This window comes from Garra rufa, chromosome 24 (assembly GCF_049309525.1).
Source record: "Garra rufa chromosome 24, GarRuf1.0, whole genome shotgun sequence".
In the NCBI taxonomy this organism is placed as follows: Eukaryota; Metazoa; Chordata; class Actinopteri; order Cypriniformes; family Cyprinidae; genus Garra; species Garra rufa.
The window spans coordinates 7964312-8036400 of record NC_133384.1 but is presented as its reverse complement, the minus strand read 5'-3'; the positions used below and the strand labels follow the sequence as shown (position 1 = coordinate 8036400).

The following is a 72089-nucleotide window of genomic DNA, read 5'->3' as shown; positions in this document are numbered from 1 at the left end:
CAGACCATCACACTACCAGCACCATGTTTTACTGTTGGTATGATGTTCTTTTTCTGAAATGCTGTGTTATTTTTACGCCAGATGTAATGGGACACACACCTTCCAAAAAGTTCAACTTTTGTCTCGTCAGTCCACAGAGTATTTTCCCAAAATTCTTGGGGATCATCAAGATGTGTTCTGGCAAAACTTAAATGAGCCTTTATGTTCTTTTTGCTCAGCAGCGGTTTTCATCTTGGAACTCTGCCATGCAGGCCATTTTTGCCCAGTCTCTTTCTTATGGTGGAGTCATGAACACTGACCTTAACTGAGGCAAGAGAGGCCTGCAGTTCTTTAGATGTTGTTGTGGGGTCTTTTGTGACCTCTTGGATGAGTCGTCGCTGCGCTCTTGGGGTAATTTTGGTCGACCGGTCACTCCTGGGAAGGTTCACCACTGTTCCATGTTTTTGCAATTTGTGGATCTCACTGTGGTTCGCTGGAGTCCCAAAGCTTTAGAAATGGCTTTATAACCTTTTCCAGACTGATAGATCTCTCAATTACTTTCTTTCTCATTTGTTCCTGAATTTCTTTGGATCTCAACATGATGTATAGCTTTTGAGGATCTTTTGGTCTACTTCACTTTGTCAGGCAGGCCCTATATAAGTGATTTCTTGATTGCGAACAGGTGTGGCAGTAATCAGGCCGGGGTGTGGCTAGAGAAACTCAACTCAGTTGTGATAAACCACAGTTATGTTTTAACAGGGGAGGGGCAAACACTTTTTCACACAGGGCCACGTGGATTTGGATTTTTTGGCCAAACATGCAAAAAAAAAGAAGAAATCATTAAGGAGGCCAACACTTTTTAACACCACTGTATATCCACATAATGAATTGTATAATATTGTCTTCCTAGGCACTGAAACACTGAATCCTCTTCAAGAGGAAGAGTTTGCAGTTCACCAGCAAGCGTGCGATGAAAACAAGCCGCACCATTGCAATCACTGTGGAAAGAGATTTCATAAGCAAGCAAAGCTTCGAATCCATCTGCGTGTTCACACCGGAGAAAAGCCGTACCAGTGTTCCCAATGTGGGAAATACTTCAGCCAAGCGGTGAACCTTAGAAAACACCACCGTACTCATCATACTGAGGAGAGACCGTATCACTGTACACTCTGCGACCGGAGGTTTTCTCTCTCCTTCTCGCTGATAAAACATCAACGTGTTGCTCATCCAGGTGAGATGTTTTTAAATAAAACTGAGGAGAAATGGCAGAGCTACCAAAATATTAATACTATATTAAACTATTATTCTATTATTATTATTATTATTATTATTATTATTTGACTACTATTCAAAAATCACAGATGTTAAATCAGTAATCAGAAATATTTATTATTAAAAAAATAAATAAATTATTAATTATTTTGTATTTATTATAATTTTTTTATTGGCAAAATGAGAAAATGTGTATTAAAATGTATAGTAAAAATGGCCGTGTTGTTTTAAGATTTTATTAATTTCCAATACTTTTACAGGTCTAATAATCATACTCAGAAAAACGATGTAATTCCTAATTCTTCTAAGTTTGAGCTTTATTTTGAATGCTTATTCTGTCTTATTTAAAAATTTTTTTTTCCTTTTTATTTGCCAGAACTGTAAAATAAATTATGATCAAAATTGTTATTATTATTAATCGTAGTTTTATATGATTATGATTTTTAACTATATAATCAATATTTAATCAATAATAATTAAATTATATAAATAAATTATTTATTATTTTATATTTATTATAATATATGTATATATATATATATATATATATATATATATAATTTTTTTTTTTTGGCATAACTAGAAAATGTGAATTCTTTAAAAAATGGCCATGTTGTTTTAAATTTTATTAATTTCCAATACTTTTCCAGGTGTAATAATCATACTTAGAAGAACTATGTAATTCCTGGTTCTTCTAAGTTGTTTGAGCTCTCTTTTAAATGCTTATTCTGTCTTATTTAAGATCATCAAGTCTACTTGAAGTTTGCTGAGGACACTTTATAAACCTACTGCACAGTTTGAAAACCCTTGGGTTAAAGGGATAGTTCACCCAAAAATAAAAAATCTGTCTTTAATTACTCACCCTCATGTTGTTCCAAACCTGTAAGACCTTCATTTATTTTCGGAACACAAATTAAGATATAAGAGTATAATATTGCTATGACAGAAATGACAGAATTTTCATTTTTGGGTGAGCCAACCCTTTGAACCACCAGTAGCATTGCACAGTACAGTGTTGTTTGGTTTGATGTTATCAGTTTTGTATATCTGTGATCATTGAAAATCCAGTTCATTAATTTCTTTTAACAGAACATTTGAGTGTTGCTGAAAGGAATCGCTTTACCTGTCCGTACTGTGGAAAAATATTCGGACGACATCAAGATATGGAGCAACACAAACGCATCCACACCGGAGAGAGACCGTTCCGCTGCACTGTGTGCAACAAAAGTTTCAGGCAGCGTTCGGTGTTGATCGTGCATCGGAAAATTCACACTGGAGAAAAGCCTTTCGAGTGTTTCATATGCTTCAGGCGGTTTTATGGTTCAGGAGATCTGAAGACACACATGGGAACACACACCGGCGTGAGACCTCACAGCTGTCCTTTGTGCTCCAAAAGCTTCCCGCGGCCCAGCAGCCTTCAAGCACACATGCAGTCCCATCTGAACAAGCTGCAGGAGAGTGATGCTGTGACCGCCGGAGCTGATATGCTTATTTCTGAGGAGGAGGACCAGGGTGAACTAGATGACATGGAAGGAGTCTGTGGTGTTTCTGCTTCATCACAGCTATCAGTGGTGCTTTCTGGAAACCTTGGAGCTTCTGAAGACAGTATGATCTCTAGCTGTTTATTTATGATTTGTTTTTTTAGGTTTATGTCACGTAATATTGTCTTCTGTTTTTTTTAAGAAATGATCATAGATGAGCATCTATCAGAGGCTCAGATGGGATTCGGTCCGTCAATAAATCAAGACCATGATGCTGATCAGAGTTCCAGTTCAGAGCTGACAGATCACCAGAAGCCATATCATTGTGCCATATGCAATAAAACCTTCTCTCTCGCAATTTCCTTGAAAAGACATCAACTTATATTTCATCCAGGTAGGATGGAACTGCATGTGCTAATTGCAATATTGCCATTTTTTTTTTTTTAATGGAGATGTACAGTGGTATTGTTCTACCCTAACAACCTCATGTTGTTCCAGAAGAAGATATTTTGAAGAATGCAGGTAACCAAACAGTTGCTAGTCCCCACTGACTTCCATATTTTTTTTATTTTTTTTTGTTTTCCATATTATGCAAGTCAATGGGGACCAGCAACAGTTTGATTACCAAAATTTTATGTTGGGACGGTATGCTGATATTTCTACAAATACAGAATCATAGTAATTTCATTACTATAATAATGGGCTGACATTTTAATAATTTGATGATAAATAAGTAAACAAACTTGTCCTTGACACTAAAAGTGTTTATTAGAACTGGAATTTAATGTTGGTAACTGTAAGAATATGCCCTTTTCAAAAACATGTTTACTATAAAAAATACTGGTAACAGGAGTGATTTTTTAAATAGTTGACGAATAATAGGCAAAAATACTTATTTGCAGAGAGTTCAACTACCTGAAAACATAAAGTAGTTTTTACAGAATTGTTGTGTAAAATACTACAGTATTGTAACAGGGGTGAGGTGCTGATAGTAATTTGTTTACAATACAAAATCCTGGTAACAGGGTTGACTTTTTTTATTATTGATGATAATAGACAAATATACTTGTCTTTGGAGAGTTCAGTTCCTTAAAAGATCAAGTCATTTACAGTATTGTAACAGGGGTGAGGTGCTAATGGTAAGAGGCCTGACAGCCATTTCTTAATCTTTCCAACCAATATCCACTTTTTGTAAAAGTAATTTGTTTACAATACAAAATCCTGGTTACAGGGTTGAGTTTTCAATAATTGACGAATGATAGGCAAAGAGACTTGTCTTTAAAGAGTTCCTTTCTTGAAAAGCTAAAATATTTTAACAGAATTGTTGTAAAATACTGTAGTATTGTAACAGGGGTGAGGTGCTGATAGCAATAGGACTGACAACCATTTCTTAGTCTTTCCTACCAATATCCACTTTTCAATAAAGTAATTTGTTTACAATACAAAATCCTGGTAACAGGGTTGAGTTTTTATTAATTGGTGAATAATAGGCAAAGATATTTGTCTTTGAAGAGTTCAGTTCCAGAAAAGATCAAATATTTTTACAGAATTGTTGTAAAATACTGCAGGATTGTAACAGGGGTGAGGTGCTGATAGCAATAGGACTGACGGCCATTTCTGAGTATTTCCGACCAATATCCACTTTTCAATAAAGTAATTTGTTTTCATTACAAAACCTGGTAACAGGGTTGACTTTTAATAAATGACAAATATTAGGAAAAGATACTTGTATTTGTAAAGTTCAGTTCAGTTACTGAAAGAATAAAATATTTTTACAGAATTGTTGTAAAATACTGCAGGATTGTAACAGGGGTGAGGTGCTGATAGCAATAGGACTGACGGCCATTTCTGAGTATTTCCGACCAATATCCACTTTTCAATAAAGTAATTTGTTTTCATTACAAAACCTGGTAACAGGGTTGACTTTTAATAAATGACAAATATTAGGAAAAGATACTTGTATTTGTAAAGTTCAGTTCAGTTACTGAAAGAATAAAATATTTTTACAGAATTGTTGTTGAAAAATACTACAGTTTTGTTATGGGGTGAGATGCTGATGTTAATAGGACTGACAGCCATTTTTTAATACTTTTCTATCAATATCCACTTTTCAATCAAGTCATTTGTTTACCATACAAAATCTGGGTAACAGGGTTGACTGTTTAATAATTGATGGAGAGTATTTGTCTTTGGAGAGTACACATTCTGAAAGGATTGTTTTACAGAATTGTTTGGTATGTATGTAACAGCCATTTCTTTCTTTGTCTCGACACTAAAAGTGTTTATTAGAGAGAGGATTTAATGATGATATTTCTTTGAATAAGCATTTCAATAATGATCTGTTTACTGTAAAAAAATCCTCCTAATAGGGTTGACTTTTTAATAATGGAAGGACATTTTCTTTCTTTAATTCACTTCCTGAAAGGGTAACGTACTTTTACAGGATTTTTTTTTTCAACATTACAGTATTGTAACTGGGGTAAGTGATGATAGTAATAGGATTGATACTTCTAGAAATAACCACTATATTTATTTATTTACTGTACAAAACCCTGGTAACAGGGTTGATTTTTTTTGTAATTATTGATGAAGAAAATTTGTCTTTAGATCCTGAAAGGATAAAATAGAATTCTTTTCTGTAATGCTACAGTGTTGTAACAGGGTTGATGCATAACTTTCAATTATGTTGTTAATTTAATCGTTTTTTGATAGTGGTTTTGTTAACATGATTTCTTCTTTGTAATTTCAACAGATCAGCATGTTGACAAAGAGGGGAAGTGCTTCCCCTGCTCTTATTGCGGAAGGAAGTTTGGTCGACGTCAAGGCTTGTTACAGCACGAGAGAATTCACACGGGTGAAAGGCCCTTCAACTGTCCCACCTGTAACAAAAGCTTTCGTCAGAGATCGGCTCTGGTTGTACATATTAAAACGCACACAGGAGAGAGGTCGTTCCTGTGCTTTGTGTGCAGTAAGAGCTTTTATACCCCTGGAGACTTGAAGAAACATCTGGAAATTCACACAGGAGTGAGGCCACACAACTGCCCTGTATGCTTCAAGGGGTTTGGGCGTCCCAGTTTCCTCCGAGCTCACATGCGCATCCATGAAAGTAAGTTGACCACCCAAACTGTATTTATCTTTCTTTATATATTTCTCATTTTTTTAATGATTAGTTTAGCTTTACAGATTATTTTCTCTTTGTTTTCCAGAAGCTCCAACAAAGAAGCAAAGTGTAACAGAGAAACCGACAGGTGGTCCAAAAGTCGACTTGCAGGAGAAGCCATTTGAATGCACTCATTGTGGGAAGAGATTCAGTCAGCATTGTATGTTAAAAATTCACCAGCGGATTCACACAGGAGAGAGACCTTACAAGTGCTCTCAATGTGGCCTGAGTTTTCGCTGGAGGAGAAACCTGATAGCCCACCAGAGCGGCCACCCGGGTGAGAATCCTCTCCAGTGCTCAATGTGTGATGAAACATTTGTCTCTGAAGCAAGTCTGAAAAAACATCAAGATGCATTTCATTCAGGTAAGAAATTGAGATGGTTAGGTGTATGAAGCATGCATGAGATGAAAAAGTGCTATTATTAGTAGTAGTAATAATATATTATATCTAATCATTTCAGGGGTCTCTCATACATGCAGTTTGTGTTTGAAGACATTTACTCAAGCAGCTGGTCTCAGGAAACACGTGCGGTATGTTCACGAAGGAGAGCGACCACACAAATGCTCTGAGTGCGGGCGAGGGTTCGTCAAACTTTCCGACCTTGCGCGTCATCAGCGCCGCCATCATTACGACAGGGGTGATGAACTCTTTCAGTGCTCGCAGTGTGAGCGAAGCTTCAGTCATCCCAGCAGTCTGGTTCTGCACCGACGGACACACACCGAAGAAAAGCATGAGTGTCCTCAGTGCGATAAGGTTTTCAGTCAGGCGGGTCACCTTAAGGTCCACTTGCGCACTCACACCAAAGAGAACAAACCCAAATTCGAGTGCCCTGAATGTGGAAAGAGTTTTGGCCAAGCGAAAGATTTGGTGGTTCATCAGAGGGTTCACACCGGAGAAAAGCCGTACCAGTGTCCTCAGTGCAAAAAGAGCTATCGACAGTTTGCGCATTTGTCAGTACATCTGCGAAGTCACACGGGGGAGAAGCCGTACCAGTGCCCCATATGTCTCAAATTCTTTGCTCATTCATCATCTATGAAAAAACATCTGCGTGTAATGCATGCAGGTACAGGATAGTTCATCCAGAATTTAAAATTCTGTCTGCATGACTTTCTGTTTTCCGTCTAATTTCAAATGAATGTTTTACAGAGGGGAAAGATTTACCCGTACCAAAGGAAGTTGTGAAGGTCACTGTTGGCGTAGGCCCATCTAACACAACTGTAGAAGTTAAGCAAGAACCAGTGTCTGGAGATGAATATGGTAAGTATGACTGAGGTTATTTATAAACAGAACAAATGTTCAAAAAGACGTGTATTTTGAAGCCTTTTCTTACATTTTGAATAGGTAAGGGAGAATGTAGCTACAAGCTTCTCAGTCAAAACCAAAGAAATGTGTCATCGTAAACTTCTGTGTATTGCAAGAAACGTCACCCTTTTCAGCCTCTATATTTTCGTATAAACATGTTATTTATGTCTAAAAACCACACTGACACTACTCTGCATGATCAAACAATTTGTTTCAATAAAGTTGTCCTTTGTGCTTTGGAAATAAATGCTACATCATGTACCTACGATTATCCACTTCTCAAAAATCATTTGTGTACTATATAAAACCCTGGAAACAGGGTTGACTTTTAACCATGATGAGGAATATTTGTCTTTGAAGAGTTCACTTTCTGAAAGGAGAGTTCTTAAATACTACAATGTGGTTACAGGGGTGAGTATTGATGGTAACACGGTTGACTTTTTAAAGTTTTTGTAATTGTTTTTCTTGTATACATGACATCTCATAATAGATGTAAATTAAATGAACAAGGTCAAATGTTAACGGTCAGTAGTTTTTAAATACTACAGTATGGTAACAGGATTGACTTTTTAATAATGATGAAGATTATTAGTCTTTGGAGAGTTCACTTCCAAATATTCAAATATTACAGTAGGGTAACAGGTGAGTAAAGATGGTAACAGGGTTGAGTTTTTAATGATGAGGAATATTTGTCTTTTGGGAGTTCACTTATTGAAAGGAGAGTAGTTTTCAAATACTACAGTATGGTAACGGGTGATTAATGATGGTAACAGGGTTGACTTTTTAATAATGATGAAGATTATTAGTCTTTGGAGAGTTCACTTCCAAATATTCAAATATTACAGTAGGGTAAAAGGTGAGTAAAGATGGTAACAGGGTTGAGTTTTTAATGATAAGGAATATTGGTCTTTTGAGAGTTCACTTTCTGAGAGTAGTTTTCAAATACTACAGTATGGGAACTGCTGAGTAATGATAGTAACCGGGTTGAGTTTTTAATAATGATGAGGAACTGTTGTCTTTGGAGAGTTCACTTTCCAAAAAAGTAGTTTTCAGATACTACAGTATGGTAACAGGGTTGACTTTTTAATAATAATGAAGATTATTTGTCTTTGGCGAGTTCACTTTCTAAAAAAGTAGTTTTCAAATATTATAGTATAGTAACAGGGGTGAGTAATGATGGTAATAGGGTTGAGTTTTTAATAATGAGGAACTGTTGTCTTTGGAGAGTTCACTTTCTAAAAAAGTAGTTTTCAAATATTATAGTATAGTAACAGGGGTGAGTAATGATGGTAACAGGGTTGAGTTTTTAATAATGATGAGGAACTGTTGTCTTTGGAGAGTTGTCTTTCTAAAAAAGTAGTTTTCAAATATTACAGTATGGTAACAGGTGAGTAATGATGGTAACAGGGTTGAGTTTTTAATGATGAGGAATATTTGTCTTTGGAGAGTTCACTTTCTGAAAGGAGAGTAGTTTTCAAATATTACAGTATAGTAACAGGGGTGAGTAATGAGGGTAACAGGGTTGACTTTTCAATAATGATAGAGAATATTTGTCTTTGGAGAGTTGTCTTTCTGAAAGGAGAGTAGTTTTTAAATACTACAGTATGGTAATAATAATGATGTTAACAGGGTTGACGCACAACCAATTTCAATGACTTTTTGCATTCAGCTTGTGTGTTAGAATTTGCACTCACACTCACAATATGAAAACTTCCACATGTGGAATTCTGCCTTCACAGACAATAACACATACAGAAAATGTCAAATTAATTGTTAATTAAATGTTTTTGCAGAATGTCAAGTGAAATCTGAAGAAAACTGCTTTGCTATAATGGATGAAGTGAAGGCTGTTACAGTCTCTTCAGCTCCTTCCAGTCCAGTATCACCTGTGACTTTCAAAGATGAAAAATAAATGTGGATGGAAACGAGGGTTTCTCACCAACAATCTGCCAAACATCAGCGCGCACTGAAGAACCTGCAGCATCAACTAGTTTACTGATGCCAAAAAGCATTTTTAAGTAGGATTGCATTTTACATTCACTCCAGGAGCTGATCTCCTTCTTTGAAGATGCCAGCCTCCTTAGAAAGGTGGTACTGAGACAAAGAACTATAACCATCAAGAATCCACACCACTATCAGTGCTCCTGATCAGAACTGTCCAACCTGAAGAACTTTATGCATTCTGGAGGCCTCAAAAATGACCTACACATTTTTAGACTTTGTTGTGATATACATGAACTTTTGCCAAATGGGAAATCTTAACCAAACTTAATCTGGAGAGAAGCATTGACATTTGCCACTTACTGTGAACAGAGCTTCCATTAGGCAGAGAACATTGAAACTTCATCATTGAAATTTCTAGTTCTCAGACTGGCTGAATGTTGCAGAAAGGACATTAATATAGTCAAGGATCCTTTGATTCTGCTCCTGATCAACCCTGATCAAACTCACCTGCCTGTAATTTTCAAGTAACCCTGAAGATCATGACTGGCTTCTTCGGGAGCTAAACTGGGAGAACTGAATAACCCTGATATAATAGGAAAACTTTGTTTTGAAAAATTGTTACAAACAGGTCAACATTGAATCTGTGTGCTTGTCATCCTACACATTCCCTGCCCTTTACATTTTCAGCAGTTAAATACCTACACACGCTTAAACTGAGTTTACTACATTTTACAGTTTTGAATCCATTCCACAGATTTTTCCTCTAAAGTCAGTGTGGAAAATGTGAAGTCTGCACATTCTGAATCTGCTTAGAAGGCATGCAAATACACGTCCACCAACTAATTTCATTCATATTATAGTGTTACTTCAACACTTTTGTAATTGTTTTTCTTGTATACATGACATCTCATAATAGATGTAAATTAAATGAACAAGGTCAAATGTTAACGGTCAGTAGTTTTTAAATACTACAGTATGGTAACAGGTGAGTAAAGATGGTAACAGGGTTGAGTTTTTAATGATGAGGAATATTTGTCTTTTGAGAGTTCACTTATTGAAAGGAGAGTAGTTTTCAAATACTACAGTATGGGAACTGGTGAGTAATGATAGTAACAGGGTTGTTTTTAATAATGATGAGGAACTGTTGTCTTTGGAGAGTTCACTTTCCAAAAAAGTAGTTTTCAAATATTACAGTATGGTAACAGAGTTGACTTTTTAATAATAATGAAGATTATTTGTCTTTGGAGAGTTCACTTTCTGAAAGGAGAGTAGTTTTCAAATACTACAGTATGGGAATGGGTGAATAATGATGGTAACAGGGTTGAGTTTTTAATAATGACGAGGAACTGTTGTCTTTGGAGAGTTCACTTTCTAAAAAAGTAGTTTTCAAATATTATAGTATAGTAACAGGGGTGAGTAATGATGGTAACAGGGTTGAGTTTTTAATGATGAGGAACTGTTGTCTTTGGAGAGTTCACTTTCTAAAAAAGTAGTTTTCAAATATTACAGTATAGTAACGGGTGAGTAATGATGGTAACAGGGTTGAGTTTTTAATAATGATGAGGAACTGTTGTCTTTGGAGAGTTCACTTTCCAAAAAAGTAGTTTTCAAATACTACAGTATGGTAACGGTTGACTTTTTAATAATAATGAAGATTATTTGTCTTTGGAGAGTTCACTTTCTGAAAGGAGAGTCGTTTTCAAATACTACAGTATGGGAATGGGTGAGTAATGATGGTAACAGGGTTGAGTTTTTAATAATGATGAGGAATTTATGTCTTTAGAGAGTTCACTTTCTAAAAAAAGTAGTTTTCAAATATTATAGTATAGTAACAGGGGTGAGTAATGATGGTAACAGGGTTGAGTTTTTAATGATGACGAGGAACTGTTGTCTTTGGAGAGTTCACTTTCTAAAAAAGTAGTTTTCAAATATTATAGTATAGTAACAGGGGTGAGTAATGATGGTAACAGGGTTGAGTTTTTAATGATGAGGAACTGTTGTCTTTGGAGAGTTCACTTTCTAAAAAAGTAGTTTTCAAATATTACAGTATAGTAACGGGTGAGTAATGATGGTAACAGGGTTGAGTTTTTAATAATGATGAGGAACTGTTGTCTTTGGAGAGTTCACTTTCCAAAAAAGTAGTTTTCAAATACTACAGTATGGTAACGGTTGACTTTTTAATAATAATGAAGATTATTTGTCTTTGGAGAGTTCACTTTCTGAAAGGAGAGTCGTTTTCAAATACTACAGTATGGGAATGGGTGAGTAATGATGGTAACAGGGTTGAGTTTTTAATAATGATGAGGAATTTATGTCTTTAGAGAGTTCACTTTCTAAAAAAAGTAGTTTTCAAATATTATAGTATAGTAACAGGGGTGAGTAATGATGGTAACAGGGTTGAGTTTTTAATGATGACGAGGAACTGTTGTCTTTGGAGAGTTCACTTTCTAAAAAAGTAGTTTTCAAATATTATAGTATAGTAACAGGGGTGAGTAATGATGGTAACAGGGTTGAGTTTTTAATGATGAGGAACTGTTGTCTTTGGAGAGTTCACTTTCTAAAAAAGTAGTTTTCAAATATTACAGTATAGTAACGGGTGAGTAATGATGGTAACAGGGTTGAGTTTTTAATAATGATGAGGAACTGTTGTCTTTGGAGAGTTCACTTTCCAAAAAAGTAGTTTTCAAATACTACAGTATGGTAACGGTTGACTTTTTAATAATAATGAAGATTATTTGTCTTTGGAGAGTTCACTTTCTGAAAGGAGAGTCGTTTTCAAATACTACAGTATGGGAATGGGTGAGTAATGATGGTAACAGGGTTGAGTTTTTAATAATGAGGAATTTATGTCTTTAGAGAGTTCACTTTCTAAAAAAAGTAGTTTTCAAATATTATAGTATAGTAACAGGGGTGAGTAATGATGGTAACAGGGTTGAGTTTTTAATGATGAGGAACTGTTGTCTTTGGAGAGTTCACTTTCTAAAAAAGTAGTTTTCAAATATTACAGTATGGTAACAGGGGTGAATAATGATGGTAATGGTTAACATTTTAATAATAATGAAGAATATTTGTCTTTGGAGATTTCACTTTCTAAAAAAAAAGTTTTCAAATAATACAGTATGGTAACAGGTAAGTAATGATGGTAACAGGGTTGAGTTTTTAATGATGAGGAACTGTTGTCTTTGGAGTGTTCACTTTCTGAAAGGAGAGTAGTTTTCAATTACTACAGTATGGTAACGGGTGAATAATGATGGTAATGGTTAACATTTTAATAATAATGAAGAATATTTGTCTTTGGAGATTTCACTTTCTAAAAAAAAAGTTTTCAAATAATACAGTATGGTAACAGGTAAGTAATGATGGTAACAGGGTTGAGTTTTTAATGAGGAATTTTTGTCTTTGGAGAGTTCACTTTCTAAAAAAAGTAGTTTTCAAATAATACAGTATGGTAACAGTTAAGTAATGATGGTAACAGGGTTGAGTAATCTCATTTCACTAATATTATAGCGTTACTTCAACCTCCAAAGTTTTTTAATTGCTTTTCTTGTATACATGACATCTCATAGTAGATGTAAATTAAATGAAAAAGTTCGAATGTTCAGCTGAAAAAGCAATTTTTTTTATAACATTTTACTTATGTGACCCTGGACCACAAAACCAGTCATAAGGGTCAATAAAAAAAATATATATTTATACATCATCTAAAAGCTGATAAATAAGCTTTCCATTGATGTATGGTTTGTTAGGATAGGACAACATTTTGGCCGAGATACAACTATTTACATGAGGGTGTAAAAAATTTAAATGTTGAGAAAATTTCCTTTAAAGTTGTCCAAATGAAGTTATTAGCAATGCATATTACTAATTCAAAACTAAGTTTTGATATATTTACGGTAGGAAATTGACAAAATATCTTAACAGAACAGGATGTTTACTTAATCTCCTAATGATTTTCTGCATAAAATAAAAAAGTATAATTTTAACCCATGTAACAATGTATTTTTGGCTATTGCTACAAATATACCCAAGCTACTGAAGACTGGTTTTGTAATCCAGGGTCACATACTGTCTGCCTGTTTTTTTTTTGTTTTTTTTTTGCTGTTGTTACAGCATCTTCCAGCAGGTGCTAAACACCGAAACCAACCAACCAATCCTTAACCCCTTGCTGACACCTGTTGGTGTGAATGCAACATTACAAAATTTCTTGGAACAGTCCCACTACAAAAAACACATACTTGCATATTACTCAAACCATTTCTGCTATAGAAACATGGTAAAAATGCATACTATGCGGTTCTAAAATGAACAGTAAAAATGAAATGTCAGAATTTTCATAAAACACTCAAATGACCTACTAGTTTGCAGGGATTCTGAATTGCATATTCAATGGAAGTTCGTTCCTCGTAAAATGTAGTACCTACAAAGACTATGTGACTTCAGACACACCTAGTGTCAACAACAGTTGATAAAACTTTATAGACCTTCACCGCTTGTCAAAAACATTACCAAGCCCATTATAATTGCAGACTGCAGAAAGCAAACTTGTGCATGAAAATGGCAGATTGCCTTTAGGAACAAAAATCCTGCAACACCTTTCCTTTAATACATCTTTATTGCTTGAATAGTTTTGATACAGAACAGCTTACATTTCTGATTCTGAAGCACTCATTCGAAGAACAAGAGTAGTGTACCAAAAATGTTCTGGTGATTCTGGTTCCATTCAAGTCCAGTAGAATTATTTTTGGGGATGTAGCAGCGACACAAAGCTCCCTTTTCCAACGGTCAGCACGTCAAACAGTGACACGTCTCCATTCCTCTGCAATTTTCCAAAGAAGACAGGGAGGATTTAAAAAAAAAAGAGAAAAGGGTGAACATATCTTGTAGAAAACCCATGAGTGGAATGTGGATTTGATAACTCCACCCTGTTCATTTGAATTCACAGTCAAGTGCTAAAAAAGTAGTGATTGACGATTCAACAAATATAGAAATCATTTTTTGTTGCAAGAAAGATGACGACGAGAAAGCCTTTTGTATGAACCCTGAGAGTGAGACAGAGCGGGGCGGCAGGTGGGGCGAAAACAGAAAAAACTAATTATAACTGAACAACATAAAAGGTTATCATGCAAAACTACCCTACAGATTCACCCATAGCAGAATAACAGTAAATTTCACAGTTTTATACGCAAAAGAATATACCAACGAAAACAACTTGTATCTCTCTGACAAACTGAAATAATCATCATCATAATAATATAATAAAGATAACAGACCACACATTCTAAAATAAAAAAAAAATGCATACAAAGATCTACATAAAGCTTTCAGATCAAAAGTGATTATTATCATCATCGAGGACCCAGATCAAAGCTGGTATGCTAAGTATTGAATTTGAATCATTTTTTATGCAGCATAATTGTGTTAATACATGGCTTCTCCACATTTACTTCTTCACCCGCACTGGGTCATAATAAATACATTAAAAACAGTCTGTGAGCATTCTTACCAGAAAACCAATCACTTCGGCACACAACCAACACAAAACACACTCACATGAACCCAGGAAAAGGCATCGGGAGAAGCAGAAGTCCCGGAATACACAGATAAAGAAAGCGATTGCAATTGCATTCAAGTTCATCCAATACTACAAGATCTTCACCACTAGGGGGCGCACACAACCTGATCTCCAATCAGGGGCAAACTCTCTCCCCATCCCCACTATTGGTTCTTTCTTTTCGCATCCTGTGGTCGCAGGCATCCGTTTGCGTAGACGGCTGCTCCAGGAAATCAGCAGACCTATATTCGAAGATGCTCGCCAGTCCATACAATTTCAAACAGTCTCCATGCCCGTTGAGGTTTGCTTTGTTTGTGTCTGAGGTTTGTTTACAACACGAGTACATAAAACTGAGAGGTCAAAGAGATCCAACACTACAAAAGAACTTGTGATTGACATGGTGGTCCTCCTAGTTGAGGAGCGCTGCAGGACGACGTCCTGACAGGAGGCAGCAGGGCGACAGGGTTCAAGTACACCATGAATTCTAGTTTGTGAGCCCGGCAGAAAGCGAGAACCTGCCTGAAGCTCAGACGAAAGAGTAAGGCTTAAAAAAAGTGATGTTTTTGGAAGACGGTATACATTTCATTGCGTTTTCATCAAGTACATCAGATTCATAACTCATGGGCTTCCTGTAATTCCTTATTGTGTTTGCTGAGACAGGGCTTAAGCCCTCAACTTAAAAACATGGCCTTCCCTCATTAAAAACCATCCTTTTGTGCCAAAAAATGGAACGGTAATGCTATAAGGACATTGACACAATCAGCACAGCTGGACATTCACCACCTGTTTTGGGCAAACATTGCCCATATACTTTACGCTTAACAGCTGCTGAATGTTTTTTCGAGGATGACCCTCGGATGTTTCCCCAAAATGCAGCACCCAGAACAACAGAGCTATGTGATCAAAGGGGAAACTAAAGAGGACAAACAGCAATGAAGAAGCCCTTTGCGTATTCCAGTTATCAAGCCTCTCAGTAGAAACATGTCCTCTTGTTCATTTCAGCCGTCGCTGGATGAGGGTATAAACTTGCTTTTTTTTACAAGACAGATTTCACTGTCGCCGAACTGTACAATACGATATGCAAATTTGTTCATATATTGCTTAAAGTAGTTCTCTCAGGATTACACACAAAAAATCATTGTAAAATACTATAAAAATCAACTTTAGATCATGATAAATGCTGATAAAGATATAGCAAAAAAGTAGAAAGGCACTTGGAAAGAGTCATTGCTTCTTTTTTTCTCATTGCAATGTACTTTTGTTATATGGCACTGCTTCTTGTCGCAGCACAAGACAAGTAAAACTAGAAAAGAGTCGCTCTTCACTCCACGCCAAGCAGTGGCGGCTCGGAAGTGGGCAAAATGTGCTCAGTAGTGGGCTTGGTGTGGATCTCCAGTACGCCTTGGATGAATCCCTCCGACGGCTCTACGTCGGGTGAATCCGATGCTTGTTTCTCTACTGGAGGTTCTTTGGGTTTAAACTCTTCAGATTCCACAGCTGGTACCACCTCTTTCTCCTGTGAGGTTGGTTCCCCCTTCACAGTGTCTGTTAATTCACTTTCGTTCTCCGAGGGTGGATTGGTGCTGGTGGGTGTGCACTCGCTTTCGCTAGCCGAACGGCCACTGAAGCCGTCTTCGTCTGGACCGGCTGTGACTCCACAAGTTGAACCATCGCTATCCGCTCCACGTAGTTTCTGGTGGATTCGCTGATGTCGGACCAAACTGTGCTTGAGGGTGAAAGTGCGCTCGCATGTCTGGCACTTGTAAGGCCTCTCACCTGTTAGAAACAAAACATTTTAATAAGAAACAATGGAAAGAATGATTTACCAATCTATAACAATTTAGTATCATCATTACCTGTGTGAGAGCGCATGTGTCTGGTGAGGTCCTGAAGGCTCCAGAAACGTTTGTTGCATATACTGCACACCTTTTTCCTCTTGTCCGGCTTGCTGCCGGGTTCTTCAGTTTCTCCCTCGGCACTCTTTGGTTCAGTTGCAGTTCCCTCATCGTCACTTCTCTCCTCCTTATCCTCCTCAGACCCACTTTCCGCCACGCTGCCCGTTCCCTCATTCTCTACTGTGCCCTTCCTAATGCTGTCCACCTCTTCCTCTGTAAGCTCTTTCTTGTTTTCACAAGGCACAATTGGATCATCTGATTTTGTGACGCTTTGTTCAGGTCCATTCGTTGAGTCAGATGCTACATCCAGCTGATGAACTTTCTCATGTCTGGTCAAGGTTGCAGCGTAGCGGAAGCTCTTCTTGCAACTCTTGCAGGTGAATTTAGACTCCTCCTGAGGTGCTGGTTTATCAGACGAGTCACCGTCTGTTGCAGGGGAGGACTGTGGCTGGTCTTTCTCTGTGATCTTGAAATCCTTTGGCTTGGGAACAAAGGTCAAGTCAAGACTCTTATTGCTGTGGGAATCGCTATCCTCTTTTTCTGTGTCATTGTGCTTCAAAGACTCGAAGGCTGTTGGGTCCGTCTCTTCTTTGTAAGGGAGAGGCTCTACCACGGCTGCTTCTGTCGGTTTAGCTGGTGAAGGTTTCTCAGCATCAGATGCTACAGGTTTCTCAGGGTCTGATCTTGTGAGATCCATCGCCTCACTCACAAGAAGCTCATTCTCAGATGTGCTTTCTGAAATATACATTGAGCCATTATACTTCAGGTAATAAAAGCACAGTTTTAACTTTGTCTGAAGTACATAAGCAATTTAAAGTTTCTATCATATATTATTTTTAATACCTGCACTCTCTGGTGAGCCTTCATCTGCTTCCTTAGGCTTGGGTATTGCACCATTGCGTCTCAGCACTCTGTTGGAAACGCCATGCTTGCGTAAAAGATGTCGCTCACAGTTGGACTTGGTTGAGAAGAAGGCATCACACTGGGGGCAAGGATATGGCTTCTGACCTGTTTAAGGAATACAAAATAAAATCAAGAAAATAAATTACACATACTATGAGGGGTAAAACAGGTGTTTACACTGTAAAATTTACAGGACTCACCTGTGTGAGTTAACATGTGGCGCTGAAGCGAGCTTGCCCAAGGGAAAACTCTGGGACAAAAGGGGCAAGTCATCTTTTGCACAGAATTTGAATATGCGTTTTTCTTTCCTTTGGACTGTTGGGGTTGGACAGTCTGCTGGGCTGGCAAGTGTTTCTCATCTTTCACCTCTTTCTCGTCACTAGCACCTGGCTGCTGCCCGCCTTTTCTTGCCAACTCAATTGTGTTGGTCTGAAGATAGGCGCTGAACTTGTTGGCATCGGTGGTTGCCAACATCCTCTCAACACTAGCAAACTCCCCGCTAGACTCCAAATCTATACTTGGGTCTGTGGCATTCATCACAGGTTTTTCTTTCACTGTGCTGTTGGAAGGCCTTTTCCTGGACCTCCTCTTTGAGCTCTCTACCGAGAGCTCCTCTGTCAAAATATCTGGCGATTCTTGCTTGCCATGTGGATCAGAATCAGCCTGAAGACTATTAGTGTTGTCCCGTTTAAGAAGGTCAGGGGCACCAGAAACGGAGGAAATGATCTGAGCAATGGATGCTAGTGGTGGAAGCTCCTTCAAAGCAGCAGAGGAAGGTTTAGGAAGCAGTGGCTTCAAACGCAAGAGCCGTCCTGAAGTGTTAGTGCTACTGGTAAGGGAGGGCAAAGCAACTGGGACCTGGTAGCATCCAAGAGGTTGGGACTTCTCATCAATGGACTTTTCAGCCTGAAGAGCCTGTGCAAGAATGCTAATGGATGACTGTTCTTTCTTAACCTCTCTTGGCAATGTGGCCTCAATGTCTTGTTTAAGCTTCTTCACAGGATTCTTAGGAATAGAGAGGTCAATTGGTTCCATGCTAGAGTCATAGGAGACAGGTTCAATTTTGATCCCGGGTGATTCACTCACACTTCCAGCACTGCTGCCCCCGCGACTTTTGTTAGAGAAGTCCAGAGGTTGATCCATATCTACATTGTAAAAGCTAAGGTCCTCGACTTTAATAGGCTGAACCACAGTGCTAGGAGAAACCCCATTGAGAGGAGATGGGTTTGGGCTATTTTGGGTTGATGCAGCTAGAAGAGTGATTATGTGCTCTTCAATATCTTGTTCTTGGACCTCTGGATGTTGTTTCAGAAGGTGATGAATACAGTTGCGCTTGGCAAGAAAGGCTGCTCCACAACGCTTGCACTCAAAAGGCTTTCGCTGGCAGCCATTGTGTGTGCGCAAGTGAATCTGCAGGGCCCGGAAGGTCTTTAGGTCCTCCCCACAGAAGCGGCAAGTAGTTTCACTAGTTCCAGCCTGCTCCAGTACGTCCGCTGTGGATGTGGACGAGGTAACGTACTTAATGTTCTTCTCAATCTCCTTGCGATTGTTTTTCATGTGCTTTTTGCGAAGGTGGCGCTCACAGTTAGCCTTGACAGTAAATGGGTAATGACAGAGCCGGCAGACATAGGGACGCTCACCACTGTGTGTTCTCAAATGACGGATCAGCGTTGCCTTGTCTGGGGCGACATAGTCGCAGATATTGCATTGGTGGGGTAGGATGCCCAAATGATACCGCATATGTGCCTGCAGCACACCAGAAAATGCAAAAACCTGGTCACAAAATCGGCAGGAGTAAGAGCCTTTTTGAGATGTTCCCTTATTTCCAGTGGTCTCTTCTAATTTGCCATTCTCCTGTTTGATATGTCTTTCATCCATGTCCATTGGGGTATGGGCATCTCCCATGCACTCTGCCTCCATTTGTATCCTCTCTGCAGAAGCTTGGTTGTTGGCAGAAGAAGAGGAAGATGAGGAAAGGTCCCGAACTGTCTTGAGAGGATGGCTGGCAGGGGGTGGGAGGCTAGGGCTGATGCAGCCCAGGGAAGCTTGCTGGGTGTTTAACAGGGGTGGTGGAGTTGAAGCTACCATACTGGTTCTGGGGGCCACCAAGGGCTTTGGCTTGAGAGGAGGCATCTGCTTGTAGCCCGACTGCATGGCACTACAAGGAGCCTTGGACAAGGGTGGGAGAGTAATCTGGTTAGGAGCAGCGGAAGCTACTTTGATTATTTGCTGTATATCAGCGAGTTCCATATTGGATTCACCACAAACTGGTTTCACTACCATGCCGCCATCTGGCTGCACCACAAAACCAGTCTGGAAGGGCTGAAGGGACAGCAGTTTGAGAGCCTCTTGATGGGATAGACCATGAAGAGTCGTTGGGTCTACAAGAGACAGGTTAGCCCCTCCAACAAGGCCAGCCTCTTGAGGTACAGTCGACTGATTCTGGTCCACGTGGATAACCCGAATGCTATCTAGCTTGGCCTGCAAGATATCCTCATCTGAGGGGACAGGCTTAGCCTGAGAGATGTGCTGCAAGCCCAAGGTGTCCATGAAGCTGCTTTTCTCAGGATTGGGAAGCTCATCTTTCATAATTAAGGGTGAAGTTGTTTCTTGGGTGTCACTGGAAGTCTCATGTGAGGCTTTGTGCAAGTCCAGAGCTGAGCTAAGAGGGAATGCCTTATCGCATGTGTCACATACAAAACGATGAAATTTGCCAGTACATCGCCGAAGGTTGGTTTCGCACCAAATCTGTGGATTAAAATAAAATTGACGCTTAACAAAACTTTCAGATATTACAGACAAGATAAAGAACTAGTGTTGTCAAAAATATCGATATTTCGATAAATATCGATACTGAAATTTCCGAACGATACCAATACTAATTTCCCGAAGTATCGATACTAGCCGAGCGGTCACTTTCACTTCTACACAATGGCGAGTTGACAAACACCACACGTGACCGCGGTGCCTGTCTCGTCTCATTCAAGTGAAGCGAATAGAAAGGAGAGCGCGGCACCCCGTGACCGGCTTTGTTTGATAAAGAGCACAGCAGGAGTGCTATCTGGAAATATTTCGGATATGAAACAAACGAACATGGAAAGCCGAAGTACACAAGCAAGCCAATATGTAAGAGTTGCTGCAGAGCAGTGCTAACAAAAGGCGCTAACACCACTAATTTCACAAAGCACCTGAAAGACAGACACCCGTATCTATATAAAGAAGAACTGTGCTCATTTTGACATTACTGAATCATTAAATAAGATTGCCTATTATTGTTGCTGATATGAGTGTTGTCCCGTTTTTTTTTTACCGTAGTTCTTTAATATAAACAGATTGAGGAATCTTAGACGAGTAAATACTTTAACTGCGGTCAAATGTAAATTAACTGCGCTTATTTAACTTTATTTAAAAAAAAAAAAAAAAAAAACATTACTTAAATTCTGTGATTTGTCTTAATGTCTATCCAGTGAGCAACTGAGCATTGTTTTCGTGTGTGATGCATGCATGTTTGCTTGCATGGATCGTTGATTATGAATCCGGCATTAAAATCTGTTCGTCAAATAATGTTAATGTATTAACCAGCATTTATGAACGATGAGCAATGCATTTGTTACAGAATATTTGAATCTTCGATAACGGTAGGTAATAAAAATACAACGGATCATGTTAGCACGGTCCAATAAAAAATATTAACAGATATAACTTTGGATTTGAATTGGTTAATGTATTAGTAAATTATAGATTAAATTAATTTTTAACTAAGATTAATAAATGTTTTGAAAGTATTTTTCATTGTTTATTCATGTTAACTAACAAATATCTTTTACCATTAACTTAAGTTCTAAGATTAGTTAGATAGTTTAGTTAACTGTGTGGTCTAAAAAGAAAAAGAAAAAGTTTACGGCCTACACTACCAGTTGTATTTGAACAGCAAGTAAAGTTTGAAGCTCAAACTCAAATGAAGCTAAGAAGCTGAACAGGGCTGTAGCAGCGTACATATGCATATACATCATTGTCATGTTCTAGACTATATTTATCTTTAAATTAAAAAATAATTTTTTTATTAATATTGTGGCAGTTTTTTTCTCTGCGGTATCGAAAATAGTATCGAATATCAATTTTTTTCAAGGTATCGTATCGAAGTTAGAAATTCCAGTATCGTGACAACACTATAAAGAACTTTTACATACTGTGCATATCAACCGTAAGAAATGTGGCTGTTACCTGTGCAATTTGAGGGAACTTCAGACATGAAAAGTCAATGAAAGCCAGATCATTAAAGCCAAGAGGGATGGATGGGTTGTTCTGAATAAAGGGTCGTCCGTTGGGGTCTGTGGGTAGCTGCTTATGGGTAGCTGCATTGTGGCGGAGCAAACTTCGGTGTGTCCGGAACGAGATGCAGCATAAGTCACATCTAGGAATAAGAATACTAATGTGAGGTGTTGCATGCGTCCAGTCTACAATGTACTGTGGAGACATCCACAGGAAAAATAGAGCTGGGATTTCCTAAGTGAATTATCTAAGAGCTGAATGATAACCACACCCTAGCATACAATGGCTCTCTCTCTTTCTGTGTTTGTAGGGTGCCGCATAAGACAGCTGGCTGATGTCTGTGACACTGTGCAGTGGTCTTGTCACATGCTCTGCCCCTGATCATAATGACGACGTGTCCATAGGAACACCGTAAGCTGCTTTTATCTTAGTAGACATACACAATGCAATGCAAGGCAGAGCATAGCAGCACATCCTCCTGAGTTGTCAGTTTTGAGAGGCAAAATGTAGCTTGCCAGTTGCAGTTCAAGCACTGTTACCTATAATTACACTAAGCACTAACTATTCCCCGTCCAGGATGCTGTTGTTTCGATTGGCTATTTTGCATTACGCTCATCCAATCAGAGTTCAGAGTCAGAACTGTTCATTTTATTATAGCATGCATGTATGGGAGTGTCCGTCTTGGCTGTTTGGCTAAGACAGATAACACGTCTGTATCTTGAAAAGCATTCTTGGGTCTGTTTGTACGTGCATTTTCTGTTTTTAGAACTCTTCAGAGTGGAACCCAATTCACAGCAGTCTAGATCCTCTTAACTAGCACTCTTAGCTCTTGTGATTACGCAGGATTAGTGCTAAATTTGCAGTACTTCCATACAACAATAACGCTGCTCTGAAACACAATCGGACTGGCCCTGCCAACTTCCTTCTCTTACAGCAATGGCGTACAGCTATCCATTAACTAGAGGGGTGACTTTAGAGAAATACTCTGCAGTCTGACGTCTCCAGGGATACAGCTACAACCTTACACACATGCATGCATGCATGCACGATGTCCTGCTGAATGCATCTTCCTGAAGTCTCCTCCTGTAGCTCATTAAATCCCCCCCCAGCCACAACCTCAGTGGTCCCTCCCCCCTCCATTTTTCCCTCTTTCCCCTCCGTGCCACTCCCTTGCCCTGAGCCTGGGGGCCACATGCGGGGGGGAAGGGAAGAACCTCTTAGGCCTCTCACGAGTGGGAGGGGGACACGTCGACAGGATTACAGTCATGTAGGTATGATCGTTCTCAGCCAATAATGTTCTGGCATAACATTTCAATAAGCAAAACAAATATAGTTCCAAACCGTCAAGGTCGAACCTGTTCAACGAGATAAAATATTTTTCATGTTTTTAACATGCACCACACGGCCACTGAAACAAAACCCCTTTTGCATAGTTTGTAAGCAAGAGGAGTTGCTCCGTCTGTATTCGGATGTGTTAAATTATGACTGTTCCAGCACAAAGCATGCCACTATATCTCCCAGCAACTGCCGGGATCCAGCCTAAAGCCCCGCTACTGGCGTCCCCCTGCAATACAACTCTCACCTCGAACAAAGGGACAACATTCCTGTCTGAGCTTAATGGACAGCTATAATATAGTGAACGGAAAACTGAGTGTAGGAAGGGCCAGAACTGTTCCATTATCAAACCCTAAACAGTCCTTTGTTACTAAGCCTGTCAGTTCTGAATTAAACTCATGCCTTTCGTGTTTGTGTTTGCGTTACATAATCACATTGTAATTTTATCTACTGATGTAGGGGTTCGTACCTCAGTGTAGTGTCAGGATGGGTCTCCATGTGGGCGTCAAAGTCATTTCTGCAGGTGAGGTTCTTGAAGCAGATAGGACAGGTTAAGACTTCTTCCTGTCCTTTGTTCAAACTCTGCTCATCCACCACGCTATCCTCCTTGACCTGCGGCACACAGCTCATCGTCAGCTCAGTCCGAGAGCACCATCTTGGGGTGCAGGTAGCAATGGGAAAAAGCTGGGGCTATGCTTACCTTTTTGCTGGAGGTCTCTTCAATCTTCTCAGTGTCTTCATCATGGCTTAGTTTGCGTTTGGGTGCAGAGGGACGCCGCCGCTTAGGTGGAGACAGAGTCGGACTGTTTGGGATGGAGCTGGCCGAGTCCTTCTCGTGGATCTTCATGTGTCTGAAATGACAAAAAGAGTGTGTTTATTGGTATTTTCTTTGTTTTATATCAGGGCTTTACAATGCACGACACACGACTATGAAAAAATATTTAGGAGTGACCCAACTGACCCAATCAGCATATTTGTGTTTGCGCTCAGGGGCACTTCAAAGGTTTTTACGTGTTTTTGCAATGTTGAGTAAAGTATCATAGACATATCTCACAAATCCTTTCATAAAGTGTAGAGAGAGTGTAAATAACAGATTCACTGTGCAATGTAAAGAGCTTCACTGATTATAATGGAACTTTGTGAGATTGCGATGAACTAAATTGAGTGAGAGTTTGTAAATTAGATATTGATTTAATATACAAGAAGTTAATAAACAAGAAGTTAATATTAAGTGACGTACATTGTCTGACTATAACACTATTGCCTGATTTTGCTCTATTTCATGATCAAAAACAGTGAAACAAGTCACAACTTAGCCACTGCGCATCTCCATTCAAACACAGCAGTGTTTTATGAATGAATGTGCGTTTTTAGACCAATCTATTGAGTCAATGATTCAATTTTCTCATTCATAAAGATTGTCACTGACTTGCTTTATTCCTGAATGAATCACCCATTCGAACGAATCAAATGAATGACTTGCTGCCACCTATTGGCAGATTTAGTTTCATTTTTAAAGTACCTTTTCAGTTATTTAAATCATTTAATATTTCTCATTAAACATATGAAAATACATCTACAAGCCACTTTTGTGTTCTTCTGTGCCACCTCTGTAGTACAAATTAATTTTGTTGATACTGATTTCATTTGATTGGTAACGTGTTCTTATCCTCCTTGTTCGTTTTAATAAACATAAAATATAATTACATAAAAGATGATATACTTTTAAAAAAATAGAAAAATACCATTACAAAGGTAAAAACAAAATTCCCCTGTAAATCACTTTAAGGAGTCAAATATCACCTCGTAATAGGAAGGCACATTTTTTTAATCAGATTTTTTTTTTTTAGAATGTTTAGAAAGTGCTCCTGAAATTTTTCCTAAAAAAAGTGAGCATAGAGCACTGCAAATGTTTCTGTTCTCTAGGCCTAGGCACTACAGGGTTAATTCCTTGGGAATGAGTTGCATCTTAAAGACTTTGATGGACGAGCAGCTCATGAATAATACTCTAGAAATTAGGGTAGAAGAACCCCTGTTCATCCCATTGGGAGCCAACAGAAAGGGCTGTAATGGGAAGATACTAATGGTCTGGAAACTTGTGCAATTATCCCACAGCCTCTATACGTGCATTTGTGAGTCCAAGATGGCGGGTAGAGATCAACGGAAAGCAAGTGGTAATGTTGCATGGAAAGGGCCAGAAGTTGATGCTCTATTTTCCGGAGAGATCTTGCGGAAACCAGTGAGGACTAGTAGGAATTGGAAGACAAGGATGTCAGGCTTAAGTAAAAGTTTCAAGCCCAAAATATCATACACATAACAACATCCGACAAAAAGATTTTTATTTATTGTACAATCAAAATCGAACAGCTCTAACCAAGGTTTATATCTGTGTGTACCTCATAAAAGTACTGTATGCATGTGCAAGTGTAAAAAAGGTCAGACATCCCACGGTCTTGCAGGTCTCAGTTTTCACTCTGCAGTCAGTGGTTTATTAATAGCAGGCAGCATGTTGGACACCCATGTGAGGACCTGACAGGCTGTTATATCTCTCTGCTCTGGACTCTGACCTTGCCTCTGGCCAATCACAGAAAACCAGCACTGCCAAGTCAGCAAACTGATTGGAGGGAAAGCATCACCACAGTAACCTCATATAGGATGATAGCTTCTCCTCTGAAAAATACTAACTAGTTGATTACTGCTAGTTTGTAATAATGATATGGCTGAATCTTAATCATGCAAAGTTTTAGACTAGAAGTTTCCTGTCCTTGAATGGAGGATGTCAGTATGGACATTTCATGAGCAGCCTGGCTAATCTGTAAAGGATCATAAAACTTGTTGATGCATAAACAGGTTCATTCCATCCAATCCAAGCATTCCATCGCACTCCCGCGGAGCACAGACAGAGGGCACTGTGGTGTCAGAAAGTTTCTCTTTTCCAAGCAATGTCAGAGCAAGGGCACCCCCTGCAAACCTGCGGCTGTTTAGTGGTGTAACTAAGACTGAAAGAGTTAAAGCAAATAAAAGCAGCCAATCAGAACGCACGCCGACTCTCCTCTGTGAAGTTGTGATCTTTCTCTATGGCAACAGTGAATGCCTACTCCTCACTGCCCCCATCTAACAATGTGATGCTTTGGCACAAGATGGCTGCCTTCTTGTCAACTACATGGACAGCTTTCTTGGGGCAACTATTAAACACTTTAATACTACTAAAATAAAAAAAAACACTATGGAAAAGACAAGATGTTATCAGGACAGTAACAGCTGATGTTGTAAAACCAGATTCCCTTCACATCCGTCACAGCCGCACATTCCATGCAAATCAAACTTAGTGTTTCCAATTCCGCCCTACAAGTTCACTGTACTTCTGTACTGCTTACTACCAGATAACTACAATTTACAGAGTTTATTCAAGCCATCCTACCCAGGGGCCCTTTTAACAACTGCTAAGAGCCGCTCACACACAAATACACGCACACACTGATCCCCCATATGCACTTCACCATAAACCTTCACAACCTTGGGAGGAAGTTCATGTTTACCCCCTCCATCAGCAAGGCCTGCTGGGAGAAGATACCACGACCAAAACTGGGGGAAGCGACGGGTGGGGGAGGTGTTTTAAAGTTGCTCTTCACTTCCTGCAAAGCTCTCTCTCCTTAAACAAAAGCCAAGGCTAGAGAGCTGACGAACCCCAGCGGTAGAGCTCACGTATGTGAACACCAACATACACAAACAAAACGACCAACGCCTTTTCATTTATCTTTGTGGCGCACTCATCCTCTGGGCAACTCTTCAACGCAGGCAGAGGCCTGAGGGATGTAATCAACCAACAAGCTTTCACTTCTCTAAAAACACCAACATACAGCTCTGAACTTCTTAAATGATGCTTTTACAAACGGATGTTATTCTGCACTGTGCTACAGATATAAAAGAAACCTCTAATGTACACACATAATCTTGGGGGTGAACTTTTTTTTGGCACAGCCCAGAACACCCTAGCAACCACATAGAAAAAACTCAAAATACCCGAGCAAGCTGTATAGCAATGCATTAACAACCAGGTTAAACACTGTAGAAATTCTAGAACACCATAGCAACTACTTAAAACACCATAGCAACCACTTAAAACACCTTAGCAACCCTATATCACTATAGCAACTACTTAAACCACCTTAGCAACCCAAGAACACCCTATGAACCACTCAAAACACTCTAGCAAGCTATATAGCAATGGATTAACTACTAGGTAAAATGCTGTAGCAACTTTAAAATATCATAGCAACCACTAAAACCACCTTAGCAACCACAGAACCCCATAGCAACCACTCAAAACACCATAGCAAGCTGCACAGCAATGCATTAACAACCAGGTAAAACACCATAGCAACTCTAGAACACCATAGCAACCACTTAAAATACCTTAACCCTATAACGCTATAGCAAGCACTTAAACGCAGTGCATTAACAACTAGGTAAAATGCTGTAGCAACTTTAAAATATCATAGCAACCACTTAAACCACCTTAGCAACCCAAGAACGCCCTAGGAACCACTCAAAACACTCTAGCAAGCTATATAGCAATGCATTAACAACCACATAAAACACCTTAGCAACCCTAGAACACCACATCACCCTCTTAAAACATCTTAGCAACTCTAGAACACCCTAGCAACCACTTCAACACTCTTGCACCTGCATAGCAATGGACCACGCAAAACACCTTAGCAACCATAGAACACCTGACAAATCAGTAAAACACCTTTGAGCTGCAAACCAATGCACTAACAGCCACTTAAAATAGAGTAGCAATTCTAGAACACAACAGCAACCACAAACACTTTAGCAAACACTCAGAACACCCTAGCAACCCTTAAAAATCCCTGTAAATCTCCAAGAACACCCTTGCAAGTGCATAGCAACAACTTAAACACTGTAGCAACCCATAGCAACATCCTGGCAACCACTCAGAACACCCATGGCAGCATATTTTGCACCACTCACTTTTCTTTATAAAATTAATATCTAGCGACCACTCGCATCTGCTTAAATTTGCATGCAAGCCACTTTGAAATGACAGCATATGATTCATTTTGCTTGCTCACAAACAAACATTTATTAAATCCACCACAACACAAAGTCAGCGCTAAGCTTAGGATTACAGCTCATTCAGTAGTTAAACAGAAGGTATGACGACACATCAGGGCGGATGGTCGTGCTACTCCTGCACATCTCCCTTCCCTTAAATCACACACACGTACAGTTACTCACTGCTATTTAACACTGCATTTAAGACAAGTTGAGTTTGACTACTCAACGGTTAACAAAGGTGTGCGTGTATGCAATCATGCACTCAATCCTTAGTCAAAATAATAATTTGATAATTACAGTATATTAGCTGAAACACAACATTAAGATCAGAACCAACTTTATAAATCCATGCACAATTTATCAGTACATGGATTGAATAAAAAAAGTTACTTCCTTTCCAAAATACAATAACTTTTGGGTGAAAAAAAAAGTTTTACTGCCAAAAATTATATTCTAATGTATGAAGTCCCATTTTTCTTTAACAGCTGTTCACAGTATGGACGTTGAATGTGTGCGTGTTGCCTTTGAGAATCAATTCCATTGTGCAAATCGAAATCTTCAACCTAAGTGACACATTTTTGCTCCATTTTTGTTTGAAAACCCCAACTGACCTGTGCATATTGCCATTGGTGGTGAAGGTCTGATGGCACACAGAGCATTCATAGGGTCTCTCTCCACTGTGCACTAGCATGTGACGATCCAAAGAGCTAGCCGAGCTCAGAGACTTCCCGCAGATACTGCAAGAGTGGTCCGAAGTCCCACTATCTGTGTTGTGCTGGAAAAAAACACACATTTGGGTCAGCTAGCTCAAGAAGTTAATTAACATTACAGGCCGAACTCTTCAATACGTTGTGGCTTCTGAAAATGTTCGTACACATGAAACGTGACTATCTGCAATCTTTGCCGACTTGCATACAGACTTCAACAGGTATGCAACAGTATACTGAACAAGTGTAGGTTACCTGGCGGATGTGCATGGTGAGCTGGTGCTGGGTCTGAAAGCCCTTATCGCACAGTGGACAGGCGATACACCCGCTGTCATCTTTGGCTTCCTGAAACAAATATGAGATGAAATGTATGTAGTTATACATCTCTACAGCATACACACAGCATTGTATTATAATATGCAACCAAAGCTTGTGTTTTAAAGCACAAAACCACTCATAAGGGTACATTTTTTGAAACTGAGATTTATACATCATCTAAAAGTTGAATAAATAAGCATTTCATTTTTAGGATAAGACAAGATTTGGCCGAGATACAACTATTTGAAAATCTGGGATGTGAGGGTGCAAAAAATTTAAAAATTGAGAAAATCGCCTTACAAGTTGTCCAAATGAAGTTTTTAGCAGTGCATATTACTAATTAAAAATTACGTTTTGATATGTTTACGGTAAGAAAATGTAACATTTTTTTTTTTTTTAATAAGTTTGTCAACTTATTTACTTTATTTTATTTTACTCAACTTTATTTACTTATTTTGTCAACTAACTTAAAGTACCATTTAAAATTTGGGGGATTTTTTAATTTCTGCTCACCAATGCTGCATTTATTTAATCAGAAATTTAATAAAAGCAGCAATATTGTGAAATATTATTACAATTTAGAATAACTGTTTTCTATGTGAATATATTTTGTAAAATGTAATTTATTTTTGTGATCAAAGCTGAATTGTCAGCATCATTACTCCAGTCTTCAGTCTTTGCTGCTCAAGAAACATTTCTGATTATTATCAATGTTGAAAACATTTTTTTGTGAAAGCAGTGATATTTTTCAGGATTCTTTGATAAATAGTTCAAAAGAAGAGCATTTATTTAAAACAGAAATCCTTTGTAACATTATAAAAGTCTTGTCTATAAAAGTCGTCACTTCTGATAAATTTAATGCTTTCTTGCTGAATAGAAATATACTTTTTTTCTATATTATACTGAAATACAAACATTTGAACAGTAGTCTAGATTATCCTAATGGAATAAAATAATAATAATAATAATAATAATAATAACAAAACTCAGAATATTGTAATATTACATTAATAAACAAAAGCTTGTTTTATATAAATTCTTATGGTCATCGTTTTGCACACTCAGTAATAATTTAAGGAGCGTGGGTAAAAACCCATATGCAGGAGGCAGGAATAAGGCCTTGTCTTTCGACCTTGAATGTCTTGTCAGAACATGTTGTATGTGTGAGATACTGAGCTAAATTCACTCTGTTAAATAAACACTTGCTCAACCCTAGGAACTACATTAGTCACTGCTGCACAACCGCTGAGCACAAACACTCCACTGTTACACATACAGTAGTCAACATTCGAAGTGGATCAAAAAAGTTCATCAAAAGTTGTCCTAAGATGAGAACGGGTATTCTTTTTGGTTTTAGGACAAATTTGATGAAAGGTTTTGATCCACTTCGAATGTTGACTACTGTATACCACAGCGATACAGGTAACTTTCCAGAAATGAGCGCAGTTATTTTAATACAGACCACTATCGTCTATCTGAAGATCCTTTGTTTACTAACTTCAAAAAAACTCTCCTTCTGCAATTATGTTTTGTTTAGGAGTTTAATGCAGAGCATCTTGAAGAAGCAAGAACTGTTTCCTCTTTCTCATCGAGTGGAAATCGGTGTAAACCAACGCCACACACAGACACACTGCCTTCCTCTCTATTGACAGTACGTCAGATCATTAAAGTGACAGTTCACCCACAAATTTAAATTCTGATATCAATTACTCACCTTGAAGGTGTTTCAAACCTGTATGAGTTCTTTCTTCCATTTCTGATCCCCACTGGGGACAAACAAATGTTTGGTTACTCACAATCTTCAAAATATCATTTGTGTTCAACAGAAATAATAAACTCACACAGGTTTGGAACATCTTGAGGGTGAGTTAAAAAAAGACTGAACTTTCATTTTTGGGTGAACTACCACTTTAACTACAAACACTGAGCACTGAGACCATTTCCTGTCGTAACAGATCTAATGCTGTCACATGACAGAGTGCCTTGTTTGCGAACTCATATGATGTCATAAAATAAATGTCTAGCTATCTCGTAATATATTAAAAGAGAATGCGTATGAGTCATCACAAATCCAGCCCTGAATAGACGCCCGCGTGATCTACAAACACACAAGTGGTTAAACTAGACAGGAATCTTCAAAAACATCTCTAGGAAGAGAAGAGCACTTCCTTTTCCTCCGGTGGCACGCTGGCGTAGGGCTTGTTTTCCTTCTGCGACTCTTTTGGCTTCGGTTCAGGACCAGCGAGCGCCAACTGCTCAAGCTGACCGTATTTACCATTCAGAGTGTTATGAGGGGAAGTGTCATTCACAGACAGCGTTTGCTTTTTGACCTTAATTGGTCAAAACCTGCTTTAAAAAAGGACCATAGGTCGTTTATTGGGTTAATATACTTTCTGGGGTCTGTAAACTTTTTTTTTTTTTTTTACCATCAGTACCATTCAGTAATGATATATTAAATTGATCAAAAATGATGGTAGAGACTTTTATAATGTTCTTTCTAGAATCTTGAAAAACTCACGATTTCCATAAAACATGAAGCACCACACTGATTTGTGTTTTTAACACCGATAATCAGAAATGTTTCTTGAGCAGCAAAGCAGCATATCAGAATAATTTCTGAAGGATCATGTGACACTGAAGACTGGAGTAATGGTGCTGGAAATTCAGCTTTGCATTACAGGAATAAATTACGTTTTAATATACATTACAAAACAAAAGTGTTATTTTAAATTGTAATAATATTTCACAATATTATGAAATGAAGTTGACTTGTGTTTTAAAGCATGAGAGTTTTGTGGATCTTGAATGCGCACCAAAAGTTCACTTAACAAATATTTTTCAAGTGTATATGTGACCCTGGACCACAAAACCACTCATAAGGGTCAATTTTTGGAAATTGAGATTTAAACATCATCTAAAAGCTGAAGAAATAAGCATTTCATTGTTAGAATAGGACAATATTTGGCTGAGATACAACTATTTGAAAATCTGGAATCTGAAAAAAATAAATAAATGTAAATATTGAGAGAATCGCCTTTTAAGTTGTCCAAATAAAGTTCTTAGCAATGCATATTACTAACCAAAATTAAGTTTTGATATATTTACGATAGGAAATTTACAAAATATCTTCATGGAACATGATCTTTACTTAATATCCTAATGATTTTGGCATAAAAGAAAAATTGTTCATTTTAATTTGCAGTACCATTCAAAATTTGTGGGATTTTTTTTATTTTTGCTCACCAATGCTGCATTTATTTGATCAGAAATGTAATAAAAACAGAAATACTGTGAAATATTATTACAATTTAGAATAACAGTTTTCTATGTGAATATATTGTAAAATGTAATTTATTTAGTAATGATGCTGAAAATTCAGCTTTGCATCACAGGAATAAATTACATTTAATATATATTACAAAACAAGTGTTATTTTAAATTGTAATAATATTTCACAATATTACTGTTTTTATTGTATGTTTCATCAAATAAACATAGCTTTGATGAACATAAGAGAGCATTTAAAAAAGAAAACAACAAAAGTTTTGAACTTGAAGTGAACTGAAGTTGATTTCCATGGATGATTCCAAAAGCAGATATAAATGCTATAAGGCATTTTTTTTTCTTTTTTTTTTTCTACCATCTACAATTCATGAGGTACACCTGAGCAAACACCTGTTAGCAATTTTCCTTTTTTTTACGGGTTTTGTCTGAGCCTGTTTGTGTTCAGCAGTACCTGTCTGCAGTGTTCTGTACTTTGGCGCGTCTCTTTATTCTCAGTTAATCCAGTAAATTACACAACGCACTCTAAGCTAAGCTTCTTTACTTTTCCTCAAAAGGAGCGAAAGAGGCCTGAGAACCAGACTACAGCCTCTCCAGGTGAAACACTGCCTACTGGCTAAAAGATCATACACTCATATTTCTCATAGTCCTTCAATGCAAGTCTAGCAGATTTTGTACCTAACATCCTAAAGGCAGAAATTAAAAAACGTCTTCAAAAGTGTAAGGAACACATTTAAGGGGGGTGGGCGGTTTGGATCCCAAACTTCAGAGACTAAACTTCCCCCCAGAGTTCCACAGGAGTGTTAAGGGGTTAAAAGCGACACCTGTTGCCCCACACCGGAGTGTTAAGGGATGAATTGCATGCTCTAATGGGAGCCATGTGATGCAGCCGGGTGGACAAAAGGTGGATTGAGATGCCAGAAGACCATTTGTCACTTTCCGTTTTAAAAGCAGGATGCTGCATCCATAAAGTCCTTCCCACCTGTACTACATGTTAACCACAAAAACACAAGTAGAAGCAGCTATTCATTATTTAAATCTGCATCCCAGCTAACTTTAATCTGAAATAGTGTGCAAGATTAAAATTTGTTTAATCCATCATCATAGTGCATTAAAATATAGTATGTGAAATTTAAAATGCACTAACTTAAAATTAATTGAGGTAAATGAATATAGCTAGACATTACACAATTTTATGACGTGATAATAAGCCACAACGGAAGACTCTAGTTATACATTTATAAGTTTCTCATCAGCAGCAAAGTGCAAACTTTTGTATACAAGTATACATTGGAACACAGCCAAGGACATTGCCATGGCTCGCCTAGTTGGTTCATTTGTGGACTGAGTCAGTACGAGTTTGTTTTGAAATTATGAATCAGTGTTGAGTTTGGATCTTAAATATGTTTTGTTTTATAACCACAAATTGTTCTCGTTTCCGACCGTGAAATGACATCCACGCTGTCTCTGCTGCACAAAATACTAAGAAACATCTATAACAACAGATGAACCCAATTCATTGTTTTACTTCTACTTTTAGTGTCATATATTTATTAATCACAGGTTTATGTATGTAAATCCATATATTCTCTTAATCTCTTACCTGGATCTTTCTTCCACTGCGATTGGTGCTGGGGCTTTTGACGGCCACCTTAGTGGGCGTGCTGTGGGCGGAGTCTACGCTGCCGTTAAGCTGAGTTGCTTTCATCACGGTGCTCATCATGGAGTTAATGGAAGACAGGTCCACTCCATCGGATGCGTCCATCTCTCCGTCTACTCCGTTCTGTCCGTTCTCCCATTCATTTGCTTCCTCCTCTACACTGGCAGAACCCTCTGTGGATGTTTCAATTTCTTTGTATTATTTTAATGAATGAGAGATAGAAAGATAGAGCGACAGACAGAGAGATAGAACAAATGATGGAGGGATAGAATGATAGATGGGTAGATAATAGAAAGAACAGTGGATAGATAAAAAGATAGATGATAGAAAGAATAGTGGATGGATAGAACAATAGATGGATAGAACAATAGCTGGATAGAAACAACAGTGGATGGATAGAATGACAGATGGATAGAAAGAACAATAAATGGATAGAAAGAGCAGTGGATGATAGAACGATAGATGGATAGAAAGAACAGTGGATGATAGAATGATAAATGGATAGAAATGACAGTGGATGATAGAACAATAGATTGATAGAAAGAACAGTGGATGGACAGAATGATAAATTGATAGAAAGAACAGTGGATGGATAGAACAATAGATGATAGAAAGAGATGGATAGAAAGAACAGTGGGTGACAGATCGAAAGAAGGATATAAAGAACAGTGGATGGACAGAACGATAAATGGATAGAAAGAACAGTGGATGATAGAAAGGACAGTGGATGGATAGAACGATAGATGGATAGAAAGAACAGTGGATGATAGAAAGGACAGTGGATGGATAGAACGATAGCTGGATAGATAGAACAGTGGATGGATAGAATGACAGACGGATAGAACGAACAATAGCTGGATAGAAAGAACAGTGAATGGATAGAACGATAAATGGATAGAAAAGACAGTGGATGGATAGAACGATAGATGGACAGAAAAAACAGTGAATGGATAGAACGATAAATAGATAGAAAAGACAGTGGATGGATAGAACGAAAAATGGATAGAAAGAACAGTGGATGATAGAATGACAGACGGATAGAACAAACAATAGCTGGATAGAAAGAACAGTGGATGGATAGAACGATAAATGGATAGAAAAGACAGTGGATGGATAGAACGATAGATGGACAGAAAAAACAGTGAATGGATAGAACGATAAATAGATAGAAAAGACAGTGGATGGATAGAACGATAGATGGACAGAAAAAACAGTGAATGGATAGAACGATAAATAGATAGAAAAGACAGTGGATGGATAGAACGAAAAATGGATAGAAAGAACAGTGGATAGATAGAACGATAGATGATAGAAAGATAGATAGAAAGATAGAAAGAACAGTGGGTGACAGATCGAAAGAAGGATATAAAGAACAGTTAATGGATAGAAAGGACAGTGGATACAACGATAGATGGATAGAAAAAACAGTGGATGGACAAAACGATAAATAGAAAGAATAGTGGATGGATAGAATGACAGACAAATAGAACGAACAATAGCTGGATAGAAAGAAGAGCGGATGAATAGAACGATAGGTGATTGATAGATGGAACGATAGATAGAACGATAGATAGATAGATAGATAGATAGATAGATAGATAGAACGATAGATAGATAGATAGATACCTGTGTGTGTTGTTTGTGTTCCTGTGGGGGCGGGGCTCTGGCGCTTATCGCTTTGCTCCGCCTCCTCCCTAGTTAGGGTGCAATGTGCAGATTCTGTTCTTGTCTCCTCTGTTGAATTTTCCATAACTATGGAGAAAAAAAAGGTAAACAAAGGGTGCTTTAAGTGCACTGGAAGAACTGCTTATATCTAAGAGTTCAGAAAACAGCAAGTTAGAGAACAGCTTCCTTCCTTCTAAAGCATTTGGGGGCCAAAACGAATGGAAAATTGTTCAGCGAGTACACTACACAGAGTACTTGGGTACAGCCAGTGGAACATAACGCGTGTTCTCTAGATGAGGCACAGTACACACATTCTCTTTGTGCTTTATGGCTCCAGCACCTGTCTGGAGAGCACAAGTGAGGGGAGCGTGTCTATCTGTCTCATGACCACATGCGTACGCACAACGCAAGTGTGATGCCATAATCAACTATGAAGTTTCTAGCAAAGTTTAATAAATAAAATTAAAGATCTGATTGGCTCAAACAGCTGGCAACATCATAAACCATGATTGGTTTCATCCAATTTTTGGACAACTACACAGGAAAATCTCTGCTTTGGTGGGCGCCGACATGGCAGATGGCTGTAGATGCTAATCTGGATGAGCAGGGGGGTCTAAACAGCACTTTTAAGAGGGGGAGGTCATAAGGGGTTCATTCCAGAGGGGATGATGAGAGATGCTTGAGGTCCAAGCAGCACTCTAAGTGGTGGTTATGATTTAATAAGTGTGCTAATGAGTAAAAGAGACTGATAACGTGTTAAAGCAAAGAAGGGACAGTTGGAACAGTTAGAACGGCAAAGATTTGGGAGGGGAAAAAGATGGAGAAAAGAACAAGATTCTCTCTTTGCTAATTGCCATTTCCCATCCACAGCCGCACAGGAAGCTTCTCTTCGGTCTGGGCCGCTTCCTCTTTTGGAGAGAGGATAAGGGAATGTGAGCGTGTGTGTGTCTGGGTGTGTGACGAGGCAGTTGGACAACAGGATCTGCTGCTGGCTGGACCATAACAACATGGTAGATATGATCAGGGGGCCAACTCTTCACCAACAACAGACACTTCACATACGCCTTGTGGCCAAATGGAGGTAAACCAAATTCCTCCAGAAACAGCCTGCTGGCCAAGCACTGAACGAGCGTGATTATACACGTACAGCTAAATACAGAGAGTCCTTACTCCTCAAAATAACTAAGAAGAGGTTGACTCATCAACTGAAATTCACTTTGGTGACAACAAATAAAAACAAACTGAGAAATTATATCACAGAAAGTAGTTTTCTTAAAACAGGGTTTGTACAAGGTGCTTAAAATGCCTAAATTTGACTTTTTAAAGGAACACTCCACTTTTTTTGGAAATAGGCTCATTCTCCAACTCCCCCTGAGTTAATAAGTTGAGTTTTACCGTTTTGAAATCCATTCAGCCGTTCTCCTGTTCTGGCGATATCACTTTTAGCATAGCTTAGCATAGATCATTGAATCCTATTAGACCAATAGCATCGCGTTCAAAAATGACCAACGAGTTTCCATATTTGTTGTATTTAAAACTTGACTCTTCTGTAGTTATATCGTGTACTAAGACCAGTGGAAATGCAAAGCTGCGAGTTTCTAGGTTGATAAGATTAGGAACTACACTTCCATTCCGGCGTAATAGTCAAGGAAGTTTGCTGCCGTAATATGGCCGAAGCAGGAGGAGTATTATTTCCAAAAAAAAGTGGAGTGTTCCTTTAAAACTTAAGGCCTGGTGCTTGAATTATTGAAAGACAATGTATCTATGAAATAAGCGTTTAATTTCGTTAATAAGCATGCGTCTTTACACGCAAAATTCACGCAATTCAAAAAACGTACTTTTATCCCTCATTTCAGTTAATGGCAGAAAACAATCAAGCTAAGAAAGTAGTAGTACTGGCAGTGAAGATGCGAAAAGAGGAACAGATGAACCAAATCTATTATGTCATTTACACTGGAATCGCTCAGATTGATTCAAACTTGTGACTTTGATCATTCATTTCAAGTGACTCACAAGCAAAAATCAGATCAAAGTAAAAGAGCCATTCATTTACGACTTTCAACATAACTCATAATGATTTTAAAGGTAAAACTGAGATTTTCGAAACTCTGATTTAGTTTTGGTTTTAGTTTAAGCATTGTGTCGCAAAATGATTCACTATTTCAAAGCGCTCCAAATCGAATCACGTATTGCAAAAATCCTTTGATTCAGACAGGGACTATAAATTGCGTATCATTTGATTTAGATTGGAACTTTGCGTATCATGAATAATTAGATTCACGCCGGGAATTTGGGGTGCGAATCGTGAATCGTTTGATTTAGATCGGAAGGAGTTTGTGAATCATTTAGGGAATTGAATGATTCAAATCAAATGATTTGCGATACACGATTTGAAGTCCCAACGTTAATCAAATTCAGATCGAGACTTCAGAGCGTGGATCATGAATTCTTTGATTTAGAACAGAATTTCAGAGTTCGCAAATCTTTTGCTTTAGATCGAAACTTTGGAGCGTGGATTGCGAATCATTTGATTCAGATTAGGACTTTGGCGCGGGTTCACAAATCATTTGTTTCAAATCAGGATTTCAATTTTTTTTCTTAATCAGTAGAAAACAAACTATTAATGTGGTACAGGTATAAGAAGAACGCAAGGAACAAAGAAGTACACACAAATACAAATCCCTAAAGAAAAATAATGGTGGTTCTACTATAGTAAAAGTGTAGTATACTTTGTATTGCTTTTGTAGTAATACTTTTTTATTAGTAGGTTTATATTTATCTATTTCTCTATTTATCAGTTTTTAGAATTTGAAATAGCAAACATTGTTCGAAGTGAGATCTCAATTGAAGTCTTTGAAAATCAAAAAAGCAGTGCCTGAAAAATCCTTAAATTTCATTTTACAGTATCTGTACGAACCCTGATAAAAACTATAGATGAATGAGTAACTAGGATGAGCCATTGCACTTTACTATCCCATGAGGCCACGGGAGAGGATTTGTGAATGGCATTAAAGTGACACAACAAATCCGGTAGGTCACATGACAATGGGGCTATTTACACTTGGCCACTTCAAGTGAATTCTGTGATTGGATAGTTATCAAATTGCAAAAAGACAAGGTTTAAATGTGTGAAAAGTGTGAAATAGGCCCAATGGCAAGACACTGGACGTAATACATCCAGATTTCATTCATACCACACTGCAAAAAATGCTTTTCTTACTTAGATTTTTTGTCTTGTTTCCAGCCGAAATATCAAAAAATTCTTAAATAAAGAAGAATTTTCTAGACAAGTAAAAATTATTTTTTTGTTTTCAGAAAAAGCAAGTAAAAATGAAGTGCATTTTTTTTTAAACAAGCAAAATAATCTGCCAATGGGGAAAATAATCTTGTTTTCGGTTTGTTTACCCCGTTGGCAGATTATTTTGCTTGTTCTAAGCAAAAACTCACTTAATTTTGACTTGTATTTTTCTGAAAACAAGAAAATAATTTCTACTTGTGGGAAAATCCTTCTTGATAAAAAAAAAAAAGACATTTTGGCTGGACACAAGACAAAAAAAATCTAAGTAAGAAAAGCATTTTTTGCAGTGTACAAACATTCATACTATACAGAACGAACCTTTGGACGTTTATTCCAATGTTGTCCTCATCAGATTTTAGACAAAAAAAAAAAGTGGTAAAGTCATCACGTCTCTCTTGTATTAGCTAATTTAACTCATGACAAGGCAAGTTAGTTCAGGTTGTAAGACGTTATATGGTCCCTAAAAACAATTATGAGTAAATAATTCATGATATTTGTAAAAAAAAAAAAACAATAATAATAATATTAATAATAATTACATATATTTTTGATGATTGCGATGTGTGTTTTACTCGATGGTTATACCTTTTTGTACATTTTATGTGTCTGGCTTTCGATATTAACCGTGTCCAGCTATTTTTATCTGTACAAAACAGCTTGTTTTGCTGCTAGATATTGCAAATTGGTGTGTCTTACCATGTTATTTTAAAGTATCATTTTAATTATGAACACACAATGTTTTGTAGTGCAAACAGTTTTACCGTTTACTGTGCATTGTTAGTCTTCTCGTTATATCCCTATAGCGGATAATGAACCAGAAGTCTCATAGTAATGTGTTTAGCGACTAGAATTTCATCAGTTTTTCCATGGTTCTGATAAAGGGTGATAAAATCATCATCTTACAACTTGATGTGAAAAGAAGGCGTAGGCAAGCATCCAATCACATCAAAGCGTGCATTCGTCAAGATAACACCTCTCCTCTGATAGGATGTTTGCATGATGGGCGGGGTGTTTTTTCCAGGAAAATTAAAAACATTTGATGAATGCTGTGGGGGAAAAAACTAGTATCATGAATCCAAGAGACTGCCAGAAAGATGCTGAAAACAAGAAGTGGACGGTGAGAAAAGGGAGAGGAGGGAAAACCTGTATTTGTAGAGATGGGTGTGGAAAGCCGAGAGAGACACTGTTGGGTTCTGTTGATGATTAGAGGTAGAAAGACAAGGGATTACACAACAGCAGGGCAGGTTTCGAGTTGTGCAAGGATTTGGGGTGGGGGTTTGGGGCGAGAGTGAGTGAGAGAGAGCTGTACTTGTCATAAGATTCTCGCTCCCTTGCCGGGAGAGATAGTGGGGGTGGAGGGAGTTTGGGGGGCTGCTGTTACTACATCTGTTCCCACCCATCACTCTCACTTTCCTGCACACAAACACACACACACACACGACAGAAAGAGCTTCTTGCACATCCTTGTTAAAACAAGTCAAACAAAAGCCAAACTGTGGGAAAGCACAGAGGTGATTTTGGGAGACTATGAGGAGAGAATATGTTCTGGTCATGCTGGCATGTGCGTTTGTGTATGACTGACCGTATGTGAGCTTTTGGAGCGTTTGTGTGTCAGTCAGAAGCACACAAGGGTGGAAAAGTCCTCACACGGTGCCAAACCGAGCAAGCAAGAATGCCTCCACTGCTCCCTCTCCCTGCGTCTCTCCATCTTGTTTCGTCTTCCATCTGTCCCTCGCTGCTTTTCCTCTTTCATCGTACTTAAACGTCTTTAAATATCAACTAAACTGCTCTAAAATGTGAATGTTTACCTTTTTAAAGTTACTGAGGCCAAGCAAAACCACTTTAAAATGGTAGAAAATATATATTGAGGCAATGACTAAAATGACAGAATTTCTTTCTGACCAAAAAAACTAAATAAATAGATTAAATATTTGCTAAACTAATAGACTGGGCATTCAAATAGTGCATTTTTGCCACTTAAGTTAAATTAAGCAACATAAAAATGTAAGTTTTAATAAATTAAAATATAAAAATCAAGGTGTCTAATTTTAATTCACCCCTAAACAGCAGTAATTTCACTATTTAACCCTTTAACTGTCTGTCACTACCATTTTTGAACATAGAGGTAAAAATGCACTATCCAAACTATTTATTTTTTAGTTTTCAATTGATATAATTTCTTATGTTTTCTAAAGTGCGATGGGAAAACGGAAACAAAGAAAGTCTTTTTTGTGACAAAGGCCAGTTAAACATCTTCAAATATTGTCTAAACTGCTGTAAAATGTGAATGTTTACCTTTCTAAAAGTTACCGAGAACAAGCAAAACCACTTTAAGATGGTAGAAAATATATATTGAGGCAATGACTAAAATGATGGAATCATTCATAAATACATCATAAAACTTTGGAATAAGCCACTAGATTTAACCATAAACGAGGTATTACAAAATTAGATTAAATATTTGCTAAACTAATATGCTGGGCATTCAAATAGTGCATTTTTGACAGTATTAAATTCAAATAAAATCAGACTTTTTAAAACAAAAGCTTTAAATTAAGCTAAAACATAAAAATCAAGGTGTCTAATTTGAATTCACCCCTAAACAGCAGTCATTTTACCAATTGACACTTTAACTGTCTGTCACGCCCATTTTTGAAAATAGAGGTAAAAATACACTATCCAAAGTTACATTTTTATAATTCATGAACAAAAACATTTTGTAATCTGATTTTGATGTACATTTTCCATAGTAATGCAATGTCTGATTTTAAATGGTTCAAAGGAAAATGTTGAAATTTTTGGTTTCCAATTGATATAATTTCTTATGTTTTCTAAAGTGCGATGGGAAAACGGAAACAAAGAAAGTATTTTTTGTGACAAAGGCCAGTTAAACATCTTCAAATATTGTCTAAACTGCTGTAAAATGTGAATGTTTACCTTTCTAAAAGTTACCGAGAACAAGCAAAACCACTTTAAAAATGGTAGAAAATATATTTTGGGGCAATGACTAAATCGACCAAAAACTTTTGGAATAAGCCACTAGATTTAACCAATGGAAAATCTTAAATGAGGTATAACAAAATCAGACTAAATATTTACTAAACTAATACGCTAGGCATTTAAATTGGTGTATTTTTGACGTTAATAACTTCAAATCATATCAGACTTTTTAAAACAATAAGCTTTAAATTAAGCTAAAACATAAAAATCAAGGGGTCTAATTTGAATTCACCCCTAAACAGCAGTCATTTTACCAATTGACCCTTTAACTGTCTGTCACGCCCATTTTTGAAAATAAAGGTAAAAATACACTATCCAAAGTTACATTTTTATAATTCATGTACGAAAACATTTTGTAATCTGATTTTGATGTACATTTTCCTTGGTAATGCAATGTCTGATTTTAAAATGGTTCAAAGGATGAATTTTGAGATTTTTAGTTTTCAATTGAAATATAATTTCTTACGATTTTTAAAGTGTGATAGGGAAAAAGGCAGTTCAGAAATCCATTACGATGTTGATTTTTGAGGTGCACTCGTCATAAATTAATCTATTACTTTTCCTACATAATTTGTAACACAAAACAGTGGTAAAATATCTATTTAGGATTCTTAGACTAACACATTTGTGATGCCGCACAATTGAGCAATTAGTTCAAGCAAAAAGTTGGTTTCAGCTCAACATTTTTAATTATCGATGGCTTGTCCTTCCCTCTACTTCACCACGAGACATGCATATGATGCCGCCAAGTGCAAATAGCACCTGACTATTTATTAGAGAAGATCTAAATTTACCTTAAAACTTTGGCTTGAAGCCAAAGCATCCACTCCAACCACAAAGCTGCTAATGTACAATTTAGTAAAAAAAAAACGTATACCTTGGCAACCCTATAAGATGCCGACAGTTCTAGCTTGCATTCAGTAGGAGCTCTTACTAAAGTAATTGGCCTGGCTTCTGGGATGCAAATGACAGAGTCATGCGAAGATGGCTGTCAGACAATAGCTCCGAGCCAAACTGCCAAAATTGACACGTGCACTTCAAAAGCAAACAGATACGGCGAGCCCATAGCGCCGATTCTCAGTTACCTGCTGGGAAGAGATCTTAAATGGCTTTTGTAACGGTAAAGAAGATATAAATGTTCTTCCTAAGAGTGAAAAAGCGACTAGTTTAGTTGGCGGTTGAACTGAGAAGGTCTGAAACGAGGCGAGGGGGTTGTGACAGCAGTAAATCCAGTGGCCATATGTTGGCTGTTTATTACAGCCTCCAGTGTCTTCCTTGACATTGCAGCGTTTAAAAGGAAACTGGAGAGTCTCTTGTGTGAAATAAGTATTAGCTAACACAGAAAGATGAGGCAGTAGAGGAAGGAAGCTACAGGAAAATAACTGCACAAAGCTCTTCTAGCCGTTTGCATCTCTCTTCCCTACCAATCATGTGTTTCAGCGACTGGGGCCTTCCCTCCGCCCTTCAATGAGCAGGTATCCTGTCCTGACTTGCCAGATCGAGCCAAACAAAAGCTCACACACAAATGACAAGTTGGTGCATTCAGTCATCAGTTTATGGACGTTCGGTCGGTTATTCACGTTCGGTCTCTCTTACTCTCTGATGGCAAAGATCAGGGTATCACTAGAGCACTGTGTTTACAGAGATCAGAGAAAGGGGATTGGTCTGGGGCCAAACTAGGACAGAGTGGAAGGAATATTACTAGTACTCCCTCTCTTACTCACGTAAATCACACATTTGGAAAGTTATTCACCCTAGAGTTGGCTGTTGGGTGTTACACAAGCGATGGCTCAAAGGGGAAACTCAAAAGTCTCTGAACTTTACGTAATGGCCTATTGAACTAACATTGCGCTCGAGGCAAAGCACAACGGGATGTTATAATCCCCGTCTAAAGTGAAAAGAAATGTCCCGAGGCACAAAAGTCTCTTTAGTAGGGTTGTGTGGCCATCCAATACGAAAATCACCACAATCAGCCAAATCCTGTAACCTGATGCACAAGAACAGTGACGTTCCTAGACGATTAAAATGTGAGACATGTCCTGTTAAAGTTGACAGAAACATTTCAAGTCAACAAGTGTATAATCGATGCACTTTTAGGGAAATTAATAAACAGTTAGAACAATAGAACAAAGGGGTATCTAGACTTGTTTCAGTTCCCAGGTTTGTCACCAGGTTTCCAATTAAAGGGCTAGTTCACCCAAAAATTTAAATTCGGTCAATTACTAACCCTCTTGTCATTCCAAACCCGCGAGACCTTCGTTCATCTTGAGAACGCAAATGAAGATGTTTCGGATGAAATCCAAGAGCTCTCTGACCCTCCATAGACAGCAAGGGTCCTACCATGTTCAAGATTCAGAAAGGTACCAAGAACATCGACAAAATAGTCCATGTAATATCAGTGGCTCAACTGTAATTTTATAAGGTATCGAGAATACTTTTTGTTGCGCAAAAAAAAAAAAAAAAAAAAAAAACTATTTTTCTTCTCTGCGTCACCCTAGTGCCATTTTGGAGAGTACCACGGCGCATGGATAACATCAAAAATATCTTCATTTGTATTCTGAAGACGAACAAAGGTCTTACAGGTTTGGAACGGCATATGGTTGAGTAACTAATGACAGAATTTTCAGTTTTGGGCGAACTATCCCTTTAAGATGAACAAGACTTTCATAATCTTCTCTTTTGGTTTAATACCAATCCCTGATAGAATATTTTAGTGTTGCATTGTTTTTAAAGCAGCAGAAAAAGGATTTCGCAAAGCCTTTTCCATCATTTACTGATAAAAGTTAATAAATGCGACCTCAGGTCCTGTGCGTTTCATTGCCGTATGATGTGATGAGTCTACATCTGTTTGGATAATGTGTTCTGCTTTAGAGAGGATGGGTTTCTGACATTCTTCAGAGGGTGAGGTAGGGCTGGGCGATTCTTTCGATTTTTTCGATTAATTCGAATTTACGTTTTAAGACGATTAAATTTTTTTATTAAATCGAGGTATCGCGATTTTTTTAATATATATATATATATAATATGTATGTATGTATTCAGAACTGAAAACAACGCGTTCTGGTAAAATAACGCGAGTCACTAAGGGGACATGATTAGCTTCTTGCTAGCAAGTTAGCCTGTTACATTACAGTACATACAATTACACTTACCACATAAACAGAGTAGAGAGATGATTGAAGACAATGGCGAATTATTTGCATATCAGGGCTCTAGAGTCTGACTATAACACTATTGCCTGATTTTGCTCTATTTCGTTGTCAGAAGTAATCTGAAACAAGTCACAGCTGAGCCGCTGCGCATCTCCATTCAAACACAGCGGTGTTTCGTTTATGAATGAACGTGCGTTTTTAAACGAATCTAGTGAAATGATTCAATTTTCCATTCATAAAGAGTCACTTGCTTTATTCTTGAATGAACCATCCGTTCAAACGAATCAAATGAATGAAATGATTCAGTAATTAAATCAGTGTCTTACCACCACCTGCTGGCAGATCGTTTCAGTTTTTTAAATCATTTAATATTTCTGTGTTCAAAATTGTATATTTTTGTATAGGATATAAGTGCAAGAGAAAAGCATGGCAATATATATATTCCTCCCATCTTATATTTATTTGTCTCACAAACATTTACTGTGTCTGGTATGATAAGAATGGGGCCTGGTGGAAAGCGATCACTGATGCAGTTGCAATGTATACTGCAAAATATATATTGTGGAAAAGCTGGGGTTTCTTTACATGCTAAAAGAAGTAGGGGGGAAAAAAATCGATTTAAATCGTAAATCGGATTTTTTGTGAAAAAATCGGGGATTTTATTTTTAGGCCATATCGCCCAGCCCTAGGGTGAGGGTGTTACTGGTTGTTATTGCGAATAAACTGAACTGGACTAAGCAAAGAACTACCGGACAGCATTTTTAAACCATCATTTTGCAATTAGTTCAACGTGACCTAAAGTGCCTAATCTAGCAGTGTGAGAAAAACAGACCTCTTATTAAATACTTCCTCTATAAAATCAGTTCAATGCACCAAGAGCAGAACAGAAACAGATATGCTAAGCAAAAAAAAATAAAAAATCGGTTGACTGAGCACAAACACACACTAACAAAGACCTATCAGTCAATCGATCTGGTCTGGTTTTATCCTTCAAGGTTTTGATTTTCTTCTTCTAATACTCTGAATGATTCTCCAACTCAGTTATTTTAATGAAATGTTCACCACAAGTCTTTGTGCCGCTGTTGTTTATGGTGAGATCCCAATATCTCCTTCATCTCTGCAGCCACTCAAACAGGTTTTCTGATGGATGACAGACTGCCTCGCCTCACAAAGAGGCCTCAGGCCCACATAACCATGCGTCACCACCAGCTCAACGTCCTACCAAACACTCGAGTGAAACAACAAAAATATACTATAGTGGAAAAGTTTCATGGAGTAGAAAAGATGACTTCTTTTGGCCGATTTGAGCGCGTTACTAACTTTATCTTGGCGACATCTAATGATATCTGTTATCATTGTTACATGCCCTGCCGGTATGTGATAAATGGTTTGGTCCTGTTCCGTGACTTTCAACAGATGCGCCACAAGTCTGAGCATGGGAGACTGCAGGCGCTCGAAAGAGGGGCTTGAGCAATAGGCCATGACTCACAGGAGCGCTCAGAGTCAGTTATCTGAAAACTGAACATGCTCCTGTGAATAGATGTTGGTTTAAGCACATTTAAAATAACAATCTAACACCCATAAGAATTTTATATCATCACAAAGGGAATTATAAAATCAAAAGTCAAAAGACGCTTGTATTCTGCTGTATTTTGTTTAAAAGAATGCCTGTCTCTTTTAGGAGCATCATACTTTCACCTAGATAACACAGCTGTTTTACAGAAGAGAATGTTGACCTTTGACCCTGCTACCTGAAAACACTTCAGAAGGAGCAATGGAAAACGTAGCTAAGAACTACAATTTAGACTGTACAATCGTTGTTAATGATTGTAATGATACTGGACAGAATTTCTTTATGCTTTATACTTTCTTTCCTATTTATAATAAAGCGCAATTAGTTGCAATAGTTAAAGTGAAATAACACTTAATATTTTTACAGAACATATTAACCCTGGTTAATGTGAATTTCTAAGTTAATATAAATGTAACCTTTTTTAAAATTACAAGTGGTATATTATAAACGGTAACACTTTACAATAAGGTAAAAAAAAAGCACAACTTGTGTTCATTAACATTAGTTAATGCACTTAATTAACATGAAATAACAATGAAAGACTGTATTTTATTAACTAACATTAACAAAGCTTAACAAATAGTGTAAAAAATGTATTGTTCATTATTTGTTCATTTAGTAATACATTAACTAATGGTAACAAATGCCACTATTGCAAAGAGTTACCAAATAATTACTAATTACTTTATTTTATAGACAAAATTTACAACAGTATCTAAATTAACATTTATAAATGGTGTAAAATTAGTTTTTGTACCTTATGAATGAACTAATGTTAAATTACTTTTATTAACAAATTTACAATATGGAACCTTTTGTTAACATTAATGCGTTAACTAACATTTACTAATAATGTTAGTACAAAATGATCATAATAGTTTATAAAAATACAATTGTCCATTGTTTGCCCATGTTAGTTCACAGTGCATTAATCAATGTGAACAAATAAACCTAATTTTAAAAATGTATTTGTAAAGTATGTAATGAAATAAGCTTTAAATATGTTAAGGTATGCTGTAGAAATCGTTATTTGTTAGTTTGAACCTTACTGTAAACTTGTGTCACCACAACGGTAGTTTCTATCTTAATCTTTGATGTTGCACATCTTTTTTTTCAATTATCAATGCCTGATGATACATTTTAAAGTCTACTTTCGTTTTGTTTTGAATCTGGCCTTCGCCTGTTTTTTTTTTTTGTCTTTACATCCATTCGCATTTGTTTGTTGAAATAACTTTAATATGTAATTAAGACTGACTGTAAAAATATTGTTTAATTTTTAGTTTAAACCTTACTGTAAACATATGCGTCACCACAATATTAGTTTCTATCTTTATCTTTGACGCTGCACATCTTTATTTTTCCATTATCAATGCCGGATGATACAATTTAAAGTCTACTTTCATTTAGTTTTGAGCCTGGCCTTTGTCTGGTATTTTGTCTTTACATCTATTCGCATTCATATGCTGAAATAAACATGAACTAATATGTAACTGACTGTAAAAATATTGTTTAATTGTTAGTTTAAACCTTACTGTAAACCTGTCACCACAATGGTAGTTTCTATCTTTATCTTTGACATTGCACATCTTTTTTTTTTTTCAATTATCAATGCCTGATGATACATTTTAAAGTCTACTTTCATTTAGTTTTGAGCCTGGCCTTTGTCTGGTATTTTGTCTTTACATCTATTCACATTCTTTGTCATCAAAGCAGCAAACACAAATACATTTTTCAGATTCCTTCCTGCATCTTCTTGATGCAAAGTCATTGCATAACCACCCTACCTGAACCGAAAACCATCTGACGTTTTCAGCAAAGGAATCTTAAAACGAGACAACGCAACACTGATATATCCCAGCTTCATGCAGCGGACTTTAGCATGTACATGAAGCGCATGGAGACGTCTGAAGAGCTGAAAGCAGATTGAAAGTTCAAGCTTTGCTTTTATGAAGCAAAATAAGTAACTGTGATTTGACAAATAGTACATTCGCACATCTGTGGTGTTTACCTAACTCAATATCAAAAAGATTCAAAGCCCATTAAGCTGCATACATAGCTAGCTTCGCTGTTTTTGCAGTAATGGGCCGCATGCACACTGCAAAAGAGTGGAAGAGCTGAAATTGCTGAATGATAGAGCAAAGGATGTGTGGCATACAATGGAGAATGAGTTGGGCTGTGACTGTAAAACAGCGGAGGTGAACAGACATGTGGATGAAAGGATGAAATAAAAAGGAGAAGAGATAAAACTCAAAGTTTCAGGTGAAACTTGTGGGCGGGACTTGATAAGCAGGCCAGTCATCCATGCTGCATGTGCAAACAGTGAGGATGCTCACGCGGACAGGCAGCCTCGGCTCGGACCGGACCGGGCGGTGAGGTATATTTACCCGTCCTCAGACGAGGTTGTGTTACTCTGCTGCCGTTCGGAGGTTGAAGAGGAACCGCAGTGCACCTCGTGTGTCAGCAACCACTGCTCACACTGCAGGGAGACCACAAAGAGGGAGTTTAATTTGCATGCCTATGAACACACACACACACACACACACACACACACACACACACACACACACACACACACACACACACACACACACACACACACACACACACACACACACACACACACACACACACACACACACACACACACACACACACACACACACACACACACACACACACACACACACACACACACACACACACACTTTCTTTCGGGGATGAGACTTTTGACCTTGAAATCTGTTATAAAGTAATAAAAGCATTGCAAAACCTGCTGTGTTGAATCATAGCCCTATGAAACGACCCGCTCTTACAGACAATCTCGATCTCGATGGCTGGAGTTTGACCTGCAGTCATGGTACAGTTTAACTCAAAAAAGGCTGCTTTGAATCAAGACACATTAGTTGTTCAAGCTCTAGAAACCACAGTTCTCTTGAATGTTTGTTTAGAAACAATATACAGCAGACAGTTGCTAAAAATGCTGCACGATCACTGTGGTCCGATTTACAAATAACTCATTCTTATGAAGAGATTCTTTTGAAGATTCATTCAAAAGACTCAAAAACTGAATTATCCTGAAAAAATCTTTTACTGAATCATCCAGAGCCAATCAACATCTGACTCACTTATTGACCAAGTAATATATTCGAAAAGTTTTGTGGAGTGAAGGTTTGTAAAATATTTTTTTATAGGTTACTATTTTTGCATTTTTAAAACCATTTTTTAATAGAAATATGCGATCTAACACTGCCATTTGACAGTCTAGGGGTACATTTTTAAAAAGAAATTACTTTTAATTTTACTTTTATTTTTACTTGTAATAATTCAATTTAACCAAAAGAGCCAGTAACAATATTTATAATGTTGCAAAAGATTAATATTTCAAATAAATACTGTTCTTGCTATTTCTAACATTCTATGCATCTAATAAAAAATAAATTAAAAAAGTCAAAAAGTTTTTGAACCGTAAGATTTTAATGTTTTTTTTAAAGAAGTCTCTTCTGCTCAAAAACAGTACAATTCTGAAATATTTTAACAGTTTAAAATAACAGTTTTCTATTTGAACATATTTTAAAATGTTATTTATTCCTGTGATTTCAAAGCTGAATTTTTTAGCATCATTACTCCAGTCACATGATCCTTCAGAAATCATTCTAATTCTGATTTGCTGCTTAAAAAAACATTTATTATTATGTTGTAAACAGCTGAGTAGAATTTTTTCAGGTTTCTTTGATGAATAGAAAGTTCAGAAGAACAGCATTTATCTGAAATAGAAATCTATTGTAACATTATAATTGTCTTTATCATCACTTTTGATAAATTCAAAGCATCCATGCTGAATAAAAGTATTGATTTCTATTATTTCCTTCCCCCAAAAAATAATTTATTAATTAAGCTGAATCCAAGCTTTTAAATGGTATAGTGTATAATATTACAAAAGCTTTTTATTGATCTTTCTATTCAAAGAATCCTGAAAAAACTTCTTAAATATTGATAATAATAATAAATGTTTCTTGAAGAGCAAATCAGAATATTAGAATGATTTATGAAAGATCATGTGTCACTAAAGACTGGAGTAATGATGCTGAAAATTCAGCTTTGAAATCACAGGAATAAATTACATGTTAAAATATATTTAAATAGAAAGCAGTTATTATAAATAGTAAAAAAAAATTAAATGTACTGTTTTTGCTGAATTTTGGATCAAATAAATCCAGGTTTAGTGAGCAGAAGAAAAAAATCTGATGTTTCTTGAAAAGCGTAAAGTTGTGAAGTTATTTTAAATTGCCATCTTTTATAAGATATCAAGTCACACTTTAAAAAAGGTCTCAAAATATCAAAAAAAAAAAAGTTTGACCCCCAGTTTTTGAATGGTAGTGTATATTGTTATCTAGGATACATAAGAATATTGCAAAATAAATTTTTGCTTACATAGCCTATGTGATAATACTGTCTAAGAGTAGACCAGAGTAGACTATTGTCAACTCACAGCAGCTAAAAATCTAAATCGAATAGTGCTTTTTTTGCCTAAAACTTTGCATATTCTGTCTAGGCCTGCTCCTAATAAACAGAATGAGGAGTTGTTCAGCATCATTTGTTGCATCACTAATCAGTGATTGGCCCGTTTAACGTCTGTTAGCCGTCCGCAGACAGGATGGAGGGATACAGAGATGCACAGATGAAGAGGAGGAGAGACTTACGTAGCTTTATCCTCTTTGTGCAGGAGCTTTTCAAAAGAGAGGAGACGTGCAGAGGGGGTGATGGAGCGCGTGTCTTTAAATTAGAGAGAGGGAGAGGGAGACTTAACTGACTGAAGACAGATGACCATAAAAAAAAGTTCACAGGAAACTTTGCCGTCGCTGGTGGGGGATGGAGACGAGATGGAGAGACAAGCGAAGGAGTCGTCAGAGGAGAGATGTGAGAGAGAGAGATGGAGGATGGGATGAGAGAGACAGGACAGAGATTATCAGATTAGTGGCTGGTAAGACTGTCTAATTGAGAGGCAAAGAGGCAGGTATAATGGCTTGGGTGGAGGAGACATTTTAGGTTGCTGTGGTCTTACGCCACGCCAGAGTTTGTGTGTGTGTGTGTGTGTGTGTGTGTGTGTGGATGGATTTTAAGCTCTGCCCCCGTCAAACACACCCAGCTTGCGTGTCTTCTCCCACGTTACACTGCCCTGATGATGATGACAGGATACTGACTGTATTCAGCGACTGTTACTGGCTTTGGTGTGAATCGCACAATAGTCAGAGAAAAGGAGGAAACAAAAGGAGGGACAAAGCGAGGAACACATCAGCAAATGAGCAGGACAGATTGGTTTCACACAGTCTGCATCCCTGATGCATCACCAATGTGATTTAACAAGTGTATTTAAAAAGAGAACATTAAAAAAATTTGACATTTCTAGCAAGGGCTTCCATATTGCCCCCCAAGTCTCTGTAATCACATATTTTAAAGCACATTTTAAAATAAAGTTGCAAATTTGCACAAAAACCAAGTTTATGTTAAAGGAGCAGTTCACTTTCGGATGAAAAATTTACAGATAAATGTACTCATCCAAGATGTTCGTGTCTTTTTTTTCTTCAGTTGTGAAAAAAAATATGGTTTCATATGTTTAATTAGTTGGGAACTAATTAATATTTAGATTTGTTTGCACCCTCAGATTGCAGATTTTTGAGAAAATCACCTTTAGAGTTGTCCAAATGAAGTTTCAAAGCAATTTCAACAAAGATAAACAATTCAAAATATAGAGCAATTTTAAATATTTAGACAAAAAAAAAAAAAGTTATATTTAACTAACTTTCTTTTTGCAATTCAGTAATTCATAATGTGTGACCCTGGACCACAAAACCAGTCATAAGGGTGCGATTTTTTTTAAGAGTAAGATGTATGCATAATCTGAAAGCTCAATAAATAAGCTTACCATTTGTTAGGATAAGACAATATTTAAAAATCTGGAATTTGAGGGTGCAAAAAAATATTTTTTAATAGAAATATTTTAGGATTCCTCTCCATATAATGGACTTCTATGGTGCCCCCGAGTTTGAACTTACAAAATGCAGTTTCAATGCAGCTTCAGTCGAGGAATAAGAGTCTTATCTAGTGAAACGATTGGTTATTTAAAAAAAAAAAAAAAATTACAATTTATATACTTTTTAACCAACTTGTCTAGGTCTGTGTGAACTTTTATTTGTTTAAGACAGTTAGGGTATGTAAAAAAAACTCCCATCTCATTTTCTCCTCCAACTTCAAAATCATCCTACATTGCTGAAGAAGTACCGACCCAGTGTTTACAAAGTGAACGCCCTTTACAAAAAAGGTAAAACAGTGATGTAGGACGATTTTGAAGTTGGAGGAGAAAATGAGATAGGAGTTTTGAGACATACCCTAACTGTCTTAAGTATTTGAAGTATTTGAGGTTAAAAAGTATATAAATAATACTTTTTTTTTTTTGTAGAAAATAATCGATCATTTTGCTAGATAAGCTGATTCCTCGGTTGGGCTCGTTTTAAGCCTTTTGATGCATTTTAAAGATTTAAACTCGGGGGCACCATAGAAGTCCATTATATGGTGAGGAATCCTGAAATGTTTTCCTCAAAACACTATTTCTTCACAACTGAAGAAAAAAAGACATGAACATCTTGGATGAGTACATTATTTGTAAATTTTTGTTCTGGAAGTGAACTACTCATACTTTAACACATTTACCAAATACACTACTGTTGATGGTTTAAAAAGTTATTACTGTAAGCAAGGACGCATTAAACTGATCAAAAGTGACAGACAATAAATAATTTCAAAGGTTTACAAAAAATCTTTTTCAAAATAATGCTTTTCTTTTGGACTTTATATTCAAAGAATCCTACAAACCTATCACAAAAATGCGAAGCAGCACAAACTGTTTTCAACATTGAAAATAATACATGTTTCTTGAGCAGCAAATCAATATATTAAAATGATTTCTGTAAAAAAAAAAAAAAAAAAAAAAAAATCAGCTTTGCCATCACAGGCATAAATAAAACAGAAAACAGTTATTTGAAATGGGAACAATTTCACAATATAACGGTTTGTGCTGTATTTTTGATTAAATGAATGCAGCCTTGGTGACTTAAAAAAAACAAACAAAAAATAAAAACGTATGTGACCAGACATTAGGGTCTATTTTTTGAAATTGAGATTTATACAACTTCTCAAAGTTGAATGAAAAATAAATTAAATAAATAAATAAACTTTCCATTGATGTATGCTTTGTTGGGAACTAATTGAAAATCTGGAATCTGAGGGTGTTAAAAAAAATCTAAATATTGAGAAAATCACCTTTAAAGTTGTCCAAATGAAGTTCTTGGCAATGCACATTGCTAATCAAAAATTAAGTTTTGATATATTTATGGTAGAAAATTGACTAAATATCTTCATGAAACAAGATCTTAATATCCTATGATTTTTGGCATTAAAAAAAAATCATTTTGACCCAGAAAATGTTTTGTTGACTATTGCTACAAATACACCCGTGCTACTTAAGACTGGTTTTGTGGTCCAGGGTCAGAAATGGTAGTGTAGATTCTCAAATGCACATCAAAACAGTCATGTGATTTTGTCTATCTTGTTGCTTAATTTGTGGTCACTCCCATTCATTACTGAAGCACAAGTGCAAAAGTTATGCCACTACGTTTAATGCTGTAGTTATAATGAACAATCTTAAGTATAAGCACAAGTAATAGCGAGATTTACTTTACTTTCAACTAATAAGATGAATCACTACTCAGACCTCAACAAAAAGTTGCAAAGCAGTTGCAAAAAATAAAAAAATAAAAATACAATAGAGAGATGCCCTGCGATGAACACATGCACAATTAACTGCAACAGGTCACATTTGATTCCTTCGTGCCAGGAAACTTTAATTCAGTCTAAATTTATGTTTAATGAGTGCAGGTATTGGCTACATCCATTTTTGGGTTAAACCTGTTTGTGTACGCTCACTATGTGATTACCTCCGCCTCCATGTGTGAGCATGAGCACTTCACTCTGTGTGTGTGTGTGTGTGTGTGTGTGTGTGTGTGTGAGAAAGAATGCTACTGCTCTGTTTCAGGGCTGGATGACAGGCACGGACAAGTGCAGGAACCGACGTGTTTGAGAGCAGTTGGCGCGCTGAGATAGCGCTGCTTTCTGCCTAGCACATCACCCCTCAATATCAGTTTCAATAGCGAGAGGCTAAGATAAAAACCTGTGAAAGAAAGACACGAGATGGGACCCGATGCAAAGACAGGAAGGTGTAGGGTTTAAAAGAAAAGGGTTGGAAAAAAAACTGATGAATGAGAGGAGCAGGCAAGGTGGCGCAGATAAAGAGAGAGGTGAGAATCTGGACAAACGGGACAGGCCAGTTTTTGCTGGTTTGCTGCTTGAAAGAGCATACTGAGTTAACTGCTCACTCCCTGGCTTGTTTGCTTTGTTTCTACTAAACACCAGAGACACTGAGGGGGAGAGAGGGGGGCGGAGGACGGGAGTTACCAGAACCTGCACCACCCTGAGGTCTCGTATCCTTATCAATGCAAACCGTACACCCTACAAGACAAACACACAGAAAGGCTGATACTAATTACTTCAGTTAGACTATGCCACAAAAGACAAGCATTTGACACCAAGTTCCTCTTGAACAAAACCTACATTCTACAGTAGATTTGGTGGAGTTTGCAAGCATTCCCATCAGAAGTCATTTGGAGATGTAAATGCATAGCCAACACAATGCAATAACGCCATCTCATTATATAACACTCACTCTACTTTGGCGCATTTGACCTCAATGAGGGCAGTCTGTGCCATTAAGCTGACTGTGTCGGCATGTTTATAATAAGCTTCCTGAATAATAATATTTTAAGGGACAGTTTGACTAACATTAAAATAGCACCGTCAGGATTTACTAAAGACGCGCAGTGAAGAATTAGCGCTGAAAAGGCATGGACAATTATTTTTGAGCTTGACCTTGTAGGTGTTTCCCTTTCAGATGCAAAATTTATGGGAGGAAAGTCTCTGTAAATAAGTTCCCTTTCAAGGGAACGTCGAACTGCATCCTCTAGCGACCCCTAGAGGACGCAGTGTCTCGTTCCATTCTCAGGGAACCAGGGTTACATACGTAACCCGAGGCGTTCCCTTTCGAGGGAACATCAAACCCCGTCCGCTAGTGGTCAGGGGTAAAAAAAAAAAATCAGCATTGAAGACGTGTAGTGAACGACTAGCGCTGAAAAGGCATGAACAGTTATTTTTGTGCCTAGGCTTAAGGAGAGTATTAAAATGAATCACGCAAAATGTTTTAACGTAAATGTTTCTACTATTTGCGCTCGTCAAATTACTTGTATTTGCGCCATTATTTAACGCCCCAAAAAAGCATGTCTTAAAGCAGGCGGAAATTGGTAGATTGCGCTTGTGCTTATGGAAGTTATCTGGCTGCGTCTGTTCTTTAATGTACGCGTCAATTCTCCCATCAGCACCTTCATAGAATTGCGCTCTAATGGTAATTTGGACTTTTTAGTAAAACTGGCCCGAACTATCTTCAATTGTTTTCAAACTGTTGCTAGGCCATGACTCAACGAGACAAGTTTGTGCCAGTGTTTGTTACAGTGCCCCCTGTGGCAACTTTAAGAACGCAACATGTGCTTGCTTCAAAAAATGCAATGGTATTACCATCATAATACAGTCTGAAAAACAAAATGATATTAAAAGGTGCATTTTGGTACAAGGTAATGGTCAAAAGCACTCGTCAGGATGTTTCTCAATCATTCAGCAGAAGTGCAAAGACATAGCGAATTGAAATCATCTGACCAGCCATTGTGTGGCAACATGTGGAAACTCCAATGAGGTTTGAGTTCCTTTTACAGATGATGGTTTATATTAGTGCAGAACAGAGAAAAGCATTTGCCCATCAAACCGAAGAAGGCAAAAGTAGACACGTCACCAACCCCGGCTATTGTCTCAGCAGCGAAATTCCTTATTCATGAATTTCTGCTTCCCAGACGAGCTTGCAAAGATGCTGGCCTCAACCACTGAAAAGACAGCACATCCAGTTTTGTCTGCTGACTGATTTTTCATGGTAATGTGACTAACAACAGGAAAGAAAAAACTATGAATGCAAGATGTGACTACATCAAAGCAGCAACTTTCGCTTCAGCTTCAGTTCTGCTACGAAGTTGTGGCATCAATCTGTGTGGTCGACTGTTTTACTCTTAAACACCTGAGTCAAGCATACATCATAACAGGCAATGCGCTAAACAGTGCTGCGCAGGAAGTGGCTTTCATTTCCAAATCAAGCCTAGCTGCTTCGCCCTGGGGTGAGCTTGCTTCATGCAAACAAGCTCTGTATCTGTGCGAGCATCTCAGATGCAGCAAAAAAAAAAAAAGTTGTTTCAAAGCTTCCAAATCATAGCTTCTTTGAAAATACTGTTAAATGGCTTTGAGTACTGCAAGGATGCACCGGAAGATTTGGTGCACATGTGTTCTTTGGATGTATTAAGGGGGATGGGGGACCTCCAGCCCCAGCTGTGGCGCAGGCTCGGTAGTTCCTGGCTCTTCAGAGGTTAAGAGATGATGTAAACAAAAAGCATGCAAATTGAGGGGTCCTTGGCAACGGACGACTCAGCTGTCAAGCCTCACAGGTGCCTGCGACAGGGACAAGTCTTTCACCCTTCTTTCTTGCAGACGGGAGGCCTTTATTTGGGTCTAAAGGACACATATGGTGCCTCGGTTTGGCCAGACTTCACAGTGGGGTACTGCGAGAGCGGTTGACTGGTCACATGGCAAGGTTTGAAGACAGGACGGCCTTGCATTCAGGCTCATCTCCATATCCATGCAAATATGCACGGGCGGAAAGAGAAAGAACTGCATTCTCTCACAAAAGACTGGGTTTGCGAAGATAGAGTTCTTGTAAGTGAAGACAGACGCTGGCTCATGCCCGGTTTCTGTGGAGAGCCGTGGTGTGAGTTACAGAGGAGTGCAGATGCAGGGTCCATGCTGACAGATCAGTGTGCCATTGACAGCTGCCTGGAAAAAGCATACACTGTCCACCCTCATTACAGATGGTGTGCGTGTGCGCGCACAAGCTCCCTCAAAGAATATCGCTGTCCCCACCAATCCGTCCAAAACAGGGCAGCCATTTTAGAACGCTTCCTTAAGGGAGAAACAAGAGCCGCGAATGAAAAGAATTACAATGATGCAAGACTACATGGGGACGCTCATCCCAGGCTTACTCTGGTTAAACAGTGCGTGAGGTGTAGAGGACTGGGTGAAAGGAGGATCTGAGCATCTAATCTCCTTCCCTCCTGTTGTTCTCGTTGTTGCGATCGCTCCTTTATTTAGCAGACATGTTCCTGCAGGAAGACCGAGAGATCTTTTCTTCGTCCGACTCGCTTTGACTGCGATCCGTTTTGTGCAACTGTTCGCTGTCATAGTTTAATTTGAGCGATTAAAGGTCTGTTTTTTTTCAACTTTGTTTCATGTGTTTTATGTGCAAAACTGGAACTTTTGATTCATCCGTGGAAAAAGAATCCTCTCGGGAAGCAGTCACATGGGAATTCCTCCTATCTCCCTCCCACTTTCCCCCATTCCCTCTCTCTCGGCAGAGCTGGTCAGGGCAGCTTTTATGGCAGAAAGGACGCAGTGGGCCCATGCCGTTCTCCTTTGACAGTTGTCTATCTGTGCAACAAATGGAACATTCATCGAGGGGCAGCACTGACAGCTCAGCTCCATAAATCCAGAGGCACACAGAGGGCTCTCCTAACCTCACTGTGTACACGGCTCACATCAGCAACTAGAACAACTAAATTAGGTCTGGGCCTTGTCGACATGCAACTCATTTCTACCACTGGACAACTTCTGTTTGAACATCATAAAGGATGCATCAACAATTAGAGGCAAAAATAAATGTTGAGCATTCACAAAGCTGACTTAATATCATGTGGGTATTTAGGGAATTGTGCACATAAAAGTTGGCATGAATGCACATACATTTTTTTTAAGAATATGAATCTGAAAGCCACATAATGACTGAAGGTTTGGCTTATAAGGTGGTATTAGCCAAGTTGTGCTTTGCAATAAAAGTATAGAGATGCTTCCGATAACCATCTTTCTTTTATGCACCGTTGAGGTATAGGTGTGGCTGCCGGTTTCATGAAGCAGACTTTAAATTCACTGTACACCTGAGAACACAAAGAGACAAGGAGTAGGAAGAGGAGGAGGTGTGTGGGGGTACCTCCAGGCCTTTTCAGTCCTGTTATACCGGCAAGCTCCTACAAGCCATCCTGAAAAAGAGGCCCACGATGCTGTGCACACACATCCTGAAATTGATCTGAGTGAATGCACCATTACTGCAAAAGGGATTCCCTCGCACTTGCACAAATCCATGTTTAAATAGCAAAAACAAAAGTTGTGCAAACAAACCAAATTAAAACACATTCTGTAGAACATTTTAGTTTTATGATTTAATTCTCTGTAAATGTTTCTAGCTCGTCAGGTTTTGAGGCTGGCGAGCTGCCACCGCGGGTTCTCCATCATTTATTTGGAAGACTAAGAAAAGGAAAACCACTGGAGGGGTGTTTGACAGAGAACTAGGCAGATATGCCTCTTACGGCATGCTATAATGGAGCTCTTTGTGAAGCCAAGAAGAATACAGCCTTCATCGAGCTGATGCTGAGAACATCTCTCTGTTGCTCATACGTGCACACATATACAGACATGCAGTGACTATGCATGATTTGTGGTTGTCAAGACCACTTTTCCCCTCCCCTGAAAAAGAAGCTTGTTGGCGAGAGAAAAATCTAAAGCAAGATTTGTGAATGCTCTCATTGGACCCAGTTCTGACGGCGATGTTATCGTCAGTCACTGTGCATTACCTCACTCCCTCCTCTTTCACTCAATCACTCTATCATTTCTGCACCTTCCCTCCGGCCCCCTTTTGGCTTCTGTTACAATGTTACACGGCCTAAACTCCAAAGCAAGGATGCAGGCTAAAGTACAAGGCCAAAACATCAGCCAACTGGTGCTGTGACGGCCATCAGCCACCCACTTTTAAGGCTCCACCCCCAAAAGCCAAACCATGTGACTCCCATCAGCCTATCACTCCCAGTTCTGCCAGCTGTTTGCTATTGCCGTTCGCCTGAGTGACAACCAGGCCGGCGGTTGCAGCAGGGGTCATCCATCACACTCCAGTGTTCGCTGACGCGCAGGGCTTCGCGGCTGTGCCGAAGCAACTCCCTAGCATCACATCACGTACGGCCCCCCCTCCCCTGCCTGAAATAAGAGTCACATTGTTTTTTTCCCCTTTCGTACTGCTCCAGGGTTGCTGTGCAGGGCTCTCTCTACATAGGCGGCTGCCTGAGGACACGCTCCTACAAGGGAGCGATTCATCTAGAATGGGGGGGTGGAGGCGCTGGAACTTCATAGGAGGAATCGCAGGCCGAGAGAGTTAAAGTCACGATTCTTTTCCTAAATGTGACGGCTTGGTGTTTAGCATCAGGCTGGCCATCCTACAAAAGGCTGTAGAGCCAGTCTACAAAGAAAGAAGCCAAAAGCAAGAACTTGATGCGAGACGGTTCAATTCATTCAATGCATTTTGCCAAATTTAATTGTGCATTCAAAGGGTTACTCCACCCCAAAATGAAAATATAGTCATTAATCACACAATTAAAACACAACTTAAGATATTCTGAATAAAAACCAGGAGGGTTGGAACTGTCCCATTGTTTGCCAAGTAAATAACACTGTCAAGGCCCAGAAAAGTATGAAAGACGTTGTCAAAATAGTCCACCTGCCATCAGTGGTTCAATCATAATTTTACGAAGCTATGAGAATACTTCTTGTATGGCAAAGAATCAGGGGCGTAGATTTAGGGTGGACGGTGGGGATGTGTCCCCACCAATATTCTCCGACCATTGAAATGTCCCCACCAATAATTTAATCCACTTGAAAAAAAAAAAAATCACGCTGTCAACATTAAAGGTTGTATCAGCGATTTCTAGCCTAAAACATAAAGTGTCGATTTCAGCTTACCTTTCTTCACGATCCACTCGCTGCCTGCCCCATAAATTGTCTGTGAAAAAACCGCGTCTCTCTGGTCAGCCTAGGGTCCGAGATATGCCAAAAAAACAATCGGCGCTATCAACAATAACCACAGATAACCAAACAGTGTTCCAACCAATCAGCGTCAGGGGTTTGGTGTTGTGGAATTTCCTACTGGTGCTGGGACGTGAGGGAGGCGGAGCGAAAGTCCACAACACAAAACCCCTGACGCTGATTGGTTGGAACACTGTTTGTTTTTGTGTGGAAAGGTTGGTAGTGCCGATTGTTTTTTTGGCATATCTCGGACCCTAGGCTGACCAGAGAGACGCGGTTTTTTCACAGACAATTTATGGGGCAGGCAGCGAGCGGATCGTGAAGAAAGGTAAGCTGAAATTGACACTTTATGTTTTAGGCTAGAAATCGCTGATACAACCTTTAACCTAGACACGCAGAAAGGGATTCGTTCTCTCCTTGAGTCCTCCCGCCCCCAAAACACATATGAACATTTTGATTGGCTGTGCCTTTCCTTGCTATCATGTGAGAGGCTATGGCTACGTTCAGATACAAGCAGCGCCAAAAATGCAATGGATTTTTTCCCCCCGTGCAAGTAGGTGTGTTGTGAGGATGGCGGCAGCCAAAAAAAAAAAAAAAAAGAAGAAGCTGGACATAAGGAGCTTTTTTTCAAAGAAAAGTGTAAGTCACTTCAAGTTCGCTACTGAATCCATCAAAGTAAGGACAACAGTTAACGTTAATGCTAGTGCTTTTTTTATTTTATTTTATTTTTTTACAGCTTTGACGCACATTCATTATAGCAGGGCAATCTATAGTCTGTGAATACGGCTTAAAACTAACAGCAGATTAAACAGCTAAATGTAAAAGTATAAATATGATCCCTGTCAGTTCTCCTAATCTAATGACGACTATTTGTCAGAAATTAGTCTTGTGAAAGAAATTGATATGCTACATACAAATATTGCCATGCAATTGTCTATTGCAGTTCACCAATAGACAATCCACTTCGCACAAATAGTTTGCATTCACTGACTTGGCAAACATTAATGATTTGATTCGAGATTTGCACACTAAGACTCAGAAAAAGTGAAATAAAATGATTGCTGTTTAAATGGCATGTTTATCTTTATTAAACTATATTTTTGTCAGTTATTAAACATTCCTTTAGCATTACACTATTCCTTAATTTAACTTAATGAATTGCATTTCGAGTGGATTAATATCAATCGAAGCATTGCTAGTATTAATGTAAAGTGATTTTGCATTTTGCAGCATATTAAAAAAAATGCTGCAAAATTTGGTGGGCGGGGCATGGGGTGTTGTCATAGGTCCCCACCATTGTCCAGAGCAAATCTACGCCCTTGCAAAGAATGTCTTATTCAACAATTTGTCTTCTTCACATCACGCCATTTTGGAGAATATTCACTGGACACAAACAGTGAAGGCTTTCCTCTGTCAGCTGCGTCACGCGGATACGCTGTTTTCGTTCAAATCAAACTGTAAATAAACTTAGAATACTTATCCATGTGTTGCAGCTGACACAGAACAGCGTACGCTGTTTGCTTTCAGTGGATACTCGCTAAAATGATGCTATGGAGGAGACAAATTGTTGAATAATGTCATTATTTCTGTTTTCTTTGCGTACAAAAAGTATTCTCATAGCTTCGAAAAATTTTGTTTTAACCACTGAAGGTAGATGGACTATTTTGTTGTCTTTTATACTTGTCTGTTCACTGCTTGCATCCAGTGGATACTTTCTAAAATGGCACTACTGTGACATGAATGAGATTAATTGTTGAATAAAGTCATTATTTTATTTTATTTAATTTTTTGCTGTACAAACAGTATTCTCGTAGCTTCATAAAATTATGGTTAAACAACTGATGGCAGATGGACTATTTTGACAACGTCTTTCATACTTTTCTAGGCCTTGACAGTGTTATTTACTTGGCAGTCAATGGGACAGCCATTGACAAAGCTCCCGGTTTTCATCCAAAATATTTTAAATTGTGTTCTGAAGACGAACGAAGCTTTTACGGGTTTGGAACAACATGGGGGTAAGTGATTAATGACAAAATTTTCATTTTGGGATAGAGTAACACTTTAAATACTCTAACTCTTACAAAGTATGTCAGCTTCGATTATGTAAAACTCAAAGACTTCGGGAGTAAAGTACACAAAAATACAATGTCATCCACTAGACGTTACATACACACTTGTATTGTCCTTCAAGTATCAATTAGCTCGAAACCGCGTTTAAATGACGAATCTGAATGACATCAGCCGGTACAGAAATGAAAGAAAGTACACAAGCCCAGCAGCAGTCAAAGGACGGGTGGTCATTACAGACCAATCTCTTTTGTAATTCCATGACAGTCTGTAGAGGCGTTAGGGCACCAGCATTTCGGCTGCAGGGCCGCAAAGGCCTCATTTCCATCTCTATAGGCCCCTTAATGTTTGCCCACACATTGATAAAGAGGGTCCCATCAGATGTGAGGCGGCACCAGAGTGGGTACAGATTGGTGGGTGGGTGACAACCCTCAACATTGTGAGGTCCTGAAAGGATAAAAGGGGTTAAAACACGCAGGAAGGGACAATTACAAGTTTCAAACAAAGGCGAGCAGGCTTAGCCGAAACGGTCACATGACCCAACAATGGAAAAACTTCTGGTTTCCTCCACTGATTTTGAGCTCTAAACACTTTTTTCCTTGGCGAGAGGTTCTTAGAGCATGACCTGATTAAGTATTTAATGTTTACCGCTAACAAAAGAGCCAGATTAGCAGAACTGAGGACAACTTTTCCTGTCTGCTCTCCCCTGGCAAAGATTGAAACCATTTACTTCACTAGTTGTGATGAACAATTCCCTAAATGTAGCACAATAGTTATCATAATTATGAGAACCTGAAAAAACATCCAGTATCCACCGTTTCCTGTTCAGCAGAGGTTTCACAGACTCGCACACAGCCTTGTGGGATTGGCCATTTCCTTAGCAAGCCATGAAACAGGCGGTTGAATCACAAACACAGACGTGCGGCTCGAAAGGGACCAATCATCATCCTGACATCATCGGGTGAGGATTTAAATGAAGTAACACCTGAAATCTGGGAACAAATCTACGCTGGTCTAAAAGCCAGAACAACACAAAAGTGCAACAAGTCTTGTGAGATTAGTAGTTTTCTACAGGCAAAACAATACACAAGTGCAACAATGTTGTAAAATTAAAAAAAAAAAATCTTCTACTGCCAGAATAACAAACATCTTGTGACAATAATAAAGTTTTCTACAGGCACTGTAGGATTGTCAATTTCTCTGTCAACTTTCTTTACGACTTATCAGCAGCCCACTGACCTTGTTCAAAAATTATGGCTGAATGAAATGAGCGCAATCAAGGAGAAGACATTACAGGGACACTAGCCATTTTATGACTAGTTATGCAACATAGATTAAGACAAAACAGACACTTTGCACATCAAACACCAAGGGCGCAAGAAGCACTCTTCATTCAATTAAGGATGTTGCATGTTTTTGAGCTTGATGTGCTGAAGATTTTGACCCTGCATTTCAAACGAATGATGAAATTCATAATATATACAGGCTAGTAGTAACCACAACCCACAAGGATGAGCAAAGCAGCCATTTTGTCAGAACCCTGACGTGCATTTTGACTGTGCAAGTTTGTACTTTCAGACGGACCCTTGATCTGGTCCTCCCATGAGCCAGTCAACAGCCTGGTTATCTTCTTTGCTCTCTGATTAAGTTTATTATTGCCTCTGCTCTACTTTTTCCAAGCCCTTGGTAACAAAGTTCACAAGTGGAGTCCTAACTCCCTGGTTAATGATAACACTCCTTGGACAGACAAGTTTTGTGGGATGCTCTGAATGGATGGAAACTAGATGAAGGAAACGGATGCATCCAAATGGTTTTCTGATGACTAACTTTGATGAAGATGCTTTGAAATGCAGCAGTTACCACTCACTGACGGGCACAGGCAGGTCTGCATTCAAACAAACACTTGTTTTGAACCACAGCGAAATCCAAAGAGTTTTGGCGCAGGAGAATAAATGCTAATAGGTCTGGTTGACTGAATTGTGAAAGATGGTTTCAGGTTTGTTCACTTGGTGAATCTCACAAAAAACCTGTCTAGAAATGATTGGGTTTGAAACGTGAATTAAAAATTAAGCCCATTTTAGGACCACTAAGAAATGCAGAAAACTTGGTCCTAAAACAGGTTTTGGTTTCTTTTTTAACTTTAACCTCATGGTTTTTAACATGTCTTCTGGGTGGGTCCCTCAGAAATATCCAAGCGTGTAGGCTTGCTGTGAAGTAGGTGTTGAAGGAGGGCAGCGTTTCTGTCTGCTCATTGTGTTCACAGCCCCTGATGGGAAAGGCCAGGTTTCAGGAGAAGAAAGAGCTGTGCTCGCTGTCTTTTGTGGCGTCTCCTCAGGGGCGCGTCAGCAGAGCCTGCCCCATTGACTCCTTGTTTCCCATGGGAGCTAGATGGTGTACCATTAACCCCAGACCAGTGAGGCAGACACACCTTTACCTTTTCACCTGACCATTCAAATTCGCGAGCCAAAATTGGGCTTGAGCGCCCACTTTGGAGCCCTAGACCTCTCAAACCCAACCCCCTCCCACATCATCCCTCACCACGGCAGCCGGCTCCATCACAAAGACGCGTTTATTTTGGAAACAGCAGCCAGCACATCAGCATCTCCTATCTTTTCTAATGCTGATGTCCCTAAACACAAGAAGCGTGGCCTGGTGTTGTTTCAAAAATGGCTGAGCTGTCATCGAGGAGTGTGATGACTCTGTCAAGGTTTTGAAACGGATTCTGGGAGATTCTTCTGAGTGGATCGGGTGTGGCTTTCAAGAAGATTTCAGCGTTGATGCTTGCTTAGTAAGACTGACAAGCATCTTAGTCAGACCGTCCTGACTGGAAACGTCTGGTGGAAATGTCAGTTTCAAAGTCGAATGTGACCAACCGTTTTGTCTAAACTTGCAGGTCAAGTCAAGACCAGTTTTATTAAAAGAAAGTGTGAAACAGGAATGCTGGTGGAGCCAAGTTCGTCCTCCCTTCCTTGACTTCCCTCACTCCCCATGTCTCCGCCTCCATCCCAAGGCCAGTCCAGTAATCTCATCCTCCTCCCATCCCCCTACACTCACAGCAGCTGTGCAAAGGGATGCTCTCAGGTGGAGGCCCATGTGTTTGCACAAGAGGTTGCAAGAAGGTGTGTGTCTGACTTCTTTACGAGCCTGAGGTTCAGCAGGACTAGGGGCATGCGCTCCGGTCTCTGTGGATACGAGGTGTGTCCTGTGTTTGCAGAACAAACAACAGTACCTTTTCAGCTCGCGAGCGGAGACGGCAGGACATTGTGTGTGTGTGGGTGTGGATGCGGATGGGTATGTGTATGGTTCGGTTTTCAAGAAGGGGGTGACCGGGAAGGTGGTTGTGCACACTTGAATTATCTGTTTCTTATCCATCACTGCATAAACAGCTACAGGGAAGCTTGATTACTTAAAGTTCAACATGGAAGGACTTCAAATAAGAACCAGCGATGGAGTAAAAACAAAGTACAACTTTCAACACATCTTCATGGCACTGCATTTCAGCAAAAGAAAGCTTAATTAATTTTTTACTGATGTCCAAACCAAAATTTGGACAAATGTCAAGAAATGTCTGGGTCATATTTCAGCCCCAAAGCAAAAGAAAATTATTTTAAAGCAAACTGAAATTTTAGGAACACTAAGTATTGCAGAAATGTAAATGCAGAAAAATTGATGGTCCTAAAACAGGATTTTTTTTTTTTTTTTTTTTTTTCCAAAAATATATTGTCTTATTTTTGGGCAGATTGTAGCTTTTACATTCTTGATTCATCTTTATTGTTTTTAACATGTAATTTTAGCCAACAAACAAAAATAAAATTTAAAATGAGTCAAAATGCATCTTCAGAAGTAAACATTGTAAACTACAAAAGTAAAAACTGATTTTGGCCCTTCAAAACTATTTTGAACAAACAATTATTTTTTTTTATATTTCAGTGTATTTAGGTTTTTGCCCATGTTACGGTCTGTCAGTAATCTCACGCCAAATGATTTAAAGCAGGGTTTTTCAAAAAGGGGCCTAAACGAGGATAAAAAAAACTAGGGAAATTAATGTAAGTAAAAACATTTTTAGTGTTAAATTTTAATGTTAAGTTAAAAATATTAATTTTAATGTTTAACGTAAACACAAAAAATGTCAAGTCTGACATCACGTGTCACATATTTAGTGTTGCTGTAATTTCTGTAATCCTGTTTTTTTTTTTCAAGATAATATTTTCATAATTCTTGGAAAACTGATATTTTCAGCCCCAAAGCAAAAGAAAATACAGCAAAAACGAACTGAAAATTTAACACTAACAACTGCAGAAAATGCAGAAAACTTGATGGTCCTAAAACAGGTTTTTGTTTTATCTTCTAGATTTTTAACATTTTTTAGTGTTAAATTTATAAAGTTAACATGTTAACTTAAAAAAAAAATTCATAATGTTTAATGCAAACACATAAAGAATGTCAAGTTTGACATCACTTGTCACGGTTTCTATGTTGCTGTAATTCCTGTAATCTTGTTTTTAACAAATTATTTAAAAAAAACTGCCCATATGTTATGACATTTTATATTTTCAAGATAGTACTTGCATAATTTACTTTAGACTACTGTATATAAAAGCCAGTTATTTAATTTGGTAAACAACATATCGCCACACAAAAATGACACAATAAAACCATAAACATATCTGCTCAACATGTGGTCGACATGTCATGTTTGCCGAGCCGCATCCCAGGATTACATCTTTTCCCAGCATGCACTGCGGCCGCCAGGTAACATGTCATTAGGGCAGCTCATCCTTGCGGTCTATATTTGTTCGCCGTCAAGAGTCAGGGTGGCAGACCAGCTGAGCAGACGGGAGCAAACAGCCACCTCTTGGCTTTCGATTAGCGCCTGACATAAGAAGACCAGATTTGCGCTGTTTACACAAAGGCCTGTCTGCATGTCCTCAAACGTGGCAGATGCAGAACATGCAAATGAAGCTAGGACAAAATACCCTTTTAGGGACACAAGGCATCCTAACGCTAACTTAAGACAATGATTAGTGCAACTGTATCATTTGTGTGATCTCTCCCTCAACACGTAATCAGACAGAAACTGGTTGTGCGATGCATGGCCTCTTTTTTTTCTTTCTGCAACCACTCGCGTCTTGTCTGTTCCTCCCTTTCTTCCCTCCCTCCCTCTTTTTCTCTCTCGGCCAGCTCCACTAAGCAACAAGTGCTGCCTGTGAGTACCACCCCTCCCCCTCGTCCCAGCCTCCAGAAGCTATCGCAAATCCTGCGAGCAACTGCCAGCTGACAAAACTGTTTAGTCAGCAAGAGAGAGGCAGGCAGGCAGGGAGGGAGCGAGCTTCAGGCTTGAGAGAGCAAACGAGAGCCGAGACAGAAAACAAGCCGTACATCAGTCGGCCTACACTTCAGATTAAGCTGTCTTGAGGAAACAGCAAAAAAAAAAGTTATAAAAACTGGGGTTCGGCGGTGTTAAAACCACTAGTAGGTCTATCCGTCGAGCCGTCTGAATCTCAGAGAGGGAAAACAGCCGTGCGACTAACTCGCTATTGTTCGAACACTTCCTTCATCTCTTTCCCCTCCACCTCAGAGAAGAGGCAAGTTTCACTTCCTGTCTTTCCTCTCATCTCCTCTTCTCAGCTTGCTACAGCTCCATTTTTTCCCTTCCCTGCCCTGCCTCCCTCCTGTTCTCTCCTCCATTGTGACATTCTTTCACATCGGTGATAGCCGTTGGGTTAGACTTTGAACTCTTAGCAAATACCAACATTATTTGCTGGTTAGAGCGGCTCGGGGGAGAAGGTGATAAGATGGGACGTGGTAACAGGGTTTGAGAGGTGTTTGTGAGGCATCGTCAAAAGCCCAAAAGATGCATTTAACTTGACGGCCCATTAGTCTGATGACTGGTTAACATGGCAGATGATTGGGTTAGTGCTCTGATGAAAGGTTCTACAGCTACAGACTTTAAAAAGCATGACAATTTATCATTTTAATGGAACATTTCAATAAAAAGATATTGTAGAATACAACTGGATTTAAATTAGACTTATATAGCACATTGTTATGCGGTTGCCAGAGTCAGTGTTGCAAAGTCCACAGTTTTCACATGCAGTTGGGCTACCGTTGCCACGGGTTGTTTTTTAATCATCTTTAGCCTTTTTTTAACCAATTTTGATAGCCAATTTCCCAAAGAGTGTGATTGGGCTGGTTTTGATACGCAGACCTGGCAACCCTGGCCAAAGTGTTCTGTCTGTTGCTCACTGGTCCACAATCTCTAGTTATGACTTTGGTCCATCTTTTAATAAGTCTATGGGATTTTTTGTTAGTTTGATAAACCATTTGAAATGGTAACCTAACCTGGTAATCTATGGTAACCTAATAATAAAGGTTTTATGGAGACCTGGCAACCCTGGCCAAAGTGTTCTGTCTGTTGCCTACTGGTCCAAATCTCTAGATACGACTCTGGCCCATCTTTTAATGCAAGTCTATGGGATTTTTTTGGTCAGTTTGATAAACCATTTGAAATGGCAACATATTGCACCAACAGGCCGAATGATTTCATGCATCAGACAAAGTACACAAGTATAATAATTTAGGTTTTGATACGCATACCTACCAACCCTGGCCAAAGTGTTCTATCTGTTGCTTACTGGTCCAAGTCTCTAGATATGACTTTGGTCCATCCTTTAACGCAAGTCTATGTTTTTTTCCCTTTATTGTCAGTTTTATAAACCATTTGAAATGGTAACATCTTGCACCAACAGGCCGAATGATTTAATGCATCAAAGAAAGTACACAAGTTCAATAATTAAGGTTTTGATACGGAAACCTGGCAACCCGGGCCAAAGTGTTCTGTCTGTTGCTTACTGGTCCAAGTCTCTAGATATAACTTTGGTCCATCTCTTAGTGAAAGTCTATGGGATTTTTTTTTTTTTTTGCCAGTTTGACAAACCATTTAAAATGGTAACTTCTTGCAAGAACAGGCCAAATGATTTAATGCATCAAACAGAGTACACAAGTTCAATAATTAAGGTTTCGAAACTTATCACTTTTATCCAAAGCGGCTTACAAATGATTCATGTTTTCCTTAGCAAGTCTTTTATTCTACACTACATCTGTCACAACTTCTAGTGATTCAACAGCTTCGCTGTATCTCAACCAAACATGTTTTTCATGTTTTCACAGCCAAAGATAAATGCTGCCTGTGTGGGTCATGACAACAATCTCCTGCAATCACAGCGAGGATTGGTTGAATTTTTGAGGTTAAGCCTTCAATCCCATATATGACACATCTAGACTGTTAACAATAATGAGCCACGGTAAGAAGGAGGCAGAGCAGCATTCATGAAATGACTGCATTCTTCTTACTGCATTAACAAACAGCAGGCTGTGAGGGCTTCAACCAGGACAACCACAAATATAGCTGAGGCTAAAGTGTCAGCACCCAACACTATTCTAGTACGGACGTCCAGACAGAAGCATGCCTGTGCCACTCTGAAATAAACCACTTGTTTTAATAAAACGGCAGCTAATCTGTGTGCTAATAAAATCAGCAAACCCCTACAACAATTAAATCCGCATCTTTAATTGCTTGAATGAGTTGGTCAAGTTGAATATCGAGTTGTTTTGTGTGATGCTAATTGTGTGTGCTTATACAACAGCATCCTAATATTTATGGATAAACACTACAAACTACAAATAAACCTTAGGGTTCATTTTCCTCCATCTCTCAGTCCTGTTCCCCCGCTGTGCTCCTGTCTCCGCTATATGCCTTACGGAGGGATGGAATATAATCTTATCTAAAAAAGGCAGGATAAATATAGCCTGGGAGCCAAATGGCCAACCCATCATGCCCTAGGGCCAAAAGCAGGTCCTTCTCTCCATCAGGATAACACAGGTTGCACATTTTCAAGATCTCATTTAGACTTCAACAGCATTAGCAACCAATAAAACCACTAAGATGCGCAGCAAAACATCTTGAATGAATGAATGAATGGATGAAGAATGCACATACCAGGTACAGCTGCTCAATAGCAGCTATAAAAGGTATAACAAGATGTGATATTTCAAATGCACCTTATGCAATTGAATCTGGGATCAATTATTTACAGCATTCCAAGAAAGGTGGTCAATCGAAGATAGCAAATCAAATGAAATGAAATGTAAATCTGAGAAGGTAATTGATGCAAAGCAGAGCTGTAAAGTGTTTATCATTTGGCAGCCACAACCGAGGCCTGCTGTGTGGGTATCTTGGGAATTACTATAATGAATTTAGATAATGTCAATACCCAGGACATTCACTAAGACCCAAGGGAGGGTGATATACTTTTAATTAGCTCTAGAAAAAATTCCCAAGAGGGACTGGACAGCAGATTTCCAAGTGTTTGAGAATGCATAGAGAAACATCTACATGTAACACTACATCTACATGCAATCTGACAGCTTAGCAATAAACTCCGTTTCCTTAAGGATTTAATTCACAACATCTTGGATCTGAATACACTAGACCTTTTATAAACTCCATCGACGAAGCTCGAAGAAAAAAATATGAGCATTTGCATGACAGAATCTCTAGAATCTGCCTTTAAAAATAAAAAAGAACAAATATGAGAGCGAACTTTCCTAATAGCCTTAGCCAAAGAGGAAACAAACAAAACTACATGGAAACATCCTCTTTCTTTAGCCACAACATCATCAAGCTGATCCTTTAAGACTGGCTGCAAGGCCTTCGTATGGTCCTACTCATAACACGTCCGCTCTCTGCCAAACTTCGACATCATCATTGATTTGAGAGAAGTGCACAGAAAATGTGCTCCCTGTTCCAGCTGAATACATCAGGTGGGGCTTTTATTTTAAGGGATCGCATAAGATTTTATATTTAGAGATGGAGAGAGGCATGATGCCCGTGTAGCGATAGTGCATTGCTGCAGCTCGAGTCTCTGCTCGTCTCCAGTGTTGAATTTCGTAATGGAATGTGAACTGCTCATCCGAATCCGTCCTCTCCTCCCTGCCTTTAAAAGAAAAAAGGCAAGGGGAAACTTCTTTATGTGCCACGACCCCAAAACTAGTTTTGGTCATCTAATGTGATTGGTTAAGCAATACTGG

At 38.4% G+C, this 72089-nt stretch overlaps 2 protein-coding genes across 2 annotated transcripts in view; one reads left to right on the top strand and one right to left on the bottom strand.

Moving 5' to 3' along the window:
• Positions 1 to 10070, top strand: part of znf271 (zinc finger protein 271) — a 15449-nt gene extending 5379 nt beyond the window's left edge. The window contains exons 5-12 of the mRNA XM_073830934.1: positions 890 to 1210; positions 2341 to 2856; positions 2935 to 3126; positions 5485 to 5838; positions 5939 to 6256; positions 6354 to 6956; positions 7040 to 7150; positions 8989 to 10070. Of these exons, the coding sequence (XP_073687035.1) occupies positions 890 to 1210; positions 2341 to 2856; positions 2935 to 3126; positions 5485 to 5838; positions 5939 to 6256; positions 6354 to 6956; positions 7040 to 7150; positions 8989 to 9107 (2534 nt within the window). The 3' untranslated portion in view covers positions 9108 to 10070. The remainder of the gene's footprint in view (positions 1 to 889; positions 1211 to 2340; positions 2857 to 2934; positions 3127 to 5484; positions 5839 to 5938; positions 6257 to 6353; positions 6957 to 7039; positions 7151 to 8988) is intronic.
• A 3662-nt stretch (positions 10071 to 13732) lies between these two features.
• On the bottom strand, positions 13733 to 49347 carry rreb1a (ras responsive element binding protein 1a). Its single transcript, XM_073830886.1, has 12 exons — positions 49220 to 49347; positions 35774 to 35899; positions 34091 to 34320; positions 29143 to 29232; positions 28792 to 28955; positions 23796 to 23946; positions 23565 to 23707; positions 21713 to 21902; positions 17689 to 20236; positions 17429 to 17593; positions 16547 to 17320; positions 13733 to 16466 (listed from the first exon to the last, which is right to left on the bottom strand). Exons 2-12 carry the CDS (start codon positions 35895 to 35897, stop codon positions 16012 to 16014), a joined length of 5034 nt encoding a protein of 1677 aa, XP_073686987.1. The 5' UTR covers positions 35898 to 35899; positions 49220 to 49347; the 3' UTR covers positions 13733 to 16011.
• Positions 49348 to 72089: the final 22742 nt, after the last annotated feature.

What these genes read in the sequence shown, in the direction of transcription:
- rreb1a (XM_073830886.1), bottom strand. Translation starts at nt 35,897, where the DNA reads ATGGAAAATTCAACAGAGGAGACAAGAACAGAATCTGCACATTGCACC. An exon ending in AACACAAACAACACACACAG is followed by an intron (nt 34,321 to 35,773) that starts GTATCTATCTAT and finishes AAACATCCACAG; the next exon opens with AGGGTTCTGCCAGTGTAGAG. An exon ending in GCAGTGGAAGAAAGATCCAG is followed by an intron (nt 29,233 to 34,090) that starts GTAAGAGATTAA and finishes TATTTGTTTCAG; the next exon opens with GAAGCCAAAGATGACAGCGG.